The sequence below is a fragment of the Mesocricetus auratus genome, unplaced genomic scaffold (genome assembly GCF_017639785.1).
Source record: "Mesocricetus auratus isolate SY011 unplaced genomic scaffold, BCM_Maur_2.0 Super-Scaffold_100007, whole genome shotgun sequence".
Taxonomy (NCBI): Eukaryota; Metazoa; Chordata; class Mammalia; order Rodentia; family Cricetidae; genus Mesocricetus; species Mesocricetus auratus.
In genome coordinates this window covers 47,818,976-47,886,897 of record NW_024429191.1, presented here as the reverse complement: position 1 = coordinate 47,886,897, position 67,922 = coordinate 47,818,976, and the positions used below count along the sequence as shown (strand labels likewise).

Below are 67,922 nucleotides of genomic sequence, written 5' to 3'. Positions count from 1 at the left end.
GGACACATTCCGTGGTGTGGCCTTTGTGGGTGGCTTCAGCTATGCAGACGTTCTGGGCTCTGCCAAAGGTCAGTGTGAGCACTGCTGCGTGCTCCATTTCCTGCTGCGTGCTCCATTTCCGTGTTCCTTGAAAAGATGTCTTTGGCTCCTTCTGCCTAGGCTGGGGCTGGCTTGTCAACCCCACAAAGCCAAGCAGAGTGCTCTGGTTCAGGACAGGGGCCAGCAGAAGGACTAAGGACACCCAAAATGAGTCAGTTGGCTTCCCAAGGCTGTACAAGCCTGGAGGGCATATGTCTCATCTGAGCGGTCAGCTGCTCTTCGGCCGCTTCATCAGACTGCCCTGTCCTGTGGGAAGGTGGTTTGCCACAACCACGAGAGAGGCCAAAAGTTCAGGCTTTTTGTGTGTAGAATCTTGTTTTTGTTTTTTGTTTCCAATGTGATAGAGTTTCATGAAGCCAAGGTGCTCAAACTCACAAAGTCATCCTGGAAGCCATTTGCCTACTTTAGCTTTCCAAGTATTGAGTCACCTGTAAATCCAACTGAAATCTTACTATTGAATCTTAGACAACTACATAAAATTTAAAAAAAAATTTTTTTGGGCTTAGCACAAAGAAGACCATGGATCCCTTATCAAGCTATCTGATTGAAGCAGATAAGGCTGTTCCTTCCCTCAGGTTTGTCCCAAGGTCTGTAGAAAGGACCTGATTGCTAGAATGGAAGTCTGTTGTTGCCCCTCATTCCCTGCTTATGCTTTTCTCAAGCTGTTTACATCTCTCTTTGACTTAACTGTTTTTCCTAGGTTGGGCAGCTGCAGTAACCTTTAATCCACAGGCCAGGGAAGAGCTGGGCCGCTTCCGCAGGCGGCCAGACACCTTCAGCCTGGGAGTGTGTAACGGCTGCCAGCTGCTGGCTCTCCTGGGCTGGGTGGGAGGTGACCCCAGTGAAGAGCAGGAGGAGTCCAGCCAGGGCTCCCAACCAACACAGCCAGGCCTCCTGCTCCGCCATAATCTATCTGGGCGGTATGAGTCCCGATGGGCCACCGTGCGCGTGGAGCCCGGGCCAGCCCTGATGCTTCGAGGGATGGAAGGCTCTGTGCTGCCTGTGTGGAGTGCTCACGGAGAAGGTCAGGCTGGGGAAGGCAGGGGCATCGATGAGGGCTGGGGCCAGGCCTGGGCCTGAAGAAGCTTGGCTTTCACTTTCCTTTTTCCTTTACTTCCAGGTTACATGGCGTTTTCATCTCCTGAACTCCAAGCCAAGATCGAGGCCAGGGGCTTGGTTCCTCTGCACTGGGCAGATGATGATGGGAACCCCACAGAGAAGTACCCCTTGAACCCCAATGGATCTCCAGGGGGCATAGCTGGCATCTGCTCCCAAGATGGTCGTCATCTGGCACTCATGCCACACCCTGAGCGGGCTGTGAGGCCTTGGCAGTGGGCTTGGCGACCCTCTCCCTTTGATGCTCTTGCTACCTCCCCGTGGCTGCAGCTCTTCGTTAATGCTTGGAACTGGACACAAGAAGACAGGGTCTGAGGAGGCTGCACGATCACCTGGTACACAGCTCATCCTTGGAGTCTGCTGCTCCTTTCCCCATTGCTTTCAGGAGTATCCCCACCTGATTTCCAGAAGTTTCTTGGACAGACAAGAACCAAATGCTAGAAACATCTTGGCTGCATTGCCCATCTTAGCTTCGTCCCTGCAGGAGCTGCTCTCAGCTCTGAGTTTCACACAAGTCTCCAGCAAGCAGCCTCTGACTCCAGGGACAGCTGGCAGTACAGGGGGTGTTCATCACCATGTTGTCCCTCATTCTCTCGTTTGAGCTCTGAACAGGGTTTTATATCCCCTTTTCATTCTTTGGCTTTGTGAGACAGGCTTTCATTCTGTAGCCCAGGCTGGCCCTGAACTCAAGATTCTTCTCTAGCTTCAGCCTCCCAGATGAGTGCCACTATACTTGGCACTGGTTTGGGGGTCTCGAAAAGACCAACCTCACTGCTCTTGCCTGAAAAGAGCAGGTTTCCTGATTCTTTTTCAGACATGCTCTGCTAGCTGTGAGGAATTGTTGTTTCTGGCCAAGCTTATGGTTGACCAATGCCTGCCTCAGATCACATTCCTGATGATTACTTCTCCTAACTTAGCAGCCACCTTTCTTAGAGTAGACGACACATTCCTTCCTATTGGAGTCCTATCAGCTGTCATTCATTCTAGTCTTGTTACTTGATCGGGAATGGTGCCAAGCACTGGTACTGCCCCAATGGAGTTTATATTGGTAATAGGATTTAAATAATGGCCAAGCTATTTATGAATCCTCATAAAAATTAAGAAAGGTACTTGAGAGGCATTTTCCAGTTAACAAAGGAAAGTTTAATGATAAACTGCCTATGATTGCTTACAACTTAAAAGGGGCAGTAAGGGGCTTTGCCCAGTGAGCTACACCTGCTTCTGATGGTCCTGTGGTCATGGGTCACATTTCCTGTCTTGCTGACAGCCATCTCTCAACATTCCTTGCTTCCTTCCCACAACAAATGTATTCAGGAGTCACTTGTATGCTCGAGTCATGTGGTCTCCTATGAAGTTCTACATAATGATTAAAGGAGTTTTTCTATAAAAACACATTTTGGATTTCTTTCTCTTTTTTCTTTTTTTTTTTTTTTTTTTGGTTTTACGAGACAGGGTTTCTCTGTATTGTTTTGGAGGCTATCGTTCAGCCCAGCCTCGAACTCACAGAGTTCTGCCTGCCTCTGCCTCCCGAGTGCTGGGATTAAAGGCGTGCGCCACCACCGCCCGGCGATTTCTTTCTCTTTTTAAAATTTTATGTGCATTGGTGTTTTGCCTGCATGTATGTCTGTGTGAGAATGTTGGATCCCCTGGAAAATGAGTTAGAAATAGTCATGTGCTGCCATGTGGGTGCTGGGTCCTCTGGAAGAGCGCTCTTAACCACTGAGCCAATCTCTCCAGTCCTGTGTCTTAGTGTCAGGGTTTGGGGGAGGCAGAGAAAGCACGCCTTTAATCCCAGCACTTGGGAGGTAGAGGCAGGCAGATCTCTGTGAGTTCGAGACCAACGTGGTCTACAAGAGCTAGTTTCAGGACAGCCTCCAAAGCCACAGAGAAAACCTGTCTCAAAAAACCAAAAAAAAAAAAGTAGTACCCTGAGAAGCTACTTGTAGTAAAGTGTTAAATTGCAGGTTGTGGGTACAGCTTAGTGCTAGAGCTCTTGCCTAGCATGTGTGAGTTCCCTGATTTGATTTCCCTGCACCACAAAAAGGAAGGGGTGTGAGATAGGTCGGGTTTATTTTTACTTGTTGCTTTGCAAAAATACCTTTTCTGAGCAGAGTGGTTCTAAGGATTTTGTTTGTAATTTTGAGCCCTTATGTAGTCATGGCTGGTCTTGAAATCATGTAACTGAGAGTAATCTTTAAATCCTGGTCTTCTACCAAATGCTGGCATCTGACATTCTAAGTATCATTTTGGACATGTGAGCATTCCCCTCTGATGTTTATGAGAATAACTGTTTTGCCAGCCATGGTGATGCATGCCTTTAATCTCAGCACTGGGGAGGAAGAGGCAGGCAAATCTCTTGAGTTCAAGGCCAGACTGGTATCTAGAGTTCCAGGACAGGCTCCAAAGCTACACAGAGAAACCATGTCTTGAAAAACCAAAAGTGAATGTGTATGTGTGTGCACATATATATTTATATTTAAACCTCAAATGATTTAAAGCGGTGGTTCCCAACCTTCCTAACGCTGCAGCCCTTTAATACAGTTTCTTATATTGTGGTGACCCCAACCTTGAAATTATTTTCATTGCTGCTTCATAACTGTAATTTTGCTACTGTTTCAAATATCTGTTTTTTGATGATGGGGTGCCCCCTATGAAATGGTCATTTGACCCCCATACGTTGAGAACCACTGGCTTATAGTTGAGTTTAATCCTGGAACCCACATGATAGAAAGGAAGAACCAACTCTCCAAAGCTATCTGATGAGTCACATGTAAGTGCCGTGGCACATGTGCAGCTGGGCATGGTGGTGCATGCCTTTAATCCCATAATCAGTCAATGGTACTTTCAGGAACTTTTTGTTAATGGAAAATTTCAAACAAAAGTAGAGCCATGCATTCTAGAGAGCACACATCACCTATCTCTAAAGATGAGAGCTTCAAAAAACAACCCATTTAGAAGCCAGGTGTTGTGGGACATTTCTTCAACCTCAGTACTCAAGAGGCAGAGACAGGCAGTTCTCTGAGTCCGAGGCCAACCTGGTCTACAGAGTGAGTTCCAGAACAGCTTTTGAATGCTGGTGTAGAAGCAGAGGATGTCTCAGTGAGGTAGCCAGCGTGGCTGTGATGTGGCATTGTTTCTGGTTTGCACCATTATTCCTCGATTCCCTAAACTTCCCTGCTTTGTTTTCCACCTAAGCAATTTCCATTATCCTGGATTGTGTCAGTGACCTCCTTTCCACCTCATCTTGGGTTTCGTCATCGCCAAAGTCAGCTGCACCTCCACACATTCAAGATCCTGCACCTGACCGTGTCCTTCCCTCACATCTTGCTATTGGCTAGCAGACATCAGGATCAAAAAGTACTTTCCCTCAATCATCTCATTTTTTTCTTGTCCAACTTTCTCACCCAATGCCCTTAACTTGACCCAGTATCTTTTTATCATACCCCTCTCAAACCTGAACTCATCAGCTGTCTGAAGCCAGAAAAACTGGTTCTCACATATTCATTACTCAGCCAGGCATAGTGAGCCACACTTTTAATCCCAGCATTCCGAATGCAGAAACAAGGCAGTCTCTCTTTGAGTTCGAGGCCAGTCTGGTTTACACAGTGAGCTCCAGCAGCCAAGGCTTCATAGTGAGACTCTGTCTCTAAAAAACTAAAACTAACACAAACCTAAAACACAAAATTGAAACAAAATGGATGTGGGATGTCCGGCATGCTGTGAATATGCGTTGCTTTTATTCTTTGATGAATAAAGTTGCTTTGGCCAATGGCAGGGCAGAATATAGCTATGCTGGAAATCCAAGCAAAGATACAGATGAAGGGTCGAGAAGAGCCAGCAAGCTGCTGGAGCAGTTGTACCAGAGAACACACTACAAAGCCACTTGTCGATACACAGATTATTAGAAATGGGTGGATTTAGCCAGGCGTTGGTGGCACACACCTTTAATCCCAGCACTCAGGAAGCAGAGGCAGGTGGATCTCTGTGAGTTCCAGGACAGCCTCCAAAACAATACAGAGAAACCCTGCCTCGGAAAAAAAAAAAAAAAAAAAGAAATTTATATTTCAGAGCTAGCCAGTATAATTAATATAATAGTAAGAGCTGGGAGGTGGTGGTGCATGCCTTTAATCCCAGCACTTGGGAAGCAGAGGCAGGAGGATCTTTGTGAGTTCAAGACCAGCCTGGTCTACAAGATCGAGTTCCAGGACAGAGAAACCCTGTCTCGAAAAACAAAAACAAACAAAAATAATAGTAAGCCTCTGAATGATTATTTTATAAGCAGCATCTGGATGCATGCACAAAGTAAAATTAATTACTCACTTGTGAAGAAAATGGGATAAGAGTAAGAAAAGAAAACAAGAGATTAAAGATGCTAAGTAGCTCTTCAATGGAAGTGGGCTGTGAATGGGAGGGTTGATTATCCATTCTCATACCTGATTTTTTTTTTTTATTTTACATGTGTTTGTGGTTTGCCTACATTTATGTGCATGCGGAAGAGGGCATCTGATCCCCTGGAACTGGAGTTATGGATGGTTACAAAATCTCTTGTAGGTACTAGGAATCGAACCCAGGTTCTCTGCAAGGGCAACAAGTGCTCTTGACCACTGAGTCATCTCCCCTGCCCTCATACCTGAATCTTAAAAAACATCCTTCACAGTAGTATCTAAATCGCATGCAACTCCTATCCTAGGTTTCATCTTAACAGATTTCTAATCAAATTCTTGGTTCTACCCAAGACTGTCACAGTAGCATAGACACCCATCACCACTGCAATCTTTTTTTTTTTTAAATAAATGTATTTATTATATATACAGTGTTCTGCCTGCATGTACACCTGCAGGCCAGAAGAGGGCGCCAGATCTCGTTACAGATGGTTGTGAGCCACCATGTGGTTGCTGGGAACTGAACTCAGGACCTCTGGAAGAGCAGCCAGTGCTCTTAACCTCTGAGCCACCTCTCCAGCCCCCACCACTGCAATCTTACCTCAAACAATACTTCTTTAATCAAAGATCTGTCTCCCCAGCACAGTGTAAACTCCCATGATCCCAAGAGCTCTGTTTTTACCCTCTATTTATTCTAACAGGACCTGGCACCTACTTTGGGGCCAGTAAGTCTATGCTGAACAAATGAGTGAACATGAAAGCTGGAAACTGGCATCAACTTTAAAATGTTTTAAGTTACATTTATTTATGTCGGGAGGGATGGGATGGTGGGGGCATGAATGCCATGGCAGTGAGGGGGTGTCAGAAGACAGATTGTGGGGATTGGCCTAAAGGAAGTACAGATTTATTTTTAAAGATTTATGTGTGTGGATGTTTTGCCTGCATGCATGTGTGTGTGTACCACATGTGTGCAATGCCCTTGAGGGCCAGCTAGGGTGTTGGATTCCCTTGAACGGAAGTTGTCAGTTTGTTGTGAGGCACTGTGTGGGTGCTGGGAGCTGAACCAGCATCCCTTGGAGCACAGAGAATAGTCTTAACCACTGAGCCATCTTTCCAGCCCCCAGCTGGAAACAGAAAGTGAATTCAGTGACTGGTTTGTTGGTTGTCTGGTTCTGCTGCCCCCCCTTTATTTAATAAAGTTTTATTTTTTCAAATGTACAGCTGATTGAACCTGTTTAGACATCTTCACCAGCAGCTGGGGCATCTCCACCCTTTGTTTCTGGTGTAAATTACTTGGGCTCTGCTTTGAAACCAGCTTGATAAGTCCTTTACTATGGAGCTCCTGAAGAGCTGCCCTGGCCAAGAAACCTTGAATCTTCAGTCTCTCAGAGACCACAGCTGGAGTAATAAGCTTATAATTGGGCACTTCCTTACAGAGTTTGTCACATGTAGCTTTGTCAAAGAGGACTAGATTGTTGAGCTTGTCCCAAACTTTGTTTGCCTTTGGACCACTTCTTTTTGGCCTTGCCACCAGACTTATTTACTGGGTCTTTGTCTTTCTTGGCTGACTTCCCGGCATCTTTCTTCTTGGCATCCTTAGGCAGCATGATGAAACTCAGAGCACTGCAGCCTCCACTAAGATGTCAGAAAAAAAAGCTGCTGCTCCTCTTTTTATTTCCTTTGTTGGTTTGTCCAGTCATTCAGAGTTACAAAGTTCTTGTCATCGGTCCAATGAAGGATGCTAACTTGACATCGTTGGTTTCTCTTTATCTTCCCTCATCCCTCTGTACCTCCCCTCTCCTCTTTCCCCCTTACTGCTCTCTCTTCAGTCTTGCAGGAGGGTGTATCACAGAGCTAGGCACACTGCTGTCACTTCCAGTCTGTGCCCAGGTGCTGGAAGGGGGATCCACGGCAGGCAGCAGGAGGTTTGTGGGCAAGAGGGCCCAGTGGGGACTACCCGATAAGGACTGCCTTCTCTGGGAAGGCATCTAACCAGACTACTCTATACCAGCCCCACTCATGCTTCCCTCCAAATTGCCACTGAGATCTCACACATACACTACAGCACAGAAAAGGGACTGAGACGGAAAAAGTGGTAGGTACCAAGCAGCAGTGAGTCTGTGGACAGAACAAGATGTTGCCTACAGGGGCCTATGCCACCAAAGTCCAAGGGTCTGTCTAACTTGTCTCTCACCTGATATTCTTGAGACCCTGCGTTGCTAACCATGAACTCTCTGGTCTGTTGTTGGACACTTGGGGGCAGCAAACAGCCAGAGGTGGAGGCCTAGGGGGACTGCTGGATGGGCCTCGGCATCTCTAGGGCTTCAAGAAATTCGTCCAAATAAACTGAACATTAGGATTGCCTCTGGCACAAGGTCACCCAGCCCAAAGGGGCAACATCATCTGTCTGCTTGGCCTCAGGAGTAGAAAGGGTGGGACAGAGGGCTGTGAAACTGGAACCTGTCCACCAGGTCACAATTGTGAAAGAATCTTGGCATTGTGGCACATTGGAGGAAAGCTGACTTGGAATAAGTGATGTCTTTCTTTTACCTTGAGAGTTCTCAGCAGTGCAGGTATCTGGAGGCAAGCACACACAGCCATTGTCTACTTGTGGTAACACTCTAGGAAAACAATGTTTGCAGAGCCTCAGAGGCTAGACAGGGTATGTACACTAAGGAACTGAATGAATGAAGTAAGTCTGCCTGGAACATGAAGAACAAACTAGAAACACACCAGGCAAAGACCTAGCAGAACACACAAAGCATCCAGGACAAGAAAGAGTGTTAGAAAAGCACTCGGAGCCAGGCAGTGGCACAGCACCCCTGCACAGGGGAGGCAGAGGCAGGTGGATCTTTGTGAGTTCAAGGTCAGTCTGGTCTACAGAGTGAGTTCCAGGACAGCCAGGACTGTTATATAGAGAACCTTGTCTCTGAAAACAAAAGCAAAACAAACAAACAAAAAAAGCACTCGAAGAGGTGAATGTAGGGGCAGGTATGAAAAGACTGGTGAGTTGGCTTTTGAGATTGGAGCTCATGGAATCTACACTGGCCTCGAACTCACTGATAGCTGAGAGTGACCTTGAAAGAGGAATGCACTACCACAGCCGGCTTTCTGTGGTGGTCAGAATCAAACCCTGGGCTTCACATCCGCTAGGCAAGCTACTGTATTGAGTTATACTCTCAGCCCCAGACTTGGGACCTAGAGATTGTGGTAGCTGCTGAGAGGACAAGAGGATGGGAGGCGGAGAGAGTGCAGAGAGGAGACTAAGTGGTCTCTCAGCAGCAGTGCTGCCTGGAGCCGTAGTTGCTATTGGAGAGAAATGGGAGGACCTGAGAACCAGCGGAAAGTTAACAACCAGAAAGTGGGTGTGGAGGGATAAATGTGAAGAGTCAGGAGATGGTGGAGAAGAGAGCAAGCCAATAAAACCCTGCCTGCCCCCGGGACTCTGGGCAGACAAACATTTTACTGACGGCAAGAGGGACACATTTGAGAGGTAATAGTATGTTTTGCTTTGGAATTATTGAGTTTGAGGCATCAACGGTACATGCTGAAGGAGGTAAGTTTAGATATCCAGGAGGCAGTCAGAAGGGATTGGGGCACTGAGGTGTGGGTGGATGAGGAAGTTTATCTAGGAGTGGGCAGGTCTGAAGTGAATGGCCACCATGGTCAGGTCTAACCGGTACAGTGACTTTCCACTGCCAGAGTCTCCTGGGATGTCCTGGAAAGTATCCAGGGCAATAGAAGAGAGTGCTGCTCTGTTCTCTGTCCCCCCACTGAGTCCTAGCTCAGCTGCCCCAATCTTAGCCTAGAGGCAAAGTCCTCTCTTTGCCACTACAGTGTGGTAGGCCCTCCCCACTCTCCCAACACATCACCTGTGGGAACTTAGAAGGAATTGACCTTGGCCAAATAAAGCAGATGAGAAGGTTCAGCTGTGTCCTGTGGGTCTCCAAATGGATGGCCTCTCAGGGGTTCTCGAGGAAAGGATAGGTGGAGCCCCACTGGGGGCCAGAACAAGGATCCTGTCCTGTGTTGTAGGCCAAGGAATCCACTACTCACCCTGTCATATTGTTGGCCTCTCTTCCCCAGTGAGGTCCACGGGACTCTGAGGGGTTGTGAAGGGAACCACCTCCATACCCTTCCTCAGAGCCAGCAGGCCACCCGGTTGGTACCACACACCCTGCCACTCATGAACTTGTCCAGCTCCCATCCTCTTTCCACCTCTGGAATATGTGTGGACACAGGTTAGAGATGCAGGTGGCCATGACCCTGATGAGAAGTCTCGAGAAGGATTTCCAGAATTGAGCTGGGGGTTATGTAACTTGCCTGGGTGGGTGGGATATGAGCTGTTTAGCTGGCTCCAGGCCCAGGTTCCTCAAGACAGAAGTTACAGAGCCCTGGCTATGGAATAGTTAGCTAACCGTGACTTCTCAGTACTGTGGCTTGAATAGGCCTGTCCCAGTACTACTCATAATGAAGCTTGGGCTCTAATGCAGCAACATTAGGGGTGGGGCTAGAGGCAGGCATTTGAGTCACGGAGACAAAGCTGCAAGAATAAGTAAAATGTTTTCATCAGTTCTCCCTGATAGTATAATAGAGCAGATGAAAATAAGAACTTTTGAGCCGGGTGTTGGTGGCGCACTTGGGAGGCAGAGGCAGATGGATCTCTGTGAGTTCGAGGCCAGCCTGGTCTACAAAGCGAGTTCCAGGACAGCCTCCAAAACAATACAGAGAAACCCTGTCTCGAAAAAAAAAAAAAAAAAAGAAGAAGAAGAAGAAAATAAGAACTTTTGGAGGGAAGGGTTCACAATGTAGCCCCAGCCAGCTTGAAATTTACTATGCAGCTCAGGATGGCTTCAAACTTGAGGAGATTCTATGTCTGCCTCCAGAGTACTGGAAACACAGACCTTAAGTGACCACACCTGCATGAAAAATATGAACTATGATGTTTACCTAGTGCTTAGAGGAAATGAAAATAAAATTATCTGAATAGGGCTCTGCCAGGAAAAATGCCCTTGCTTCCCTTTTGACTGGCTTTGAAGGCAATGTAAACAGAATGAGAAAGAAAGGGTCTGTTCCATCTGCCTTCCTTCTTTCTCCTAATCTTTGCCCCCAGTAGAAAGGACTGAACGTCAGGCACTTGAATGAAAGAGGAGGGACGAAAGTGCTCCTAGTCAAGGTGGAGGAGAAAGTTTATTGTAGATTAAGACGATAGCATAGCCAGAGGCAGGGACAGCTGGGAAAGCTCAGAGTGGACATGCCCCTGAGCCGTGTGGTGGAGGAGGGGAGAGCAGCTGCAGACCAAGAGGAGCAGCCTGAGCTAAAAGAGTAGAAGGGGGAGGGGGAGGGCAACAGACCGGGACGCACCACCCAAATGGCTGGATTATATACATAAGGCAGCTGGAGAAGGGCAGCCCAGCCTCTGGACTGGAGACGTTTAGGGCAGAGGACAGGGTATGCCAGCCATACCCGGAAGCAGGTAGGGACTGATACAGGGAAGAACCCGGGTTGGAGACCCAGCAGTCTCTTCCATGAGGCTGTGTCCTCACCCCTGCCAGACTCCCATGGCTTTGCACTCACTATGCACAGGGAGGACCTTTACAAATTTATTTCCTTGGGGCAGAAGAGATGACGTTAAGAGCTCTTGTAAAGGACCATGGTCTGGTTTCCAGCTCCCAAGCCTGGATAAGCTCTGGATCTTGGTAAGTATATTTAAATACTTTATTCTACTTTAGCCTAGCAGGGTTGTTTACTCTTGGTTTGTAATTCCTGCACTCTTAGGAGCCTGAGGGAAGGTCATTCTGGGCTAGTCTGAGTAAGACCTTTTCTCAGAAAACTAAATAGGCTGGAGAGATGACTCAGTAGCTCACAACTATCTGAACTAACTCCAGTTCTAGGGGCTCTGACACCCTCACACAGACCTACATTCAGGCAAAACACCAATGTATATAAAATGTAAACAAGTTATATATGCAAAGGCTGGGAGTGGTGGGGCTCACTTTAAAAAGAAAACAAAAGAAAAAGGCTGGGATTGGGGTTGCATGACTTTAATCCTAGCACTCAGGAGGCAGAGGCAGGTGGATCTCTGCGAGTTCGAGGCCAACTCTAGTCTACAGAGTTGCAGGACAGGCTCCAAAGCTACAGAGAAACCCTATCTCAAAAACAAAACAAACAAAAAAAGAAAACCAAGTAATTAGCCAGGCATGATAGATGGCACACGCCTTTAGTCCTAGCACTTGGGAGGCAGAGGCAAGCAGATCTCTAAGTTTGAGGTCAGCCTGGTCTTCATAGTGAGTTCCAGGACAACTAGGGCTGTTACAGAAAAACCCTGTCTCAAAAAAAAAAAGCAAATAAACAAATAAGAAAACAAACAAGTAGATGAATAATGCATAATCTACTTTGGTGGAGGGGAGAATGGCTCAGCGTTTAAGAGCACTGGTGGTACACAGATACATGTAGATGGGCAAAATACTCATGCAATTAACATTAAATATTTTTCGTTTCTTCCTTGGTTCCCTTTCTTTCTTTCTTCCTTCCTTCCTTCCTTCCTTCCTTCCTTCCTTCCTTCCTTTCTTTCTTTCTTTCTTTCTTTCTTTTTTGAGACTGAGATTCTCTGTGTACTCCTAGTTGTCCTGAAATTTGCTTGTAGACCAGACTGGCCTTGAACTCACAGAGATCTACCTGTCTCTACCTCCTAAATGCTGGGATTAAAGACATGCACCACCACTGCCTGGCTGACAGTAATATATTTTTGTTTTTAGTGAGGCATGGTGGCACACCTGACATTCTGGCACTTAGGAAACTGAGAAAGGACTACCTCAAATTCAAGGCCAAACTGAATTACATAGTAAGACCCTGTCTCAAACAAAAGTAGGGGACTGGAGAGAGGCTTAGAGATCTGGAAGATGGCTGATCTTAGGAGGACCCAGTTCAGCAGCATCCACATGGTGGCCTGTAACTTCTGTTTCAGGAGCTCTGACACCCTCTGAAGGGTGGCAGGCATACAGGTGGTGCACAAACATTCATACATGCAAATAAAAGACTCATATCAAGCCGGGCGTTGGTGGCGCACGCCTTTAATCCCAGCACTAGGGAGGCAGAGGCAGGCGGATCTCTGTGAGTTCGAGGCCAGCCTGGTCTACAGAGCCAGTTCCAGGACAGCCTCCAAAGCCACAGAGAAACCCTGTCTCGAAAAACCAAAAAAAAAAAAAAAAAAAAAAAAAGGCTCATATCAAGTAAAAGCTAGACAATCTTGAAAAACATACCACCATAGTGAGGCTGTAGAGATGACTCACTGAGTTATGTATCCTAGCACCCATCTCAGTTCCCGGGGGATCTGACACCTTTTTCCAGCCTCCAAGGACATCTTCACATACCTGGCAGACACACACACACACACACACACACACACACACAAATAATAAATCTTAAGAAGAAAATAGCTGTGGCAATGGAAAGATGGCTCAATACTTGCTGCTTTTACAGAGGAGCCAGGTTTGGTTCCCAGAACCCACGTGGGAGTTTTCAACCATCCCTAATACCAGTTCCAGGGGATCCAGCACTGTCTTCTGAACTCCACAAGTCACACACACACACACACACACACACACACACATTCAAGCAAGGGCAGACAGATCTGTGTTTGAAGCCAGCCTGATTTACATATTAAGTTCCAGTTCAGCCAAGACTACATATTGAAAAAATAAACAAAACAAACTAGTTTCTCTTGTGTTCCTATACATTTTATTTTATAATTTACAAATATTTTTCCTAGTAAGTATTCATGAGTTTCACCAAAATTTCAAAGGGACCCATGGTAAGACTGAAGGCTTAAAATTCCTGCATACAAGAAATAGGTAGCCTTAACTCTTCCATAAAGGGGCTGGGTGTTGGTGGTGCACACCTTTAGTCCCAGCACTTGGGAGGCAGAGGCAGGCGGATCTCTGTGAGTTCGAGGCCAGCCTGGTCTACAGAGAGAGTTCCAGGACAGGCTCCAAAACAATGCAGAGAAACCCTGTCTCGGAAAAAACAAAACAAAACGAAAACTCTTCCATGAAGGGATGTTTGTCACCAGGTGCTGTATCACTGGGGGGTCAAAGTCTTTTCTTTTTTCCTTTAGATTTATTTTATTCTATGAGCCTGCACCTGTGGGCCATCACATATGTATCTGGTACCCATGGAGGTCAGAAGAGGGCAGAGGCTCCCCTGGAACTGGAGTTGCAGATGGTGGTGAACCACTGTTTGGGCACTGGGAACCGAACCCAGGACCTCTACAAAGGCAACAAGTGTTCTTAACTGCTGATCCATCTCTCCAACCCCCTCAAAGTCTGTCTTTTGGTTCCTTCAAAGGAAAGGGACCATCCCAGAGCACAGAGTCACCCGTCCCAGTTGTAGGTTTGGTGTCACCAGCAGGCTACTGGCTGGAGACACTTGCACCCTGAGAAGAGCAGCTTTGTGCCATTTCAGGGATTGGTCCTAGGACGCTCCTCCTCCCAGCTGCAGCTGAGCCAAGGGTCCCACTGCGCTCAGATACTTTTTCAGACCCAACGGCAACAAACTGACCTGTTTGTTTTTAAGGGAGTTTGAGTTTGAATACACTGGGGTTTCAGCATTGAGAAGACTAGAAGAGATGGCAGATACCGAGAGAGGAATGGCAAGCCAACAGCAGAGATCTAGAGTCCTACCAAGACAAGGGACCTTCTACCACAGAAGAGATTCGGCCTTGAGCCTTGGTATAACTCTGCTCCCTACCATCCTGTCATAGAGCTCAAACACTGGGGAAAGACAGGGGTCTCAGCTACCTGTAGCCCACATGAGGCGTGCCAGGAACACAACGGGGGAAGCTGAAGCCACTTGCTCTTCTTTTGCCCGGGACTTAGTGCTATGATCTTGTTAATAGCATCTATGTCATTGGAGGTCTCTAGCCAAGGATTTTTCTTTTCTTTTCTTTTTTTTTTTTTCCGAGACAAGGTTTCTCTGTCCTGGAACTAGCTCTTGTAGACCAGGCTGGTCTTGAACTCACAGAGATGCACCTGCCTTTGCTTCCTGGTGCTGGGAGCAAAGGCTTGCACCACCACCGCCCGACTAGCCAAGGATTTTTTGATCTGCTTGACTGTGTACAAAGCAATTAGAGCTGTTGTTGCTCCTGGTGGGGAGGAGGGACAGAAAGGTCTACGCAGAGAGACCTCTATGGCCAGGTTCCTTCTATCTCATGGGGGCCTGCAGGACCTTTCCTCTTATGGAGTAAACCTAGTCACAGACCCACCCAGAAACAGATTGGCCAACTACATCCACATCTCAGGTCTATTTATGTATTTGTTTATTTACTGGGGAAGGGTCTCACTATATAACACTGACTGGCCTGGAACTCACTGTGGAGAACAGGCTGGTCTTGAACTAGAGAGATCTGATTGCTTTTGCCTCCCCTGTGCTGGGATTAAAGGCATGTGCCACCATACCTGAACACATTTCAATCCGAGCAGTGCTTTAGAGATGAGGAAAAGCTCAGGAAAGTCAGATGTCTACAGTAAACAATGAATCCAAATTGGGTGTGGTAGCACATGCACACCTGTGGCAGTGCATACTCAGTGCATAGGAGGTAAGGTGGGATGACCAAAGCCACAGGGAGGGAGCAGGGAGCAAGAGAAGGAAGGAGAGAGAATTTAATGGTAAAGGACCCTCACCTGCTGTGCCCCTCCTCAGACTCCCCCCACATATTTGCATTTTCTAGAGTATACACTCTCACCTCCAAGTTTCTACACTTATGTCCTGGCTGGAATACCTTTAGGATACCCTCAGGAGCTCTGTAAAACCAACTTTAAGACTCAAAGCAAGCCCACTGATACTTTTACACCTTGGTAAGGTGTACCTTTATATTGCCAAGCCCAAGAAGGAAATAACTGCAATGTAAGGCATCAACAAACACGTAACCCTCAGATCCATTTCAGTAAATTAGGATGGTTCATGTGGCCAGGATAAGATTCCGTTTACTCAGTTCTCAGCTGGGCGGTAGATGCTACATAGAATCCACGAGGGGCATAGGTAAGTAGCTTCCTAGCTCCCAGGCATTGGCACTAGTAGATTTATTCAGTCGTGCAACAATATACCACTAGGCCTATAATGTTCTAAACATTATGCCAGGTGCTGGGGATTAAGGATGAATGGAGAAATTAACTGGGAGGATAAAGTTAAACTAATACTTAAAAGAACACTCTTTAAAAATCTGTAAAGGAAAAACAACAGTTTAATCTGTGCTTTGGTTCAGGTGTACTGGGGGAGTTTCCCCTTGCCCTCCCAAGGGGAAGATTTGAGGGGATTAGAACAGTAATCCTCAGGTTAGGTGTCAAGGCTTGAAGCCCGAATCCTAACCTAGACCCACACCTGGACCTGTTGTTTCCCTTAATTTAAAGCACAAAATCGGGGAATTAGTGGTCTGGTTGTCAGCCCATTCTGGGTCACGTACCTCAAACGATTCTTCCCTTACTCAGAGATTTCACCTAGATAGGTCCTTGATTGAACAACTGTTCTTAGCTTTTTTTTTTTCCTTTTGAGACAGAGTTTCTCTGTGTAGCCCTGGCTGTCCTGGAACTCATTCTGTAGACCAGGCTAGCCTCGAACTCTTAGAGATCCACCTGCTTCTGCCTCCCAAGTACTAGGATTAAAAGTGGACGCCACCACCACTAGGCGAAGAACTGTTAAGGACGGTCTCAAGTGACCGTATTAGAAGGTACTTTTAAAATGGAGGAGCAAGCGTGCACGGGTGCCACAAATCCTAAACCTAAATCGTACAGCAAACCAGACCCCATACTCTAGCCTGGCTCCTTCCAAAGAGCAGAGCTTACAGAACAGCCCCAAGAAAGCCCCGCCCCTAATGCGCGAGCGCCGATTGGTCAGCGTGATCGCAGGGCGTGGTCAGATCTTAAAGGTCCAAGAGCTTAGTAGGCCGGGAGGAGGTGGTGGGTGCTCCAGGAGCCCTAGAGGACGTGATGCCTCAAAGGCCTATGTAGGTTTCTTTAACACTCGCTAATGTCCAGATTCAAGTCTCAGATCTATGGAGCCCACCAGAAACTTTCCACTATTCGGAGGCGCCTTCTCCGCCATCCTCCCCCCTGGGGCCATTGATGTGAGGTGAGCAAGCCCAGACGCCCAGGAGGCCGGTCGGGTGGGTTGCAGGAAGAAACCAGAGACAACTAGAGTGTCCCTGCCCCTCTTGTAGCGACCTCCGACCCGTCCCGGACAACCAAGAAGTTTTCTGCCATCCCGTGACCGACCAAAGTCTGATCGTGGAACTTCTGGAGATGCAGGCCCACGTGCGGGGCGAAGCGGCTGCGCGGTGAGAAAGCTAGCCAATGGGAGGCCAGGAACTGAGGAAGTGGGCGGGGCCCGTGGCTGGACGGTTATTCGGGACGAAAACTCCAAGGGCGAACTAGCAGACTGGTCAGAAGAGAGTGGGGCTCGAGGGTGGGGATGGGTTATTCAGAGATGCCCCTCCTTATCCCTGTCCCCCCCCACTCCAGGTACCACTTTGAGGACGTTGGCAGGGTGCAGGGGGCTAGGACCGTGCACGTGTTATCTGTGCAGCCTCTCTGTTTGGAGAACTTATCTCTGAGGGGCTGCTGTCAAGATGCCTGGTTCCTTTCTGGCAAGCAGCAGGTAGCTAAAGAAAACCAGCAGGTGAGGGCCATGGCGCCTGGGATGTCCTGAAGTGTGTGTGTGGGGGGTAGCACCAGTTACCATCCTGGTAAGCGTCCTGTTTCTGATCCCTTTAGGTAGCAAAGGATGTCACACTACATCAGGCGTTGCTTCGGCTGCCCCAGTACCAGACTGACCTCTTGCTCACCTTCAATCAGCCCCCGTAAGGACGAAGAAAAGGGTGGGAAGCTCGCAATTGGACCCCCCTCCCCGCTCCCTGACAATTAGGCTGGGTGGGTCAGGCAGGAAGATTGCCTGGTGGACTCCTTCAAGAAGGTAGAAATGGACCACGGCCTTCTGGGGAGTAGGAAGTGTAATCATGCAAAACTAAAGCCGGTCTATTTTCTTTCTCCCTCTGTTCCCTCACCCTAAACTCTAACAGCAGGTCTCATGGCCCTGAAAATCTATCATGTCCACCTTGGAGCCTGGGTAACTTTGAACAACTGGTGACTAGTTTGACTCTTCATGATCCCAACATCTTTGGTCCCCAGTAAAGATGGAGGAGCACAACATACTGATGCTGAGGACTCAGGGACCTGGTTCTGAGAGGGGGAGTGTCTACTTCTTCCCTGGACATAAACATAAGACACCTCCTCTGCGGAAATAAACTTGCTTTATAAACATCCTAGTTTCTGTGGCTTTGAATCTAAGAGGACACCTGGGTCTCCCAGTTCCCTTTGGTCTTGGAAGGGGGACTTTAAAGCTGTTCGCAGGAGCAGGAGGGACCCAAGAATGACAGTAGAAATATACTTTGGAGTGTCTGATTCAACCCTGAGATGGGTGTGAAGTATACAGGGGGATTTGTGGGGAAATTTAAAGCAATATTTAAGGGAAGGACATACATTACAGTTCCCAGTGATTCAACCCTAGGAGAACAGAGAGGGAGTGGGCATGGCTGTCCTCCTTAGGTGGATGAGAAGTCCATCGGTCAGTAAATAGTCACCGAGATACTAAGTAGAGGCCGAGGTGCCCAAAGAGTGTTGATTTGGGTATGGCAGAGCGACTCATTTAGTGTATGTGTTGTAGAGGGAACGCAGCTGATCCCAGAAGAAGAGGGAGAGGACAGTGTGGGGGCCAAGGCGAAAGTAGGAGGCACCTATACCCTTGTACATGCCAAAAAAGCCCTCTGTCCGAGCTGTCTGCAGCAGAGCGTCCAAGATCCCCCGGTACATGAGGCCCTGGAGCATGTCAGAGAGGGAGGGAGAGCACAGGAGGAGCATGTCAGAGATCGCCAGGGTCAGACACCTTTGCAGGTAGCATTTGAGGATCCACTTCTCCACCCCCAGTGTTTCTGGTCAGCCTGAACCCTGCAGTGCTCCCCTACCTTGCCACGAGTATCAGTGGGTTGGTTATACAGCCTTGTGCTGGCTACATCAAAGGGTGTCATGGCCAGGACTACTGCGATGCCACTCACCATGGCAGCTGCCAGAGCCACCTTCCAGCTCTGGGGAGGAAAGATCTATAAGAAAGAGAATTTTATCAACCACACAGTCATTCAACCTTATAAGGGGTAGGACAGACCGTGCCCTGGGAACATAATTTCTGGAAGCTTCCATACCACCAGAGATAACACAGTGTGACGACTGTGAAGGGGGACTGTCCAGAGGGCTTCGGTACCCCTTCTGGTGGGAAATGATGACAGAATCCTGCTTCACGAGTCAATGACCCCAAGCCCTCCTGTTGCTCCCTCACTTTTGAACCTTGGCATCATCCTGTCCAGGGTCCACCTCCCTTATTCCACCCTTGTTTCCCATTCCAGGGATGGCCCCACCCTTTCCCTGGCAGTACCTCCCACTGGCTCAAGAAGTCCTTGGTGGATGAGAAGGTGCACAGCTGGGTAGAGGAACCGACGACAACTCTGGGCAGGCCGCCCATGGCCCCACGCCATAACCCCACTAGACCATGTTTCTGGCCAATCTTGGTTAGTGCCTGAAACATGCCCTGGTGGGGAGAAGACCATGGGGTTGGGGTTCAGTCACCCCACCACCAGGAACTGCCTCCCGATGATGCTTTGAAGGATCACCTATTGCCCAGACAACCAGGTCACTGTAGGCTTAGAGTCAGAACAGGGGCCCTCAGGTGTCTACTAACCCTTGCCAACCCAGAGTTCAGGCTAGAGGTATGGAAGTGAGGACATTAGCAGGTCAAGGGAATGGGCAGAAGAAACAGGTGTGGGGAACTGGAGGAACAGGGCACAGGAGGGTCAGGGTGGGCTCCAGGGCCTGACAAGCAGGACTTGACGGGGTCGGGCAGAGCAGTGGCTGGAGTTGGAGCTGCTAGGTGCCGGCAAAAGACTGGGAGAAGATGGAGGAGATGGTTGGGTACTCCAGTGGTTTGGGGAACCCTCACCTGATGCTTATACTGGTGCCCTACAGCGATTTCAGAGGTTGCCTGTGCCTGGAGGTGTGTTTTCACCTGGGGACAAGAGAGTATCTCAGCCTGTGCCCAAGTCGTCATCTTCCCACCATGAAGACCAATACACTCAAACCCCTCACACTTCCTCTAGGATATTGAGCGTTGACTATATCCTTTTAATCTGGTAATTACTGTTGTTCCCACTTAACAAATTGGTCGTGAGACTCTGTATCCCTTGGCTGCAGTCCCAGGGGACAGCCCTCTTAGCACTGCAAGATACCCTGCCCCCTCCACACCCTACTTCCCTTGGGGCTGGGGGTTGGGAGTAGAGGTTGGAGAATGGCAATATTTCCTAAGACTTCATATTAGGCAAGATCTGGGTGTCTAGCCTCTTATGCCAGCTCCCATTCCAGATCAGGTTCCTTGTCTGACTACCCAAAATTGATTCTTTGGTTCCCAGGACCCAAAGAGGTATCAGTTCAGCTGACTTTGATGATGCCTGTGTACTCAGATCTCATGTAATAGGAGTGTGACCAAGTTGGCTCTCTATGATCATCTCAGTGTCTTAGCTGCACTAAGCCTGGCCTAGTCCCAACAGTAATCAGCTGTGTGACCTTGAGCAGGGCACCTACCATCTCTGGGTCTCAGGATCCCAACCCTTCACCTATATGTAATAACTCAAAGGAGTAAACTGTGAGACTGCAATACTGTGATGCCCAGGACCCTGTTGACCCTACACTCACTGATGCATGTTACTCAGATTCTCATCCTGCCCACGCAAAGTCAGCCTCAGTGTTGGGCAATAACAAGACAATAAAAACTACAGGATTACTGGGAGGGTGGCACATGCTTGTATTCAAAGCACTCCAGTGGCAGAGGCAAGGAAGATCAAGAGGCCAGCCTGGGTTTATAGTGAGTTTCAGAGCAGCCTAGGTCATATAGCCAGATCGTATCCAAAATTAAGAAAGGAAGGAATAAATCTTGTCTGTCAAATGCTTACTATTTGCCAGGACCTCTACTAATGCTTTACATGTTCATCTCATTTGTCTCCTTTAATCCCCCAACAACCACACAAAACTATATAATTATTCCTGTTTTATAGATGTGGCACCAATGAGTACTTTTCAAAGCCAGGACCTGCGCTTCAGAAAGTCTGACTCTGAAGCTCAGCTGTCGACAGCTATGATGTACACTTGTTAACTGAAGCACAGAGAAGCCTAGGTTGGACAGTGGGTTTGAAGCCAGGCTGTGCTACAGAAGTTTTGACACTATTATAGAGGGAGGCCCTGCCTCAACAACCAACACCCCCACTCAAAGAAGTCTCCAGAAGCAAAATCTGTAATCTTCAGGAGCACATTGCAGTCAGTTGGGTGGGTGGGTGTAAGGCAGGTTGAAAGTCTTGAAGCTTTCCAGCACTTTCCTATGACTCCCGCTTACAGGGAGACAGCACCCTGTCACCAATGCCCTTGTGTAGGGCAGGCCCCCACCTTGCACCAAGGGTCTTTCTTGAAGGCCCCAAACAAGACTTCCCTTCTTACCATGTAGATTGGGCTTCCCAGATAGGCTCCCATGACCCCAGCTAGGGCCCCAGCTGCAGCGCTGCGGACTGGACTGTGGATGCCTTCATCAGTGCGCAGGTATCCCCTAGCCTCTGCCAGCCCGTAGGTGCCCAGTCGGATGCCATTCATCAGGAACTGGTACAAGAGCGCAGGGCCCAGGCCCTTCTGCAAGGCGGCCAGGCCATCCACCTTGCCAATGGTGAAGAAGGCATGGAAGACGTTTCGGTAGTGGCGCTGGTAGGTTCCCGGGGCCTTCAGTTCTCCCTGCAATTGCATTCTGGTCTTCACAACCTCCAGGGGATTGGTGAACACACAGGCCCCGCAGGCTGCTAGACCACTCAACAAGAAGTCCATGGCCTCCAAAAGCAGGGATGGGTATCAGGGTAACACCTGGCTTTTTGCAGTCCAGGCTGCAACAGGTAAAAATTTAGAGAGCTAAAGTGTCAGGTCAAATATCAAGAAGTGAAATCAGGGAACTTGGGAGTCAGCGGGTGGAAAAGAGGGGAGAAAGAGAAGTGTAGGAGAGTCTGGCGAGAAGGCTCTGTTAACCAAAGGAGGTCAAGGAGGAGCAGATGTTAGAAGGTGGCAGGTGGGATTACAGGCTAGGGGCACCAGGGAGTATTTTGGGAAAACGCGGAGTGGGAAACAGTAGCTGGAGAGACAGGAAAAAGAAAGCAACAAGAAGAAAAGGATCAGAGGGAAGACTCCCGGAGGTGTTTTGGCGACAAGCAAGAGGAGGGTGACGAAGGAAGCTAAGATTGCGGCTAAGGATGAGCTTGGCGAGGTAGCTACGGGGCTGGAGCACCTTTACCCGGGGTGGCTGGCTGAGGCCGGGCCGCCACTCTCCAGTCCGTGGAACACAGCGCCAATGGGGACTCTCTTCAAGAGCCACCCCCGAGCGCCTCCGCCAATGAGCGCAGAGCCGGCTCGGCGGCCAATGGGAGGCGCTCGCAGCGGCCCGGCCCTCGGCTGCAGCAGGTTGGGTTAACTCTCCTAGCCCCGGCTCCAGGGTCTGTGACTGGTCTCAACCGGGTGCCTGACGCGCGGAGGCTTTATCACTGCCCCGAAGTTGGGATGGGCCGCGGGTTCCTGGGCGGATGCAGAGGCTGAGGGCAGAGGGTTGGGCAGCTCCTCCTGCGGGTGGCGGACTCTCTGCGGTCGTCCTCTAAGCCAGGTCATCTCGGTTTGGGGTTGCCGGACTGCAGCCACGCCCAGCGCTATTCGGTTGCCAGGACAGCCCGGAAATAGCGGTCCGGCCCGCCGGGGTGACGGGACACACCTGCTGGACAGTACCCATCTCCTAAGGCCAAATAAAATGTTTGTATGGCTACTAATAGGGTGTGGCCAGCTGCGGGGGCCCGGGGAGAGAGGCTTGAAGACCAGCCAGGGAACGAAGCTCGATCTTCTTAAGCTCTTGATCCTGGCAATGACCTAGAGGAGGCCGGGCAGGTCAAGACAAGGATTCGCATCCCTTCTCCAGCGAGGCCTAGATTACAGAGAGCAAACGTGTCCTTTGTCCTTGCTTCACGTGCGTGGTCAATCACGAAAAAACCCACGGGAAAGACGCTGGAAAAGAGCGGAGAGAGGAGGCTTGGAGAAAGAAGGCAGGGGCTTAGGGCTGGGTGTCAGGAAGAGGCAGAGACTCACTGGAGTAACGCTCAACTGCTCTGCTCCCCGCTGAGTTCCCATTTGCATCTTCCTTCCGCCCTGCCATCTGATTGACGGTAGACGAGTCACTTTTCTTCTCAGAAACCCCCGGTAAAACGGCAGCGATGTCTGTGGGACACGCTCCGAAGGAAAGGTTGAGATTGTATTCAGTTAAATTTACTGGAAAGTCTTCCCGTTTCCTGGAGGTCCCTGCCCTCTTTCTTTGGTGGCGTCCTGGTCGGGATGCCTTTGAGCATCTTCTGATGGCTTCCAAACTGTTCGTATTCATTCAGCGTCATCCTACTCTGTTCCTCAAACATGCACCCACGGCTCTCATTTAGCGGTTGTTAATTTCCCTGCTGCACTAGTCTGTGAGTTCCTAGGATCCCTGGGGGCCGGATCTGAGTCGTATAAATTGTTGTTTGTGAGACAGCCTTGCTGTGTGTAGCCTACTGGGGCCTCAAACTCGACATCTCCTTTGCCTCAGTTTCGGGTCTGCTGCCATACTGAGTGACAGGGTGACACCACACTTAGTTTCACATCCTGAGTTTGAACCCTGTGGTTCTTAAAAGTGTGGTCCTATAGCAGCAGCAATACCTGGGAACTTAGAAATACATCTAGCCTCGCTGGAAATCCTCTGAATCAGAAAGAAGGTCTGCAGGTAGAACCCTGTCCATCTGTCTTTCATCCAATCCCCTGGGTGTTAAAGATTGCAAATTACTGGCTTGCACCTCGTATCTTTATTGCCGGATGCCCTGGAGATCGACACATTTTTTTTTTTTTTTTTTTTTTTTTTTTTTGGTTTTTCGAGACAGGGTTTCTCTGTGGCTTTGGAGGCTGTCCTGGAACTCACTCTGTAGACCAGGCTGGCCTCGAACTCACAGAGATCCACCTGCCTCTGCCTCCCGAGTGCTGGGATTAAAGGCGTGCGCCACCAACGCCCGGCTGAGATCGACACATTTTAAGGTGTTATTTTTTTAAGAGTAATCTTAAAAATCTGGACATCTTAATTTTAATTTTCTGAACATTGCACAGAAATTATAAAGATATTGAGTGTTATAATAATGTTCGTGGGGGACCTTGGCGGATTCTATGGCGGCAAGGGACAAACATGTGAGGCAGACAGAGCTTAACTGAGAAGTTTTAATAGAAAGGGAAGGCAGGGGGGAAGGAAAGAGAAAAGAGGTAGAGACAGAGACAGAATAGGAGGACATGAAAAGTCTTGTCTATCCCTTCAGGGGAACAGTGAGAAAAGAGCAGAAGTGGGCAGAGTTTTTTTTCTTTTCCTTTTTTCCTTTCTTTTTTTTATTTTTTATTTTTCAAGACAGGGTTTCTCTGTGTAGTTTTGTAGAGCAGGCGGGCCTTGATCTACATCCCCAGTGCTGGGATTAAAGGCATGGGCCACCATCGACTGACTGAAGGTTTTTCTTTTAAAGGGGTCTTTTGCACCTGTGTAGTGATGTAGCTGTCATGGAACCTTGGCCTGACCAGGGTACTGCCTGAGTGCATCCTGCCAGGTGACAGGGGCAGGGTCCTGCTACTATGTAGTCTGTAAGCAGGCTCTTAACCCCAGAGCTATCTCTCCATCCCTGATATAATTCACTGCTATTTGTTTATTTATTTATAGATAGGGTCTCACTATGTAGCCCTGGCTGGCCTAGAACTAGACTCGATTGGTCTCAATTCACAGAGTTTTGGTTGCTTCTACCTCCCAAGTACTGGCCGGCCATAAAAATAAATCTTTTAAATAACAAAATAAATAAGCTGGCGCATTGGTAGCGCACACCTTTAATCCCAGCACTCAGGAGGCAGAGGCAGGTGGATCTCTGTGAGTTGGAGACCAGCCTGGTCTACAAGAGCTAGTTCCAGGACAGCCCCCAAAGCCACAGAGAAACCCTGTCTCAAACAAACAAACAAACAAAAAACGGGAGAGCCATTTCTCCCCTCCATGAAAATAGAATACCTATATCGAATTCTTCTGTATGGGATATTTGTCCCAAATAACACATTTATTTACTTATTTACACATTAATTACTGATATCCTTCAGAACTCATGGGTATTTGTTTTATATTTTGAGTTAAAGACTAACATGTTTGATTTTATTAATCAATTTATTATGCCTTTGTCTTTTGGAGCTAGTGTGTGTGTGTGTGTGTGTGTGTTTGTGTGTATATGTATGTATCTTTCATTTACTACTTATGATTTTTATTGTTTATTGTTTTGAGACAGAATCTCATGCAGCCCAATGTTGTGCCCAAGTTGCAAAGTCCCCAGAGACCACCAGGAAGACAGACCCATTAAACTGCAAAAGCAAGGTTTAATGATTGTTCATCCAACCATGACAGGAACCCCTGTCTAGCAAGCTGATGCAGCAGCCTCCAGAGAGAGTGAAGTTTCCTGTCTACTGCTAGGTTTTATAGGCAAAAGTTACAGCATTACATCAGTAGGTATGGGTTGGTTTCTGATTGGTTGACATTTGGGAACAATCAGGAGAATTTCTCAAAGTCATATTTTGGCATGAGATACCTGTGTACCAATTATTTTCATTGGTCAGTGTTGAGAGGGAACATTCTGTGGTTTCTATGGCATTGTCTTGTTACTTGCAGGTGGTCTATTGTATATAGATACCAATAGTTTTCAGAACTGTATCCTGGAGAGTACAGGGGAGGTTTGTGGCCAAACAGTTCCCAGGAACCAAGTATCTAGGAGGCTGCGGGGGAGGGAGGGTACAGGGAAGGGGGGATCTGGAGTTTCTTTGTGTTCAGTTTTGGCCCTAGCCTCCGGGAGGCCAGAGGATCTGGAAGTTTCCCTGTGTCAGAGGCATACGAGTCTTTTCTGTAGCCTGTCATGGCTGCTAAAGCAGGGGGCTGAGTGAGGGTTTGGTCCCTTTATTTCTAAATTATTAAAAGTGAAGCCCTTGAGTTTAGTTTACCCCTTTCACCCAGGCTGACCTAGAACTTGGAAGTCTTCTGCTATATGGGGCTAGGATTACAAGCATGGCTACCATGTCTGGCCTAGATAGGCTTCTTTGATTTAGAAAATGTGTGCTTAATTTTCATCTATAATTAATATTGTCATTATCATTATTATTACTGATAGAGTTCTTTCCATATAGTTCTGGCTATCCTGGAACTCATTATGTAGACCAGGCTGGCCTTGAACTTACAGAGATCCACCTGTCTCTGCCTCCCAAGTGCTGGGATTAAAGATGTGCACCACCATGCCCAACTTCATTCATAACTTTTGTAGTTAGATATACCATTTTTTGTTTGTTTTTGAGATAGTATTACTATATAGTTAAGACTGTCCTTGAACTGGAGATCCTCCTGCCTCAGCTTCTACACTGCCATACTTGTCTGATAATCCATTTCTTTTTTTTTTTTTTTTTTTTTTTTTTTTTTTTGGTTTTTCGAGACAGGGTTTCTCTGTATTGTTTTGGAGGCTGTCCTGGAACTAGCTCTTGTAGACCAGGCTGGCCTGGAACTCACAGAGATCCGCCTGCCTCTGCCTCCCAAGTGCTGGGATTAAAGGCATGCGCCACCAACGCCCGGCCGATAATTCATTTCTTTTTATCAGTTAAATAGTATCCCATGGTGTTGATGTGTCACAATTTGTTTTTGTTTGTATCCCATATAGAAGAATTCACTGTAGGTGTTCCATTTTTATGGAGGGGAGGAATAGAGCTCTCCTCCTTTTGTTTATTTGCATTTTATTCTATTTATCTATCCATCTATTTGTTAATTATTTATTGTTATTTTGTTTGCATTTGGTGTTTTGCATGCATGCATCTCCGGGTGTGAGGTCTTCGAGTTACAGACAGTTGTTAGCTATATGGGTGCTTGGAATTGAACCTGGGTCTTCTGGAAGAGCAGCCAGTGCTCTTAACCGCTGAGCCATCTCTAAAGCTCCTCTATTTTAAAAAATACTTATTTTATTATTTATTCATGTTTATATATGTTCACATGTGCATGCAGTGCTAGCAGATGCCAGAAGGGAGCATTAGGTGTTCCTAGGATTGGAATTATGGATGGCTTGTGAGCTTCCATGTGAATGCAGAAAATTAAAACTGGCTCTCCTGTAGTAGGCACTTAGAAGGTAGTGCAGGCAGATCTCTTTTTTTTTTTTTTTTTTTTTTTTTTTTGGTTTTTACGAGACAGGGTTTGGGTTTCTCTGTATTGTTTCAGAGGCTGTCGGTCCAGCCTGGCCTCAACCTCACAGAGATCCGCCTGTCCCTGCCTCCCGTGTGCTGGGATTAAAGGCATGCACCACCACCGCCCGGCAAGGCAGGCAGATCTCTGTGTTCAGTGCCAGCCTGGTCTGTAGAGTGAGTTCCAGGAAAGCCAGGGTTACAAAGAAACTCTGTCTTAAAAAAACAACAACACGCCGGGCGTTGATGGCGCACGCCTTTAATCCCAGCACTCGGGAGGCAGAGGCAGGCGGATCTCTGTGAGTTCGAGGCCAGCCTGGTCTACAGAGCGAGTTTCAGGACAGTCTCCAAAGCCACAGAGAAACCCTGTCTCGGAAAAAAGAAAAGTTTCCCTGTGCATCTCTGGCTGTCCTGGAACTCACTTCGTAGACCAGGCTGGCCTGGAACTCACAGAGTTCCACCTGTGTCAGTTTCCCAAGTGCTGGGATTAAAGGCATGCACCACCACAGCTTTGAGAAATGGTTTTTATGTATACGAGTGTTTTACCTTCATTTATGTATTTGCACCACATTCATGGCTCGTGGCCCTGAGGATCCAAAGAGGCATTGGATTTCCTGGAACTGGAGTTACAGGGATTTTGTGAGCCACCATGTGGGTTCTGGGAACTGAATCTCGGTCCTCTGCAAGAGAAGGAAGAGCTTTAACCACTGAGCCATCTTTCCAGCCCTGTCATGCTCTCTTGTTTATTGTAAAAGGTTTACTTTCTCCTCAAAGTCCTTTAACAGATTTGAGAAGAGTTGGAGAGGGAGCATAAAGGTCCCAGATGCCACTAAGAAAGCCATGGTACCACAGAGGAAGGTACAATGTCTTCCAAGGCATGGGGCTTTCTTCTACAGCTCTGCCTGGATGGGTTCATTTTGGCTGTCAGTGAGACACTGGAATGCTCAGACTCCACCTAGTGGCAGTTGGACATCATCTTTCTGCCTAAGCTCCCTGGTACTACAATAGTTACCTTTACAATGTTACTTTAATAAGCAGCAAAATTAAAAGCAAAACAATAAACTCACCTTCAAATAAACAAAGAAACAAACAAAAACCAAAACAAAACCCCCTAACATTTCAGTCAAAATAAATGAACTCATGACTTATTTGGCTACATAAGTGTCTAGTTTTCTTTTTTCTTTTTTGATTTTTGGAGACAGGGTTTCTCTTTGAAGCAGTTCTGGCTGTCTTGGAACTCACTCTATAGACCAGGCTGGTCTCGAACTCACAGAGATCCGCCTGCCTCTGCCTCCCGAGTGCTGGGACTAAAGGTGTGTGCCACCAACACCCGGTTTTGTTGTGTTTTTTGAGAGAAGGGTCTCTCTAGGTTGCCCAGTCTGGTCCTGAACTCCTGGGCTCAGGCAATCCTTCTATCCCAGCCTCCCAAATGTTTAGCTGTAACTACTGCAGACACGTACCACTGTGCCAGGCAGCTGCTTACCATTTGGTGATCTAAGTAGAAATGAGTCTTCACCACAGTGTATTTTTTCTCTATTCCTTGCTCTTCACAGTGTATCTATGATGTATGTTGAGTACATTAGTTTCTCTTTAGACCACACCCTAAAGCCAAGCACTCACCCAGCCCCCATCTCTAGGTCCTGTCTCGAAAAACAAAAAACAAAAAAAATAAAATAAAAATTAAGTTTCTGTTGAATAGCAATTGTATACTTGACCTAGCTTCAGAGCTTTCAGGTACATTATATTACTAAGGAAATACTTTCTAAATATAAAGAGAGGATTCACTGTAAGTATAACACAGTGTGTAAATACAGCATGTGGGGTGGTCCAGTAGGATTGCCATGGAAGGAAGGAATGTTGGGACTGAGAGATGATTCAAGGGGGAACTACTTGATGCACAAATATGAGGACTTGGCTTTAGATCAACACGAATGCCAAGTAATCCCAGAGGCCTCTCAGGTAAACTGGCTAGCTGAACTAGTTGAATTAGCAGGTCCCAGGTGTTAGTGAGAGGCCTTGTTTCAATATATATAAGGTGGTGAGCCATCAAGGAAGACACCCATGTTAACCTCTGACTTCTAATCACATGTGCACCCACATGCATATGAACCCATGCAAACTCGCACATGTGCAAACACACAAAAATACACATGTAACACACAAAGGAAGCATGGGAATATGGAATGGTATAGTGGATAGAAATTTATTTTTCTTCTTTTACTTTAATTAATATAATATATATTAATATATATATGGTATTTCGAGACAGGGTTTCTCTGTATTATTTTGGAGGCTGTCTTGGAACTCGATCTGTAGACCAGGCTGGCCTCGAACTCACAGAGATCCGCCTGACTCTGCCTCCCGAGTGCTGGGACTAAAGGTGTGCACCACCAACGCCCGGTCTAACTTCCTTTTTGAAAAACATTTTATTTTTAATTGTATGTACAAGCATGTGTGTCCGTACTTTTTTTTACGAATATGTGCATGTGAGTACAGGCGCCTGTGGAGGCCAGAGGTGGTAGATCCCCCAGAAGCTGGAGATGCAGGCAGATGTAAGCTGCTCAGTGTGGGTTCTGAGAACTGAGCCTGCATCCTCTGGGACAGCAGTGTGTGCTTTAGCTGATCTTCCTGCCCTTAACTTTCTTCTTCTTTTATCTTCAGTAATTTATTTTTATTTTTATGTGCATTCGTATTTCGCCTGCATGTATGTCTGTGTGCGTGTGTTGGATTCTGGAGTTATGGACAGTTATGAACTGCCACCTGGGTACTGAGAATCGAACCCTACGTTTTCTGTAAGAGCAGTCAGTGCTCTTAACTGCTGAGTTGTATCTCTTTTGTTTGTTTGTTTGTTTTTAATGGTTATTTTTATTTCTGTGCATGTGTGTGTGTGTCTATGTGTATGTATGTAGTGTGTGGGTGCCCTTAAAGGCTAGATGAGGGTGTCTTTGGGATTCTTTGTGGCAGGAGTTATAGGTGAGCCATGAATTGTTGGGAACTGAACATAGGAAGAGCTCTTAACCACTAAGCCATCTCTCTAGTTCCCTTAATCGGTTTCCTTATTTTTTTTCCCTTTGTAACACTCAGATGGAACTCAGAGCCTCATAAAATGCTTGACAGGAGGTCAAGCTACCTGCTAGTCCACACCTTCAACCTGGATTCCCTTTTCTTCTTTTTTTTTCCCTGAAGCAAGGCCTCACCACATAGCCCAATGGATTGAAATTTTAGAGTGGCCAGGCAGACGTCTTTGAGAGGGTTTCTTCCAGCTGCCAGAAGGAGGTGAAGGAATGCTTCACGGAGATTTCTTGGGAAGATTTCCAGGCATCATGCACAACTCTGTAGATCCTTAGTTAGGAGCAGGCCTGAAGGGGGAAGTTAGGGAACAGGGTAGGTTGCAGACATTGAGCAAAAAGGAGTTTAAAACACCTTTGGATACTAGTTTACTGGATCCACTTCTCAGAGTCTGGCTTGGTATTTATTTATGGATGTGTGCCCATGCCAATGACATTCGATGGGGACCTCTCTTGATCAGTCCCTGCAACTTCAACTAGTTTCCTTCCCAGGCTTGGGTGTGGTTCACTCCACCCCTTTCAGCTGTTTTTATCACACACTTCCAGCCCTGGGAACTCAGTTTCCCAATCAGAAAGCAAATTAAAGTGTGTGGTGGGGGGCACTCCACAACCCGTCCTGCTCCCAGGCATGACTACTTCTAGACCAACCCCTGTGGAAACTTCCCAGTGGGACAGGGAGTCAGAGGAGAAACTGGGAATGCAGAACGGTGAGCAACAGGTCACCCTGTGAATCTGGAAGATCCCCTTCCCCACCTCCCTCCACACTCCCACCCCTGGCCTGACACAATGGCTGGGTGGGGCCGAGGAACTGGCTTCCTCTGTGGAGATGGAAATCTGGACCTTCAGTTCCCGCCCCAGAGAAGCAGGGACATTTATTTGGAGACGTTGGGCAACATTTGGTGCTCCAAGGGGGCAGGAAGATAGGCTGAAAACAGAAATTACCCCCAAACCATAAAGGTAAATTCCTGATGGGGGGGTGGCTCTGCAGATGGGAGCGGGGAGAAGAGAGGGTCCCTCGGTACGAAGTGTGGTTGGCTCACACCTAGGCAGTAGGTTGGAAGTTGGGGAGACAGACAGTTGTGTAAGTGGTAGAGCAATGGCCAGACACCCCATAGCTGAGAGGGAGGTATGAGGATGGGCATGTAGTACTACGAGCCAAGCTTGCCAGGGCCACCCCATTCTCACTGGAACCCCTGCCAGCCACGCAGCGGTCCAGGTGAGAGGGTGCACACAAAGTGCTCTCTCTCCATACCTGAGTTCCAGCCTTTTCTAACTTCAACACCTTAGATGCCGGATTCCTCACATCCTCTAGGCCCAGTGTGCGCATGTGGAGCGTGGTGTGGTTGGTGGGGGGGTGTCCGGTTGGGAGGAGGATCGGATTCCTGTTTCCTGCCCCAACTCACTCAGCCCTAGGAGGTGACTGAGAGTGGAGGGAACTGGAGGGTAAGTGCATGGGGCCCCCCAACTATCTCAGCCCTGTAAAAGGCTTGAGCAGGGAGTGGGGAAGGAAGTAAAAGCAGGTACCTGGGATGGGGGAGAGTGAGTTCCCCGAACGGGTAAAGGCTGGGGAGCAGGAGACCACTGCTTGGGTTACCTCGGTGAGGGGCTTCGAGGCAGCATGTAGGGACCGCTGAATGAGCTGCAATCTAAGGGGTTCCCCGATGCCCATCTTCTCTCAAGAACCTCCCTCGGGACCTGGAAGGCTGTGACTTCTGATCATACAGGGAATTTAGGGGCTCTCTTGTGTCCCAGCTCTGGTCCGCATCCTCCTTGTCAAGAGGAGAAGCACAGGTCCTGGGTCCCAGTGCTGTTGGGTCTACGCTTTGGCCCGGGCTGGTGGCCACCTCCCAGGCTTCCCGGCAGGACCCAGCCTTCCACTAGGGCTTCTCTCTGTGGCCAGACCCAGGTGTGGCAAGGATAAGAGGATGGGGGCAGAGGAGACCCGGCTGGGACCCCTGGTCTCCTGTGTCAGAGGCGCCAGGAATCTTCATGGCAGGAAAAGGAGACTAAAAATAATCCGGAAAGGGAGAGTCCGGAGAGAGGAACTGGGAAATGGGAGGGGGAGGGGCAGTCAGAGCAGGGAAACGGTGATACATCTCTCAGCTCAGGCACTGGCTTGCACGTGTGTGACTGTGTGTGTGTGACTGTGTGTGTACACACACACTCTACACACTTGCTTTACCCAGATAGCAGAGATCGTGTACACTGTACTCACACCACACAGTCTTTGGGGTTTCTGTGACAGCCACCGTTGACCCCACTCTTTGCCCGGGCACACTCAACTCTCACTCATTCAGCACTAGATAACAGTGCACACCCACTCACGAAAACTCCTCACAGTGACTGTCCCAGCAAGCTGAGCTCCTTTCACGGCATCTTACTGATTCTCTGCTACCCTTGCCTTCCCGTCCTCCCCAACAGCTTGTTCTTAGGCCCACTGTGTCGTCTGGCCTGATGCAGTAAAAGTCAAAGCATAGAGAGGCTGGCCAGGGCAGCACAAGCCTGTAATACCAGCACACTGAAGGTTGAGGCAGGAGGATCTTGAAAGAGGAAGCTGCCCAGGAGGGTCCAGGGGTGGGATGAGCAGAGGTGAGAGGTGAAGAAAGACAGTATGACGAGGAGGAAGGGAGGGAAGTGTACCAATGTTCTCTCCTGACTCAAAAACGTAAGTTTCAGACTTCCTCAGTCTACCCACCAGGGAGATACTGAGGGGCACTTTCTCCCTCCACCCTCCTCAGGGGATGACTTCCACAGAACACCTCCCTCCTTGGAAACACTCAGAAGACGATGTCAGCCCAGTCCCTTCCTGCAGCAACGCCCCCTACCCTGAAGCCCCCTCGGATCCTCCGCCCCCGCCCCCTTCTCGCCATCGGGCTCCACACTCCCCGGGGCCTCCCCACAATGGCTCCTCTTCGAAGTCACTTCCTCAGATTCCCAATGATGCATCAGCCTCAATGTGCACCTCCATCTTCTGGGAGCCCCCCACGTCTTCCCTGAAGCCCCCTGCTCTTCTGCTCCCCTCAGTTTCTAGAACCAGCCTGGACTCTCAGACTTCTCCTGACTCTCCTGCCAGCACACCCAGTCCCAGCCCCGTGTCCCGGCGTTCTGTCTCCCCAGAGCCAGCTCCCTGCTCTCCAGTGCCCCCACCCAAGCCCTCTGGGTCTCCCGGAACACCTCTACCCTCGCTCCCTTTGCCTCTCCAGGATGGCTCTGCCTCGGCCCCTGGCACGGTTCGTAGACTGGCCGGCAAGTTTGAATGGGGGGCTGAAGGCAAAGCCCAGTCCTCAGACTCCCTGGAGCGATGCTCCCAAGGGGGCACGGATGTAAACGGGGAGAGAGAGACTCCCCAAGCCGTCCTTTCCGGGAATGGGTCCCAGGAGAATGGCACTCCAGGTAAGCATATGGTGCAGCTGAGTTCTTGAAAACTGGGCACTTTAAAGGGCTAGCTAGCATTTCTAATGTAGATTTTGTGTTTGAAAAAACCTGTTTTCTGTGTTTCTTAGAGTTTGCAGACAGGGTGGATGAGGTCTACAGATACCTGGGGTTGCTCCTTTATGTGGGGGGAGAAGCTCAGATGGGATGGGTCAGGCCCCAAGAACTTCCTTCGACAACCCCTTCTGTCACAGATGCTGCCCTGGCCTGCCCCCCATGCTGCCCCTGTGTCTGCCATGTAGCGAAGCCTGGCTTGGAGCTCCGATGGGTGCCCGTGGGGAGTTCTGATGACATCCTCAGGGCCCCCTGCCGGGCATCCCCACTGCGAGCCTCCCGCTCCCGCATCAACCCACCTGTCATCAGTCACCCTCCAGTTGTCCTTACATCTTATCGTTCCACTGCTGAGCGCAAACTCTTACCTCCCCTCAAGCCCCCCAAACCAACTCGAGTTAGGCAGGAAACCAGCACCTCTGGGGAGCTTCCACAGCCGGACCCGGAATTGCCTTCAGAAGATGGGATCCAAACAGGTAGAAGGCAAGGGAATTAAGGATACGGAAGGTGGGGAGAGGAGTCATAGGAGCACCGGGTTTTGAGGGCACCGGGTGGGTGCTGAGTGGCCAGTTATAACCCCACCAACCCAGGACTTTTCGTTTTTCTCCCAGCTGCTGCTCGGGAGTTGAGGGGAATGGTAGTCTTGGCATCAGTCTTCACTGGGGCTGGGCCTCGGGCTCAGCGTCTTGGGCTGGGGGTCTTGGAGATTAGCTCTGGTCACTCTGGCTTCTCTCTCCAGGGGACAGGCCTGAAGAAGTGCCTCAGAATGCTCCTCCTGCAGTCCTGGAGGGAAGGTACCGAACTCTCCACCTGTGTTCCCCTCTTTTCTCCTCACCTCACCATGCTCTCATGCAAAGGCAGACAGACTAACTTTCAAGTCCCAATGAATGCTACCGTATTCCCGCAGAGGGGGAAAGGTCAGAGTTCCAGACACAAGGGGCCCAGGTTTCTAATGTGATCTCTGTTCCATATTAGTTATGCAACCTTAAATAAATCCTCTTTTTCTGGTCTCAGAGTCTTTCTCTAAGAAATAGAAATAAGCTTGACTCTGTTCCATGGGGTTATTGAGGAATAATATTGCAAAAAATCTGGGCTCCAGTTAGGCTTAGTGGTACATGCTATATATAATTCCTGCAAACTGAGGCAGGAAAATCAGGAGTCAAGACCAGCCTGGGATACATATCACAGTTCATTTTCAAAACAACAACAAAGCAACAAACAAGCAAACAAAAAAACCAAAGGCAGGGCCAAACTCTGCTTTAGTTATTTTAGCTTGGGAGTGTATTAAAATTATTTCTTTTCTTTTTTTTTTTTTTGGTTTTTCGAGACAGGGTTTCTCTGTGGCTTTGGAGGCTGTCCTGGAACTCGATTGGTAGTCCAGGCTGGTCTCGAACTCACAGAGATCCGCCTGCCTCTGCCTCCCGAGTGCTGGGATTAAAGGCGTGCGCCACCAACGCCGGGGCCATCTCTTATGCTTTCTAGCCTTGCTAATCATTTAGATTATTTTTTTCTTATTAGAAGTAATAATCCAGGTATATTCATTTATTTATTGACTACAGCAGTTTTTAGCTTGAGAAAATGGCTGGTAACTAGGAGAGGGCAGACAGGGAGCTTGAGTTTCACCAAGTCACAAAGATCTAGACAATGCTCCTGTGTGAGGGGGCTGGAAGGAGGGACTTGGAACTATCTACAACACAGAAGCTGAGAGCAGGAATGTTTGGAGCCTGATTTGCCCAGGGCCTCCCCTCCAAAGGCATAGCACGTAGGAATGTCTGGGTTTGCTGAGGAGCTGTCAGGATCCCTCCATACACGGTTCACAGGAGTTCTGCACCTCTCTCTTCTGGTATCATGTGAACTACACCCACAGAATGGACCTCACACTTCTTTTCTTGCTCCACAGAGATGAGGAAGGGTTGGAGTTGTTGAAGGAGCAGCAGTGGGAGCTGCCGCTGCAGGACGGTAGGTCTCTCCTGTGACAGGCAGGATGGAAGGGTTCTGGGCCCCGGACCTCCCTGATGTTCTCTGTCTACCTTCCAGAACCTTTGTACCAGACGTACAGAGCAGCTGTGCTGTCAGAGGAGCTGTGGGGTGTGGGTGAGGATGGGGGCCCCTCTCCGGCTAACCCCGGAGAAGCTCCCACCTTCTCCAGGCTCCCTGGACCTCGAAACACTCTGTGGCAGGAGCTTCCAGCTGTGCGAGCAAGTGGTCTCTTAGAGAGCCTAAGCCCCCAGGAAAGGCGCATGCAGGAGGTGGGTACCCCACGGTGGGACTGAGAAGGCTGGAATAGGAGATAGAGGAAGTATCGACCTGAGTCCTGGGCTGCTTGTGAGGTGGCTGGTCTTTCTACTGTGACCCTGTTCTCCTGTCTAGAGCCTCTTTGAAGTGGTGACCTCAGAGGCCTCCTACCTACGCTCCCTGAGGCTACTGACCGACACCTTCGTACTAAGCCGAGCTCTCCGGGACACGCTCACTCCTCGGGATCACCACACACTTTTCTCCAACGTGCAGCGAGTCCAGGGTGTCAGTGAGCGGTCAGTGGGGCCCTAGGAATGTGGGCCATGGGCTTCTCCCTCTTCTAGGTTTTTCCTTCCATGGAGTTAGTTTTCAGTACTCTCCTGAAAACCTTGGAAAACCAGACTTTCTGTCCCTCCATTAATTGCTTCCTTTATGTTTTCAGGTTTCTAGGAACATTACTGTCCCGTGTTCGTTCTTCCCCACACATCAGTGACCTGTGTGATGTGGTACATGCCCATGCAGTTGGTCCTTTCTCAGTGTATGTGGATTATGTACGGAACCAGCAGTATCAGGAGGAGACATACAGCCGCCTTATGTGAGTACTGTGGTTTCCTCCTTTCTCCCTGGGAATGTGTATCAAGACCACTGGTGGATAGTACTAAACCTTATACGTTCATATCTAAGAAAGTGACTTACGAATTATGCCCAGTAACTGATTAACAATGGCTAATAATAAAACAGAAAAATCTGAGCAATATAATGTAATAAAACTGTCAGCATTGCTACTCTTGCACCTTGTAGACATTAGTAAATAAATTAAGGATGACGTAGCCACAGCTCTACGACACCAGCACGTCAGCTATCTGTGATTGAAGGGTGGGTGGTATATAAATATGAGAACACTGGACAGAGGGATTATATTAGTGTTCCAGGGGAGATGGGTGGGGCATCTTGAGAGTTCATCATTGCTAGTCAGAAAAAGGCACTCACTTGAAAATGTATGAATTGTTTGTTTCTGGAACGTTCCATTTAATGACATTGGGTAATTGAAATTATGAAAGCAAAACTACAGAGAAGGGGACTTCTGTATCCCAGAGTTGGAGGAACCTGTGAAGTCATGTTAAGGCTGAGGCCAGGATTCAGGACCCTCCCTGCTTGAGGGAACCCCTTAGGCACCTGGGCTTTCTTTATAGGGACACTAACGTGCGCTTCTCTGCGGAGCTGCGAAGGCTGCAGAGCCTCCCCAAATGTGAGCGGCTCCCACTGCCATCTTTCCTGCTCCTGCCCTTCCAGCGTATCACCCGGCTCCGGATGTTGCTGCAGGTACTGTCCTGCTTAATGCCTGACTCCTCCCACCCACCCTGCCATGGAAATTCTCTCCAAGGCCTCTGGTCTAGATACCACCATTTCCTATCCCACCGTGACCACAGACATTTTCTCAGGGCAAAATCTTCCAACCTCAGCTCCCTAAATGCCTCAGGGGGAAGACAGAGCCTTCTAGACTTTCTTTGGCTCAGCCTCTAACTAGTTGAGATCTCCAGATGGATAAAGAGTGGTTTTGGGGGAGAAATGAAGAAATAAACCTTAGCTTTCGGGTATGAGTACACAGTATTCCATGGTGAATACGCAGATTTATAGTGTATAAAATTCAGTTTTTATGGTGGCTGTAGGGCAGGGCTGAGCACTGTAGCTTAGTAGTAGACAGCTTGCCTAGGGAGTACTGGACAAGGCCTCGGATATAATCTTCAGTGCAAGTAACTAAATCAAATTTAAAGAAATGAAAAAGTTCCTTAGTGGAATAATACTGAGGGAAAAAATGGAGGTTTTACAAAACACTTCTTTTACATCTATTTGTGTGTGCATGGTGTGTATGTATGTGTTGGTGTGTAATACGGAAGTCCGAGGACAACTTGCAGAAGTCAATTTGCTTTTTTCATCACCTGGGTCCTATGGATCAAATTCGGGTCTTTAGGCTTGGCTGCATAATGCTTTTCCTCACTGAACCATCCTAGGACACATTGCAGGAGTTAGTTCCCAATTCCTCTGTGTAAGTTCCACAAAAGCTGTTACCTCATGAGCCAGAGAAATACTTTTCTTTTTTTTTTTTTTTTAGTTTAATGTATTTTAATAGCAAACTTACAGGAAAAGCACAGAAGACAGACAACATTAAAAACATGTACTTGCATGTAGGACAACTCAGTTAGGAAAGTACAGTGAATGGATGGAATCTACTGTATGATAAATATGCTACAAACACCACTTAGTTGCCATCAATAAGACATTTTTACTTATTTTTAAAAAATCCAAATGCTGGCATTGTCCAGAAAATTTTAACAGGTTTATTTATAACTGTTATAAAGTTGAACTGTTGAAATGTGTTCAAAAAAATATGGAACGCTTCAGGAATTTGCGTTTCATCCTTGCGCAGGGGCATGCTGATCTTCTCTGTATCGTTCCAGTTTTAGTATATGTGCTGCTGAAGCGAGTACAAGAAATACTTTTTCGTATAGACTCCCCTTTGACTAAGTTACCTCATATTAGAGTTTTTTTGTTTTTTGTTTTTTCGAGACAGGGTTTCTCTGTGGCTTTAGAGGCTGTCCTGGAACTCGCTTGGTAGTCCAGGCTGGTCTCGAACTCACAGAGATCCTCCTGCCTCTGCCTCCCGAGTGGTGGGATTAAAGGCGTGCACCACCAATGTACGGCTTTCGTATTAGAATTTTTAAAAAGATTTGTATGTTTTGATTTTATGTGTGTTTTGCCTGTGGAGGCTAGAAAAGGGAATTGAATTCTCTGGAATTAGAGGCGGTTGTGAGCTACCATGTGGATGTGGGTCCTCTGAAAGAGCACTGAGTGCTGTTACCTGCAGAGCCATTGCTTCATCCCCCCAGTACTGGAATTTTCTTTTTTATACAGAATCTTACTGTGTAGTTATGGCTGGTTTGCTATGTATCCCAGGCTAGCCTGACTCCCAGAGATCTGCTTGCCTGCACCTCTAGAGCGCTGGTATTAAAGGTGTGCACCTCCATGCTTGGAAGTATTCGAACTCTTTTTATTTGTTCATCTTTTTTTTTGAAGATTTATTTCTTTATTTTATGTGTACGAGTACTCTATATGCACCAGATCCCATTATAGATGGTTGTGAGCCACTGTTGGTTGCTGGGAATTGAACTCAGGACCTCTGGAAGAACAGCCAGTGTTCTTAAGTTCTGAACCATCTCTCCAGCCCAGTATTGGAATCTTTTCTTTAAGTTTCTTTATTTTTATTTTATGTGCACTGGTGTTTTGCCTGCATCTATGTATATGTATATCAGAATCCCTGGAACTGAGTTACAGACAGTTGTGAGCTATCATGTGGTTGCTGGGAATTGAACCCAGGTCCTGGAAGAACAGCCAGTGCTCTTAACCTCTAAGCCATCTCTCCATTCCCCCAGTATTGGAATCTTTTTTTTTTAAAGATTTATTTATTATATGTACAACATTCTGCCTCCATGTATTCCTGCATGCCAGAAAAGGGCACCGAATCTCATGATAGACAGTTGTGAGCCACCATGTGGTTGCTGGGAATTGAACTCAAGACCTCTGGAAGAGCAGTCAGTGCTCTTAACCTTTGAGCCATCTGTCCAGCCCCAGTATTGGAATCTTAACGTGAAGAGTGTCCAGCTAGATGCTGCTACTACTATTTTTTCTTTTTGTTTTCAGATAGTTGGCTCTGTTTTTTGTTGTTGGTTTGTTTGTTTGTTTTTGTTGTTTTTTTTAGAACTTACTATGCAGCTCAGGACAGCCTCAAACTTGCAGTCTTCTGCCTCAGCTTCTTGAGTGTTGGAATAACAGGTGTGTACAGACTATCTTCTTTTTTAATTTAGTGTGTGTGTGTGTGTGTGTGTGTGTGTGTATGTGTGTATCGGAGGATCAAATTGATGCCTCCTCACTCATGCTAAGCAAGCACCCTACCATTGACTTCTAACCCAACTTCCTTAAGTTTTATTTAGCTTTTTTGACCTCCATGTAAACAACATGATAACAATGACACCATACTAACTCAATGATTGCTGAGAGTGCTGTTCAAGGCCCAGTTCTAAGTGTTCTACACCTGTATAAACCCAGGGACAAATGTGTGAGAACAGGAACCATTGTTTACATGATGTTATAAAGGAGGATACTAGGTACAGTTTGCATAACTTGACCTGGGCCATGCAAAAGTAATGGATGGAGCCAGGTGTGGTGGTGCACACATGTAATCCCAGCATTCCAGAGGGTGGATAGAAGGATTCAGAGTTCAAGGCTGCCAGGCAGGGCTGCTTAGCAAAAATGCAATCTCAGAAAAACATACACACTAAAAATGAAATAAATGGGAATCCAGCCATTTCTAACTGCCCTGCTGTATTGTTAGGCTAGTAATTATTAGGAAAAAATAGACCCTCCCCCCAGTATTTATGGTGTGCCAAGGACTATGCTGAATCCTCTTTACATATCACCTCAAATCCTCACAATATTATTAATGTGCTAAGTAGATGTCAGCTCCATCTTATAAACGGTGAAAGTGAGGCTCTGAGCAGTTAGCAGTAAGACTTGCTCAGCCTCTGGCAGCTGGTAGGTCTCATGACCTTGCTGAGGGTTTTCTTGGGGGCCCTGTGAACCCTAAACGGAACATGTGGCAGGATCCACAGCACCTCAGCATCTCAGGGGAAGGGAGGATCTCAGTCACCCTTTCCCTTTGTTTCCAGAATATCCTAGGCCAGACAGAGGAGGGGTCCAGTCGCCAGGAGAATGCCCAGAAGGCCCTTGGTGCTGTGAGCAAGGTGGGCAGGATGGAAGCTGAGGAGGGCTGAGGTGCCAAGTGGTAACGGGGAAGTGGAAGGGGACAGGTGGCTGCTGGAATGGATGACTCGATTCCCCTCACCAGATCATTGAGCGCTGCAGCGCTGAGGTGGGGCGCATGAAGCAGACAGAAGAGCTGATCCGACTCACCCAAAGGTTGCGCTTCCACAAGGTCAAGGTTGGTCTCGCCCAGACTCTCCATCTTGCCTTTCCTCACCATGGTGCAAGGCTAAACCCTTCTCTCTTTCCTCTCAGGCTCTACCCCTGGTCTCCTGGTCACGGCGCCTGGAATTGCAGGGGGAACTGACAGAGTTGGGATGTCGGAGGGGCGGTGTGCTCTTCAACTCCCGTCCCCGCTTCACTCCTCTCTGTCTGCTGCTCTTCAGTGATCTTCTGCTTATCACTCAGCCCAAGAGGTGGGTCTTGTGTGGGAGGGGAGGAAGCCCAAGCTGGGGTGGGGAAGAGATATCTAGCAGGACACGCCTGCTCTCGTCTGAACACCCTCTTCCCTGGGTAGTGGGCAGCGGTTGCAGGTTCTGGACTATGCCCATCGCTCCCTGGTGCAGGCCCAGCAGGTTCCTGACCCATCTGGACCCCCTACATTCCGCCTCTCTCTTCTAAGCAACCACCAGGGCCGACCCACCCACAGGCTACTCCAAGCAGCATCACTGTGAGTCATGTTTCTAGAAAATACTGTTGGGGGCTGGGGACGTGACTCAGTGGTAGAGAGTTTGCCTAGTGTGCATGGGACCGGGGATTCAACCCCCAGCACTGCAGAAGAGACAAGCAAGTGTGGTGGCATACCTTTATAATCTGAGGTAGGCAGAGGGACCATGAGTTTGAGGCCCGCCTGGGCTGCCTTGGCAAAGCTTGCAAGCAGGCAAGCCACCCTTAGGACCATCACCAGACCTCTATATTCTATTGTTCTTCTTTCTCCCCTATGGCCCCTATTCATGCCCCAGGAGTGTCTCTTGGGTCAACTGTGGACCCCCTCCTGTGTTCACCACTAGGTCAGACATGCAGCGCTGGCTAGGAGCCTTTCCCACCCCAGGTCCTCTTCCCTGTTCCCCAGATACCATCTATGAGGACTGTGGTAAGTATCTCCCAAAGGGAGGAGGCAAAGAAATGAGAGTCTTATGGGGGATGTGGAATGGCAGCTGTAAAGAGGGAGGGTCCCATTGTAATGTTACACACTCCACCAGAGTGTTCCCAGGAGCTGTGTTCAGAGCCGTCCACACCTTCCAAGACGGAGGGGCAAAGCCTGGATTCCAAGGTGCCCCGCAAGCATCCACACAAGAATCCTGAAGGTGAGAGAGCCTTTCACGTGCTCATTCAGCGAACATTCTTTGAACACCATGAGCCGGACACATAATGTTCATGCTGCAGTACTGCGATCGAGTCCAGGGCCTCACACGTGAGCAGCAAGTGCTGTACTAATGAGCTGCACCCCCAGCCCTGGAGTATACTCTCCAACAGAGGAAGCAGGCAGTGAAGGCTGAGTGAGCCAGGCACGGTGGTGCTGGTGTTGATCTCTGCTCTGTCACTTGAGAGGCACAGGCAATCAGATCTCTGTGAGTTCAAAGCCAGCCTGGTCTACACAGTGAGTTTCAGGCCAGCCTGGATTACATAATGAGACCCTTTCTTTTTTTTTTTTCAAAGTAGAGTTTCTCTGTGTAGCTCTGGCTGTCCTTTGAGTCTTGGGGATATAGGATGGCAACTAAGAAGAATGAGGGAGGGTCCTGTGTAATGTTACTTACTCCACCTGAGTGTTCCCAGGAGCTGTGTTCAGAGCCATCCGCACCTTCCAAGACAGCTGTGCAGGCGTTCGCTCTGTAGGCTGGCCTTGAACTCACAGAGATCTCCTGCCTCTGCTTCCCAAGTGCTAGGATTAAAGATGTGGGCTACCACTGCCTGGTTGAGACCCTTTTTTTTTATAGCCCATATGTGTAGTTCACAACTAGATAGCAAGACACTGTCTCAAACAAAATGAGTCTAATGGGATAAATATGTATACATTTTATGCAGTATTTTAGAAGGGGATGTATGCAACGGAAGAAAGAATAAAGTAAGGAAGGAGGGAGTTCTAGGGTTTGGTAGGATCTCCAATAATTAGGTGAGCTAGACCCCACTAGGAGGCAGTGTGTGAGCCCGAAAGAGGCGCTCAATGTAGGTATTCGGTGTCTGTAGGAAGAGTGGACCAGCTGAAAGGCACAAGCAAAGGCCTAGGACCTGCTGTGCAATAAAGGAGCTGTAAGGAGGCAAGTGTACCTAGACTGACCCAGAAAAGGGGCTGGGAACAAATGAGGTCACAGCGATAACAGATATGCTCTTGCAACCCCTTGCAAGAATTCTGTTTTTAGATTTATTTCTCTAGACTTATGTTTTATTATTTTATGTGTATGAGTATTTTGCCTGCATGTGTATCTGTGCACTTGTGTACGCCTGGCACCTGCCAAGGTCAGAAGAAGGCACTGGATCCCTTGAGACCAGAATTACAGATGGTTGTGGGTTACCATGTGGGTGCTGAGAATCACACCGGGGTCCTCTGGAAGAGCACTGATTTCTCTTAACCGCTGAGCCAGCTCTCAAGCCCAGAAGTTCTTCTGATTGAGTAACAGAAGCAATCATTGCAGGACCCAACACAGAACTGCCACAGACCCTCTTAGATGCTGGTGTCACTTCCAGGAGAGGTAGTAGCTGAAGTTGAATGTTCCAGTCTGTGCTTCGCCACCGATCCCCAACACACTGTGACCTGAGACCCCCAGAGGGCCTCCTTCCCCAGCCCCCTGATCTCTGCCTCTTCTCCCCACAAGCCTGTTTTTCTTTCCCCAGGTTGGCTTAAGGGGCTTCCTGGAGCCTTCCCGGCCCAGTTGGTGTGTGAGGTCACTGGAGAGCACGAAAGGAGAAAGCACCTTCGGCAGCATCAGAAGCTTCTTGAGGCTGTGGGACCCTCCTCAGGCACCTCTGACACCCCTCAACCCTAATGCCCGCTAGGGAGGGGACACAGATGGGACACTGGTGGCAGCATGGAGAAGACAAGGTCTGCCTGTCAATCCATATCCATGCATCATCTATTTGCTGTCAGTGGAAACACTACCTCTAGTGGCAACCGGTAGACCACAGAGCTTCAGGACAGAGCAGTCCCAGGCCGACTGATGACCATCCAGGGATTCATTTCATCTAAACTGATCCTTTCAGAAACAGTGGTGGGAGGAGAAAGCTGGTGGCATTGCCCAACCTCAACTACAGTTTCTGCTGATGAGAACCTGTCTTGCATGATGCTGGAGAGGTGAGGGCAAGGACAGAACAGACCATTGCGGGGGTTGGAGCTCAAGCCTGGGTAAAGGCTCTCTTCACCACTGTGCAATGCTCTTTCTTCATGTATGACAACCTGCCCAGACAGAAACTGCCACGATGACTATGGGAGGTGGAATGACTCTGGGGACTCGAAGGTGGAAGGGCACTTAGCATGTCCACAGCTTTCACCCAGCAAAGTGCCAGCCACACGGGAAACCCTCAATAAAGAATTGTGGCGTTATCCTGAGGCTCTTAAAACGGGACCGAGCAATGATCTATAAATACAGTTTTGTATGGGGATAGTGCTGGATGCAGTGGTGGCAAGGACAGGTGTCGGTTGTGCTGGAGCTTAGAGTCCTGATGCAAAGCCTGCCTGGAGTGTGGTGGCTCCTGCACAGCTTCTTAGATATCTGTGCGTGCAGCAGACCAGAGCAGCCATAGCTGTCGCTGTTGCAGGCTGGGGAAGACCAGAGGGCAGGGTCAGCATGGCTGGAGCTGTGTAGAGGGTACAGTAAGAGGTCAAAGGGCAGAGAGTCAATAACAAAGGCATTTCACTGACCAGCCCAGTATCTCTGTGTTTGATTCCATTCTATGTCTGCTTATTGAACATCTCTTTTGCGCCATGCACAGTTCTGGGGGATAAAAAAAGACAATGTAAGAAGTATGCTTTAGCCGGGCGTTGGTGGCACACGCTTTTAATCCCAGCACTCAGGAGGCAGAGGCAGGTGGATCTTTGTAAGTTCGAGGCCAGCCTGGTCTACTGAGCAAGTTCCAGGACATCATCCAAAGCTGCAGAGAAACCCTGTCTCAAAACAAAACAAAACAAAACAAAAAACAACAACAACAACAAAATCTATCATTGGTGGTACATGCCTTTAATCCCAGCCCTTGGGAGGCAGAATCAGACAGATTTCTGTAAGTTCGAGAGCTAGTTCCAGGGCAGACTCCAAAGCCACAGAGAAACCCTGTCTTGGAAAAAACAAAAACAAAACAAAAACAACAAAAAGAAAAGAAGTATGCTTCGGGACTGGAGAGACGGTTCAGCATTTAAGAGCACTGATTGCTCTTCCAAAGGACCCAGGTTCAATTCCCAGCACCCACATGGCAGCTTAAAACTGTCTGTAACTCCGAGATCTGGAACCCTCACACAGACATACATGCAGTAAACACCAATGCACACGAAATAAAAATAAACATAAAAAAACAAGTATGCTTCACTTAGGTGGCCTATGTTGACTTGAGTGGATTCCAAAATCAAACTGACATGTAAGATAAAGTAGGTCACACTGTTATGGAGAAAATGCACCCAGCAAAGACTGTGACACAGAATGGTGCTGGGTGAGGGAGAGTAATTTCAGGGAAGATCCTGGAGGAGTGACATCTGAGCTGAGACAAGAGAGAAGCAGCTGTGGAATGATCCAGGGAGTGTGACAAAGGGACAACAAGCCAGGAGTTGTAGGTAGAAGTGGTGGAGATGGGCCTGACCTATCTACACATGTTTCTTTTCTTTTTGGGGGAGGGAGGGGTTGAGACAGGTTTTCTCTGTGTAGACCTGGTTGTCTTGGAACTGTCTTTGTAGACCAGGCTGGCCACAAACTCATAGAGATCCACTTGCCTCTGCCTCCTGAGTGCTGGGGTTTAAGGCATGAACCACCATTGCCTGGCAATTTTAGTTCTTTTAGCCCTTTCAGTAATCCTGTAAGTCAGATACAAATATTGTCGTCATTATTGTTATGTGGATGGAGAAACTGAGGCACTGAACTGAAAGGTCAAGTCACACAGCTAACAGTGGGTACTGGAACACAGGCCAGCCAGCTTCAAGATGCAGGTGGACTAACACTGCCTTAGATGTCAGGCAGGACCTTAATGAGCACTGCTCCTAATTTCCGCTGCTTGGCATGCTTTCTATGTATTTCCAGGGAACCCTGATCAGAGATTCATCCCTGTAGCGAGGACTTGCTACTCACAAAATGGTTCAGAATATCGTGAATTATCAACGGAAGCAGATTTAATAGACTGACATGTGAGTTTGGTCTAGTGCATCATGGGACCAGGTTGAAGAAGGACAGGCAGGATCAAGGGACTTCTTTCGTTTTGTTTGAGGACCCAGTTCACAGTGCATAATCGAGGCTGTTCACAAAAGAGCCACAAGGAAAAGGGACAGCTTGAAAATGAAGACTGTACGAAGTGAAACTGTTGGGAGGACGGTCAGATTTGCTGACAGAATGGGATCCTGAGGAGTAGCAGGAGCAAGCAGACCCCTGGGAAGAGGGTATGTGTTTTGGTTAGGACAAAGTGATTTCTGCCGGATCAAATGCACTCTGTTTGCCTTAAACCAATGGGAAGAGTTAAGAACATTCCTGGTGCCAGAGTCTGGTCATAAACCTCACAGAGCACTTTAGCTGTTCTTACTGCGTATGGTTTGTCAGGAAAGCAGACGGGGTAATCTGGAGCAATCCTGTTGTTGCCTGATTGTCTTTGCACAGTATGACCAAAGCACCCCAATAAACCAACTTGTAAGGAAAATTTCACCTTAACTCAGGGTTTCAAGTTTTTTTTCAGCTTTGCTCGCTTGTCCTGGTGCTCCAGGGCTGTGGCAGAGCAGAGGATGCATGGCAGAGGGGATCTGCTCACCTCATGGTGAATAGGAACCAAAAGAGGAAATGATGGAGGTTCCATTCTCCCCTGAAAAGGTATGCTCTTAGTGCCCTGATTCTATTAGGCCCCACTTTCTGAAGGTTCTTCCCACCACCTAACCTTGACTAAGCCTTCAGTGTATGCCTTCAATATGTGCCCTTCAGAGGACATTTAAGATCTAAACCAGTGGGACATGGTGGCACAGGTATGGACTCCCTGTATTTATAAGGCTAAAGCAGGAGGGTCTTTGATTCAATGCCATCCTGAGCTCCAAGCAAGACTCAAATAAACAGAATATAAGATCTGAATCATCGCCGGGCGTTGGTGGCTCATGCCTTTAATCCCAGCACTCGGGAGGCAGAGGCAGGTGGATCTCTGTGAGTTCGAGGCCAGCCTGGTGTACAAAGTGAGTTCCAGGACAGCCTCCAAAGCTACAGAGAAACCCTGTCTCGAAAAACCAAAAAAAAAAAAAAAAAAAAAAAAAAAAGATCTGAATCATCATATCATACAGCTCAAAATAGCCATAGTCAAGTCAAGCAGAGTCAACAGATAGCCTAGGATCTGAGTTCTCATGTGAAGACTCAACAAGGGAAGAATCTACTTCCAAATCCACTCGCTTGTTGGTGGCATTTTGTGTCCCCACTAACCTAGTGACGGCCATGCTGCCCATCGCTGTAGCCATTCATTAGAACCTAATCACTAAGTAAGGTGTGGCGCACATCTGAACCCCAGCATTTGTGAGGTGGAGGCAAGAAGATCCAGAGCTCAAGGCCAACTTCACAGAAAGTGAAGGCTGCTCATGTACCCCTGATTTTTATAAATCTTGCAGAAATATATACCTAGGTGAGTCAACTTTTAGGGTCCTCTGAGGTGGCCTAAAAAAAGCCAGTACAAGTTAGGAGACCTGAAGCTTAAGTTATAAGAAACCAATATTTATTTATTTACTTAAAAGGTATTTAAACCCAGGTGTTGGTGGCACACGCCTTTAATCCCAGCACTCAGGAGGCAGAGGCAGGCGGATCTCTGTGAGTTTGAGGCCAACCTGGTCTACAGAGTGAGTTCCAGAGTTCCAGGACAGACTCCAAAACAATACAGAGAAACCCTGTCTCGGAAAAAAAAAAAAGGAGAGAGAGAAAAAGGTATTTAAAAGACCACTCCAAGGTACAAGCCAAGGGGTATGATATAAGTTTACCTGATGTAGAAGTTCATCTTGCTCAGTGGTTCTAAAGAAATTGAGTTGTTCCAGTGTGTGTGTGTGTGTGTGTGTGTGTGTGTGTGTGTGTGTGTGTGTGTGTGTGTGTGTGCGCGTGCCTGAGCGGATGTCTGGACATCATCTGCATATAAGAGCCTGTGTATGTCAAAAGAAGCATCAGATTCTCTGTAACTGGAATTACATTTGTGAGTTATCCAGCAAGTGCTGGGAACTGAACCTGGATCCTCTGCAAGAGCAGTAAGTACTGTGTGTTCACCGCTGAGCCATTCCTCCAGCCCCATAAGAGCCTCCAGCTCTTGTTATAGGATGTGTCACTTATTCCAGTCAGGAGATGAGAAATCTAGGAAATGTGTTTGCTGAGCCTGAATCCGCCACCCTTCCCTTCACTCTCAGACTTTTTCTTGGGTCATGTGGAGGCTGCTGTGCTTACTTGTGTCCATCTTTATTGCGTTTTCCAAGCTTTGTCTGTCTGTTGATGCTAAGAATGGAAATTCATCGAACAGTGTTTACCTTAGTTATTGTGACTGCATAAACATTCTGCTGCTGAGCTGGAAGCCACTAAGATTACATTTCCTTTCTTTTAACTGTCCTCTTTCTTTCTTGCACACACCCCCAACCACACCCTCTCTCCCATCTCCTTTTTTTTTCTTAGATAAGGTCATGCCATGTAACCCTGGCTGGCCTGCAACTTGGATTGTAGACCAGGCTGGCCTCCAATTCCCAGAGATCCACCCATCCACCTACCTTGTCCTCCTGCATGCTGAGATTAACGATGTGTGAAAACCCACCTGGATTTTTCTTGGCTTCTAAATCATTACACAGTCGGGGATCATCTTGGACTCCTGCTGTCCCACCTTCACCTCCCCTCACATTGGGATAATAGTTGCACTCCTGACTTAAGCTATTTTCAGTTATCTTTGGAAAAGTAATTCTTAAAATTTTTAAATTATGGCCAGGGAGTGACGGTGCACGCCTTTAATCCCAGCACTTGGGAGGCAGAGGCAGATGGATCTCTGAGTTTGAGGACAGCCTGGTTTAGAAAGCAAGTTCTAGGATAGGCTCCAAATCTACAAAGAAACCCTATCTTGAAAAACCAAAAACAAAATCTCTTAAATTACATTTATTTATTATGTATTTTTGTTTTCTGTGCATTGGTGCTTTGCCTACATGTATGTTTGTGTGAGGGTGTCAAGTTATAGACAGTTATGAGCTACCATGTGGATGCTGGTAATTGAACCCAGGTTCTCTGGAAGAACAGCACATGCTCTTAACCACTGAAGCATCTCTCCAGCCCCCACATATATTAATTTTTTAGTTACATGCTTATCTCTCTCTGTCTCACTGTGTGTGTGTGTGAATGTTCATGAATGCAGTCAGAAAACAACTTACAGGAGTTGGTTCTCTCCTTCTGCTATGTAGGCCTTAGGGATGAAAATGAAGTCTCTAGGCTTGGCAGCAGGTGCGTTTTTTGTGGTGCACGCCTTTAATCCCAGCACTCAGGAGGCAGAGGCAGGTGGATCTTTGTGAGTTGGAGGCCAGCCTGGTCTACAGAGCCAGTTCTAGGACAGCCTCCAAAGCCACACAGAGAAACCCTGTCTCAGGGGGAAAAAAAATATGGGCTAGTGATGGGAAAGTCCTGTGTATATATCAATAAAGCACTGTTGGCCAATAGGGAAGCAAGATAGGTGGGACTAGGAGTCCAGGAGGATTCTGGGTAGGAGAAACACAGGGAGTCAAGATGTAACCGCCATAGGGGTAAGAAGCCCGGAAACTTCTCCAGTAAGAGAAATACTTAGATTAACAATTATGGGATAAATATTTAAGTCAGAGCTATCCAGTACGAAGCAAGCAAGGCCAGCAGCTTCATAATTAATAGAACGTCTTGTGTGTTATTTGGGGACTACAACTCGGCAGAGCACAGGCGACTGGTGGGGAAAAAACCAAAGCGGCAGATAAGAAAAAGGATCACTCTACAGGCTGGAGAGATGGCTCAGCAGTTAACACTAGTGGCACTTCAGGACAATCTGGGTTTGGTTCTCAGCACACAGAGGGTGGTTCACAACCATCTCTAACTCCAGCTCCAGGGGATCTGATGCCCTTTTCTGGTCTCCGAGATCACCAGGCATGCACATGTGCATGGACATACATGCAGACAAAATATCCATATACATAAAATAAAAATAAATAAATCTCAAAAAATAGTTTATGTATATGAGTGCCTACCACTTTACCTAGGAACGAGACTATTATCAATAGCATGTATATGCCGGTGTGGTCCCCTCCAGCCCACTCTTCTGCTCCTTCTGAGAAGTCACCACCATAGGTACTTTTGCTTATTTTCCACTGCTTTTGAAAAAATACTATGCAATGGTGTGTGTGTGTGTGTGTGTGTGTGTGTGTGTGTGTGTATGTGTGTGTAAATCATGCTTTGTCTAGTGGTGTTTGTAAGTTCTATAAAAAGTGATATTGTATTTACAGCATAATCTTGCAGAAGTTATGTTCTTCAGAAACACATTTCCAAGAGCCTTCCATGCATTGCTGTGAGACCTGCTCATTCTTATTAGAAAGGCTTGGAAACTCGAGGAAACCCCAAAAAGGATCTGAGAAAGGAAACATGACACTGACGATCTCTGGCTCTTGCAGTGGGACTTTCTAAATCTGGGCAGCCACTGCACTTGAGGGCTGTCCCTCCTGGCAGCTTCAGAGTTCATCCTTGGATTGGCTGGCTGTTGTTCTGAGGACAGCACTTATTCCCACAGGACTATAGAGACTTCTCCGTTATAAGGGTTAGAGGTGGTAGTGGCACAGCTTGGGGGTCAGGACCACATTTCTCACAGTATGCACAAGAGCCCTGGTCTTCAGAGAGGCAATGGGCTACTCGAGCTACTCGGGGGAGGTCAGAGTGTGAGGACTGGAGTCCCGAATTGGAACTGTTGCTGGCATCTGGCTGCTCATTTAAACTTGAGGCTCAGAGTTAACATTTCTTTTGCTCAAACTCATTTGAACTCTGTTGTAGTAACTAATACACAAGGATGTCGGCCAGGAATTATCTTCTATGTGTTTGCCTTTTCCCTGTTTGCTGGTGAGACTTCAAAAACAACTATAAATAGAACTCAACAGAAACAATACCATATACTGGGAGCCAACAAGTACTCAGGACTTTATCTCACTCAGTAGTCAAATGGAGTCCTTGAGACAAGTCTTACTGTCTGCTCTCCAGATGAATAGACTGGAACCCAGTCTCAAACAAACAAGTAAACACACACACACAAACAGGGGCCAAGAGATGGCTCAGCAGGTAAAAGCTTTTGTTGAGCCTATCAACCTGAGTTTATCACCAAAACCCATGTTTAAAAAAAAGAAGCTAGAAAAATCATCATTCTACGTGACACCCCAGGTCTATCTTCATTCTGTGTCCTCCGTCTTCTGATACTAAGAAGAAAAGATGAGAAGTAGGATCCAGGGATGGGCTGGAGAGACAGCTCAGTCAGTAGTTAAGAGCACTGACTGGTTTTCCAGAGGACCAGGATTTGATTCCTAGCACCCATATTACAGCTCACAACTGTCTGTAACTCCAGATCCAGGGGATCTGACATCCTCACACAGGCATACATGCAGCCAAACACCAATGCTTATAAAAAATAAATAAATCCTAAAAAGAAGGCAGGGATGGTACCTCACACCTGTAAAATCCTAGACCTTGGGAGGCAGAGCAAAAGGATTGTTATGAGGTCACTGTTAGGTCTCAAACCTGAAACAAATAAATGGCTGTGGGGCCTATTTAACATATCAAATCAGATGCTGGCGACCAGGTTCTCCCAACAGCATCCCTCAGTCCCTGTATCCAGCCCCCTGTCCTGAACTTCTCCAGCCCTCTGGGCTGCTCCTCCTCCTGATGCCCTTCCCGATAGAACCCAGCCATTTTGGTTACCCCTGGTTGCTGCACCGGATTCTCTCCTCTCCCCTCTCCCTGTCTCTTCATATGGCTCAGGAACATGTCTACTGTGGATTCTCCCAGATGTCCCTGTCTCTGCCTATGCTCTCCCTTTCATCTGCAAGAAGCTTTCTCCTCCACCATACCTAGGAGCAGCATGTCCTTCCCTTTTTATTTCTTTTCTCATTTCGTCACTTGGACTCTACAGTGAGTTTCAGGCCAGCTGAGCTACATAGAAAGCACCTGTCAAGAGAAAGGGGGCGTGAGGGGGGAGGGGCTGACCATTGTTGACTGGAACTGAGTGGACAGGTGAGACAGAGAGAGGGAAGAAGCTGGGGGAGGTTAATGCATGCTTGGAACAAGCATCCGAAGGTAAAGAATGAAGGTATTCAGACCTTTTCCTAGAAGCATGTCTTTCTCCCTCTCCTTGGCTGTCAGTGAGCATTTGGGATTAGAGAAGAGAAGTGGGCTGTCTCAGAGATCATCACCTTGGATAAAGGGAGGCAGCAGCTAGGAGAGAGGCATCCGACCCACAGTTAGAGGAACCAGAGGAATAGAATTTTGAGAAAGGGTTGGGGCTGAATCCACAGCCCATCCCCCATCTCTCGGCTTCCCAGCAATATTCCATGGCAGTTAGGGCCGGCTCAGCAGAATGGGGTGAGGCCTTCTCGGATCTGGAGCTCAGGTGCCTGAAAGGAAGGTCCCCCCCATTCTTCCTCAGACACTAGGCCTGTGATGGAAACTGATGTGACTGAGGGAAAAACTGAGAAGATAAGTACCAGGTGAGTGTGGAAGGGAAGCAGGTGGGTGGGAGAGAGCAGGCGTCAGAGGCCTAGGAGGGGCGGAGGAGGGGTAGCCTGGGCAGAGCACAGAGAACCTTGTTCAGGACTCTGTCCCTTCTCCTGGCAGGAACAGGCGGTCACTCACCGAGCATCGCCGCAACTCCCTATTGCCCTTTCATTGGAGAATTACACACAGCTCCCGCTGGATGTCCCAGCTGGTGGCTTCAGAATTCAGCTTGGTGGGTTTCCTCCTCCTTCTGGTCATGGTCTTCTCCAAGAAATGGCTGTACCCCTCTAAGAGTCGTTTCCATCAGCGCTACCCCAAAAATGTCACCAATAGAGTCTACACCTCGATACATAAAATGTCCACAGGACTCCTGTACACCTGCATATCTAGAAGCTGCTCGAGCTCAGGCAGTGAGAAAGGTGAGCTCCCTCATCCCATGCCAGGTCTCCAGCCTGGCCCCACAGTCCTGTTCCTCCTGTCAGCCATCTTCATTTGACTCGAGAAAGAGGGCTCTGCCGGCATGGCGACCTCTGAGGATCATTTTCTTCCTTTGGTTTGGCCAAATCAACTCACCTGACTCAGTAGATATCGCCTCTTTAGGTAGAGCCTGAAGGATTTTGCTTTAAGAATGCCACGCCTTTAATCCCAGCACTCAAGTGGCAGAGGCAGAGGGATCTCTGTGACTTTGAGGCCAGCCTGGTCTACGGAGCGAGTGCCAAGACAGCCAGGGCTACACAGAACGTTGAAAGCTGTCTGGATGATTCCTGCATAGCATCCCCTTCAGCTGGAGGTGCTGTCTCCTAGGTGTGCGTACTCAGAGCCCTCGATGACCCGGGAGGTTCTCTTGCAATCGCCCCTCCCTGCCCTTCTGCTGTGCTTCTGGGCCAGCTCCGCCCTTGCCCTTCATTGCGAGGCTTCCTTAGTCCTTCCTTTCCTGGACTCCTACAGCCGCTTAACTTCTGACTCATTTCATTCCGTGCTGTCCCCTCACCACCTCAGAAATGTCCAGTTCTTTTTTTTTTTTTTTTTTTTTTTTTGGTTTTTCGAGACAGGGTTTCCCTGTGGCTTTGGAGGCTGTCCTGGAACTCCCTTGGTAGTCCAGGCTGGTCTCGAACTCACAGTGATCCGCCTGCCTCTGCCTCCCGAGTGCTGGGATTAAAGGCGTGCGCCACCAATGCCCGGCTAAATGTCCAGTTCTGGATGTCCATTTCCTGCTCATTCTCCTTCACATAAGCAAAAGACAGGTGTACAGCAATTATATCTTCTTAAGGATAAATATGGGAAAAAATATCATCAATGGCATGCTATTTGTCCAGCCAAATTGTCCACAAGAGACAGGGATAATTAGCCTTATTTTGTAGATGGGAAGATTGGAGCTGAGGGTCACACCACACGAAATGGCAATAGCATAAACTTCATAAAGGCAGATGTAGGCGGGCGTTGGTGGCGCACGCCTTTAATCCCAGCACTCGGGAGGCAGAGGCAGGCGGATCACTGTGAGTTCGAGACCAGCCTGGACTACCAAGGGAGTTCCAGGACAGCCTCCAAAGCCACAGGGAAACCCTGTCTCGAAAAACCAAAAAAAAAAAAAAAAAAAAAAAAAAAAAGGGCAGATGTAGAATAGTGTGTGCCTTGCTCTGTGGTGCTGTGAGGGGAACCCAATTCCCCACACATGCTAAGTGCCAACACTGAGTCACATCCCCAGGGCCTCACTCTGTAGTCCAGGGTATCCTAGGATTCATTATGTAGCCAGGCTGACTTTGACCTGGCAGCCATCTTCAGCCTCCTGAGAGCTGGGATTACAGGCATGAGCTGCCACACTTGACTTATATGCACTCAGTACTACTTTGGTTTAGTTTTGGTTTTGGTTTTTGGTTTTTGGAGACAGGATTTCTCTGTGTAGCTTTGGCTATCCTGGAACTTACTTTGTAGACCAGGCTGGCCTCAAATTCAAAGAGATTGGCCTGCCTCTGCCTTCCCAGTGCTGGGATTAAGGGTATGGGCCACCATGCATGGCACTTTCTGTCTTCTTTTTTTTTTTTTTTTTTTTTTGGTTTTTTTCAAGACAGGGTTTTTCTGTATTGTCTTGGAGGCTCTCCTGGAACTCGCTCTGTAGACCAGGCTGGCCTCGAACTCACAGAGATCCGCCTGCCTCTGCCTCCCAAGTGCTGGGAGTAAAGGGGTGCGCCACCAATGCCCGGCCACTTTCTGTCTTCTAATAAGTGAAGAATATGCTTTGCACAGCGTATGCCACACATTCCTGCCACTATAATGGCCCAGTTACCTGGAGCCAAGTAACCATGGACTAAATCCTGAAGTCAAAAGGCAGAATAAACCTTTCTCCCTTTAAATTGTTTCTGTTAGGTGTTTAGTCACAAAGAAGAACAGGCAACTAATACAGAAAACTGGTCACAGAAGAGAGGGATCCTTCCTGTGACCACATCTGATCCCTGGAAGGAAGGAAGCCTTTGGAATTGGTTTGTGGGAAGAATCTGTCTCCTTTTAGTCAGATTGTAGTGAAATTTAGGAGTAAGAAAAACAAAACAAACAAAAACAGAGTAAAGTCAGGCGTTGGTGGCTCATGCCTTTAATCCCAACACTCAGGAGGCAGAGGCAGGAGGATCTCTGTGAGTTCGAGGCCAGCCTGGTCTACAGATCGAGTTCCAGGACAGGTTCCAAAGTTACACAGAGAAACCCTGTCTCAGAAACAAAACAAAACAAAAACAGAGTAAAGGGTTTGAAAGCCATGCAGTCGTGCCAGGAAAGGAGCAACGGAAAGGTGTGGCCCATGATGTCATGGTCGTTAATGAAAGTGGATTCATTCAATAGGAGCCAGCACTTCACATTAGGACAATAGGGAAGATGTTTTGAAGCCAACCTCAGAAACTAGCCAGTTACCACTCATTCCAGGCTTCAGGGTCTAAAATTATAAGTGCATTTGCAAGATTTCTTTTGAAAAGGGAGAGCCACTAAAGTTATTGTCAATCCATTGACAACTGCATAGTTTTTCTTTTGAGAATTGCTATTTGTGTTCTGATTTTCTTTTCCTTCTATTTTTCTCTTATTGATTTCTTTTTGTTGTTGTCTTGTTTTGTTGAGATAGTGTTTTTCTGTAGCCGGGGATGCCCTGGAACTTGCTATATATATAGACTAGGCTGGTCTTGAATTTGCAAAAGTCTGCCTGCCTCTGAATGCTGGGATTAAAGATGTGTGCCAACATGCCTGGCTTTTTAAATTTTTTATGTCTATCTTTTATTTTATTTTTTAAAATAGGGTCTCACTATGTAGCTCTGACTGTCCTTGAACTCGCTATGTAGACTAGGCTGACCTCACAGAGATAGGACCACCTCTGTCTCTCCAATGTTGGGAGTGAATAGCCAGGTGTGAACCACCACACCCAGCTATTTTTTAAAACATTACACTGTAGTCCAGCCTGGTCAGTAACTCACCATGTAGCCTCAAAGCTAAGTCTATCCTCCTAGCTCAGCCTTCCCATTACCACTGCTGAGCTCATGGGGTGAGTCACCTGTCTCTGCCTCCCAAGTGCTGGGATTAAGGCTTGCACCACCATGTTTTACGGTTTTTAACTCTGCATTTCTTTGGTTCTGAATGAGCTGAGTATTTCCCTCATGTTTGTTCATTTGATCGTATCTCATGTTTGTGAATGCTGAGTTCCTATTTTGTCATTTTCCGCAGACAGTTTAGAGCTGTGGACAAACCATCCAGTTTTGGGGGTGGCTAATGTAAGTTTCACCCTGGCCTTGGTGCTGGGCTTTGCCCTCACCACCTGGCTGCACCTGCCGTACCTGCCCGGCCTGCAGAGAATGCCTTTCTTTGGCTTGATTGGGATCGTCCTGAGCTTCTGTGAAGGTGCCCCCCAGCTCTGAAAAAGGTCCTTAATTCCCTAACCCACATCTTCCTGGGCGTGTCTCCCTCTTCTCTGGGGGTGGAGCGAGCGTTTGGTGCCCTGGGAGGGGAGAAGTGAGACCAGAGATATACTAGTTCCAGAATCCTGTAGACAGGAGGGTTGACTTTCTCGAGCCATCTGGGCCTAGGACTCAGTGTGAGCGGTTGGCGGCTGTAGCTCGGGAGATGAGGCAGAACTCATGTGCGATTCTTAGGTGAGAATAAGATCTCTCCACTCCTGCCTCCCAGTCACCTTCATTTTCCTCACCCTCCTGTTGTTCCCTGTTAACCTCTGGATCTACGAGCTGAAGAAGAACATATCGGTCCCCATCGGGTGGAGCTATTTCATTGGTTGGCTGGTGCTCATCCTGTATTTCACATGTGGTGAGTGGTTAGGAGGGCCCTGGGGAAAGAGGAAGGGACTTGGGTGATCAGGGCAGAGGACCTGTGGAGGGAAGGGGCAGGCAACCCCCCACGCTCACCCGAGAGTCCACAGGGACTTAGCCTTCCCCTTTGGCTCGCCTCACCGGTCACCTTCATGCCGCTCTCCGCTTCCCCCTTTTTCTCGTGTGCCCCCCACCCCACCCCAGGGGTCCTTTGCTACCTCAACCATAAAAACTTCTGGAGCCTGATGATGGGCAGCTCCTCTTCCACCAACAATTCTTGCAACAGCGAGGAGCAAGAGCAAGGGTCTCCGGTGCAAGAGACTCTGATGAGCACTGCACGGTCCTCCAGCAATCCGGAGGACATCCCCGACCCTGAGAAGCAGGAGGATACCAAAAGCCCTTAAGTTTCACCAAATGCTTCTTAGGACCTACCCATCCTCCATTGGCTAGGTCTGTCCTCATCGTGACGACGGACGAGCACAGGAGGATTTAGGGAACAGCTTTGGTTTCCTCTCCCTGAACTCGGCCTTGTCTATGGCTCAGGTGAAGTGAAATAAATTGTCCATCTCTTCTTCGTCATGTCTGGTAGTTGCTGAGAAGAGCTGCAAGGGGAGGGAGAGGAAGGGAGAGAAAGAAAGCGCGTTGTTGCCTTACTTCCCAGCTCTTCCTGCCTGTGAACTTCCAGCCGCTGAACCCACCTGCCCAGCCTTTTACCACAGCATACCTGTCCATAGGAAGGAGGGACTCCGTGCTAGAATGCTGACCCTGGCATATTCATATGAATTGGGTTTGATTCAATAGTACTGAAAACAGAAAAACAAAAGTAGACAACCAGGCTTGGTGTAGGCGTAAGTATAATAATCCCAGGAGGCTGAGGCAGGAGGATGACCAGCCTGAGCTCCATAGTGAGACTATGACCTCAAAAACAAAAATAAAATATAACAAACAGAACTACACAGGTATCTAACTGGAAAAAGCAACTGCAGCTTTTACAGAGATAACAAGCAAATATCTATAGGGCTAGCCAGACAACATAGTACAAAGGACACCATTTCTTTCTTTCTTTTTTTTTTTTCTTTTTTTTTTGAGACAGGGTTTCTTTGTGGCTTTGGATGATCTTATAGACCAAATTGGTCTCCAACTCACAGAGATCCGCCTGCCTCTGCTTCCTGAGTGCTGGGAATAAAGGTGTGCACTACCATCACTCAGCTTTTTTTAAAATTTTAAATAGCTTATTTTACATGTCAATCCCAGTTCCCTCTCCCTCCCCTTCTCCCGCACCCTCCCATCCCCCCATCCTCCCACCCTATTGCCAATTCCTTCCACGTAGGGGATATCTAGAGTCTATCATTTCGTTCAGGGTAGGGTCCAGGCACTTCCCTAAGAGTCCAGACTAAGAGAGCATCCCTCTTTGTGTTATGGACACATGACGTCTGTTAGTATTCAAGGGATAAACACTGATCCACTGCTCACGACCCCATAGGTAGCCCAGGCCTCCTCACTGACTCTCACATTCAGTGGGTCTGGATCGGTCCCATGCTGGCCTCCCGGCTGTCAGTTTGGGGTTCAAGAGCTCTCCCGTTTGGATCAGCTGTCTCTGCTGGTTTTGCCAGCCCATTCTTTGCCAATTTGCTCATCGCTCCTCTCTCTCTGTCATTGGGTTCCTTGGGTTCTGTTCAGTGTTTAACTGAGGGTGTTTGCCTCTGCTTCCATCAGTCGCTGGATGAAGGCTCCAGGATGGTTATAGACATCAAGATCATTATCAGGAATGGTCATTCGAGGTGATCTCTACACTATTGCTTAGCTTGCCAATTGGTGTCATCCCTTTAGATCACTAGAGGTCACACTGGTGCCTGATCTGTCTTCTAACCTATGCTTCCCTCTTTCCCCATCCTACTCCCCCAGTCAACCTTCCTGTCCTCCACGACCTACTAGGTAGCTTTTTTTTTTTTAATGTTAAGGTAGACTGCAAGCCGGGCTTTGGTGGTGCACTCCGTTGGTGGTGCACTCCTTTAATCCCAGCACTCGGGAGGCAGAGGCAGGTGGATCTCTGTGAGTTCGAGGCCATCCTGGTCTACAAAGCGAGTTCCAGGAAAGCCTCCAAAACAATACAGAGAAACCCTGCCTCGAAAAACCAAACAAACAACAACAAAAAAAAAGGTAGACTGCATTCCTGGGATAAACTCCTGGGATAAACCTCACTTGGTCTTGGTCATGGTGAGTTAACTTTATTAATTGTGAGATTTGATGCACTAATATGTAAAGGAAACTTCCATGTATTTTCACAAGGAATAATAGTCTATACTTAGGATATTCTTTTTTAATATTTCAGTCTTTGTGGTATCAGTGTCATACTGGTCTCATAAGTTAGAAGATGTTGAGCGTTTTGAAAAAAAAGAACTGCATTAATCTTTGCCACATTTACTTAAGAACAAAGGCCGTTCTCAGCTACCAGGCTGTCGACCTTCCAGAAAATGTCGACATCACGTTGAAGTGCCCCAGAAGAACCCTCTGGGGGTTTTCAATCACATCAATTACAGCTGAGCCTCCTTGGAAAGAAAAAGAGGCTCTGGGTTGGGGAAACAGGAACTGGCCACTGTCCGAACCATTTGCAGCATGTTCTGAACACAATCAAGAGTGTTACCCTGGTCTTCCATAACAAGGTGAGGCCTGTGTGTGCTTATGTCCCCATAACCCAGGAAAAAGGGTCTTTGGTAGAAAATCTGAAATTTCTTGGGTGAAAAATAGATTCTCAGGTACAAATGAGGACAAGTCTTTCTTGTTCTGTGTCTCAAGCCCGGGAGGATGGATTAATCCTTGATGGAAATAAATGATAATTTAAATTGTTTCAAATTAAGGGACTTTGATTCCGCAAGTCACAACAGATAAAAACAAGGATATTGGGAAGGTTCTGGATGGCATCTTAAAGCAATACAGAGAAAGCTTGTTTTGAAAAAACAAACAAACAAAAAAACCCAAATGATAATGTAAATAGCACATGTGGTGGTTTGAAAGAAAATAGCCCTCAAAGGGAATAGCACTACTGGGAAGTGTGGCCTTGTAGTCATGAGTGTGGTCTTGTTGGTGGAAGTGTATCACTGTGGAGGAAGGCTTTGAGGTCTCATATATGCTCAAGCCATGCCTAGTGATTCAGTTTACTTCCTGTTGCCTTTGGAGCAAAATGTAAAGTCTCCCAGCTCCAGTACCATGTCTGCCTGCACACTACCATATTGTACCATAATGATAATGGATTAAACCTCTGAAAATGTAAGCCACCCTAATTAAATGTTTTCCTTTATAAGAGCTCCCATGGTCATAGTGTCTCTTCACAGCAATTGAAACCCTAAGACACTACATATTGTGGTTTTGGGAGTGCAGAGAAAACTAAGCTTAGGAAGAATTTATAGGTTAATACCTTAGTGGAAAATGTAAAACAGGCCAAGCACTGGTGGTGCACACCTTTAATCCCAACACTTGGGAGGCAGAGGCAGGCGGATCTCTGTGAGTTCGAGGACAGCCTGTTCTACAGAGCCAGTTGCTGAACAGCCAGGGCTACAGAGAGACTGCCTCAAAAAACACCAAAAAGGGGGAAGGGGAGAGAGAGAGAGAGAGAGAGAGAGAGAGAGAGAGGAAGAACAGAAGTAGGGCTGGTGGGAAGGCCTAGTGAGCAGCAAGGATGCTTGCTGATAAGACTAGTAACCTGAGTTCTATCCCCAGAACCCAAGAACAGAAGTAATCTAGCACCCAAAAAGATGAGGGAAGAGGTTTGTGGGTTCAAAGCCAACTTGGGCTACATAGAGAGTTTGAGCTATACCGTGAGACCTTGTCTCAAAAATATAATAAAGCCGGGCAGTGGTGGCACACGCCTTTAATCCCAGCACTCAGGAGGCAGAAGCAGGCGGATCTCTGTGCGTTCAAGGCCGGGCTGGACTGACAGCCTCCAAAACAATACAGAGAAACCCTGTCTCGTAAAACCAAAAAAAAATTATATATATATATATATTATATATATATATATATATAATAAAAATAAGAGAAAATCAGAAGAATTTCTTATCAAGACCAAGATGTATTGAATAGCAGTCTTAGCTCCAACAGCCCTGCTAAGTATGGTCATACATTACTGAGTGACAGCTTGAGAAATGCTCTATTGTGTTATGTGAACATCTCAGTTTATCAAACAATACAGCCTACAAAACAAGGCTCTATGGGGTGTGTGAATATGGGCACATGTGTAGTGTGTATGTATGTGCATGCATGCATGGGTGCTATGTACACACATGGTGAAGAAGTTGGTTCCTTCTGTCTGCCATCTACCATATGAGTCCTGGAGATTAAACTGTGGTCATCAGGCTTGGGAGCAAGAGCCTTTACCCATGAAGCCCAAACAGGACTCTTTTTTTTTTTTAAGATTTATTATGCATACAGTATTCTGCCTGCATGTATGTCTGCAGGCCAGAAGAGGGCACCAGATCTCATTATAGATGGTTTTGAGCCACCATGTGGTTGCTGGGAATTGAACTTAGAACCTTTGGAAGAGCAGTTAGTGCTCTTAACCGCTGAGCTATCTCTCCAGCATCCCCTAACAGAACTCTTGAGAGGCAGAGACAGGATAGCCTGGGCTACATAGTAAGACCTTGTCTAAAAAAACAACTGTGTAGCTGGGCGGTGATGGCACATACCTTTAATCCCAGCACTTGGGAGGCAGAGGCAGGCGGATCTCTGTGAGTTCGAGGCCGGGCTGGACCGATAGCCTCCGAAACAATACAGAGAAACCCTGTCTCGTAAAAACCAAAAAAAAAAAAAAAAAACAACTGTGTGGCCTGGAGAGAGGGATCAGTGGTAACAAGCACTTTTTTTTTTCTTTTTTTTTGGTTTTTCCAGACAGGGTTTCTCTGTGGCTTTGGAGGCTGTCCTCGAACTAGCCCTTATAGAACAGGCTGGCCTCGAACTCACAGAGATCCACCTGCCTCTGCCTCCCGAGAGTGCCGGGACTAAAGATGTGTGCCACCAACGCCCAGCTTCATAATTTTTTCTTGTTTTCCTTTGACTGTTTTTGTTTTGACTCACTGGCTATCGAAAATATGTTTTTTTTGAGTACTGGGGAATTTTTTAGACATATTGTTACTACTGATTTCTAACTTAATACTATTGTAAAAACTATGCATGGGATTTGGTTGTGCTAACAACCAAATTTCCTGGAGAGAAACACTCCTCACAGAGAAGCCTCATGCATTTTACAGGGAGCTCATTGGCAGTGCAGGAGGAAATAAAGCAAGCAAACTGTTTACCAGAAGCCAAAAATATGCAGTTAGCTGGGGCATTTCAACCCCAAGTTTCTAGAACAGAACTGGGTGCTTTTCCATGGGACTTTTCATAGTGCAGGAAAAAAGGAGTGGGTGTTAGCTTTAGTTTAAACCAAAGATGGCTCCAGCTGAAACAAAATGGAGCAGGTTTTGGCCCGTCACAATTGGGTGCTATTAACTCTCATTGCCCAGCGTATGGTTTACCTCAATGAGCCCTACTATAGTTAGAATGTATATTCTGCAGATATCAGATAGCACACTGTACATGTCAGTCAGGCTAAGTTGGTTGACAATGCTGTTTAGTCTGTTGCCTTTATGGTTCTGCTTTAGACTTCTTTGTTGAGAAGGGCATTGTAGTGTGATGTTTTTCTCTTTTGGCTCTCTGGACTCTTTTGGCTTTTGGGGGACCCACTGCCTACATCCCAAATAAATCACATATAGAAGCTTGTTCTTAGTTATGGATGCGTGGCCTTTGCTTGGCTTGTTTCTTGCCAGCTTTTCTTAACATAAATTATTCCATTTATCTTTGACCTTAGGGGTTTTATCTTTCTCTGTTCCTGTAAACCTTTTCTCTCTTTATTAGTTCATGTCCAGCTGTGTAGCTGGGTGGCTGGGTGGCTGAGTGGCTGGCCCCTGAAGTCCTACTCCTTCCTCTCTCATTCCCCAATCCTCAGATCCTTTCCTCTCAGATTTCTCCTCTCTGCCCACCAGTCCTGCTATTCCTTTTTTCCTGCCTCACTATTGACCATTCAGCTCTTTTTTAGACCAGCGGGTGTTTTAGACAGGCACAGTAACACAATTTCACAGAGTTAAACACATGCAACATAAACAAAAGTAACACACCTTAAAGTAATATTCCCCAACAGGGCATTGTCTTTTTTTTTTTTTTTTTTTTTTTGGTTTTTCGAGACAGGGTTTCTCTGTGGCTTTGGAGGCTGTCCTGGAACTCACTTTGTAGACCAGGCTGGCCTCGAACTCACAAAGATCCACCTGCCTCTGCCTCCTGAGTGCTGGGATTAAAGGCGTGCGCCACCAACGCCCGGCAGGGCATTGTCTTAGTTAGGGTTACTATTGCTGCGGTTAAAAAAAAAGTGACCAAAGCAACTTGGGGAAGAAAGGATTTGTTTGACTTACACTTCCACACACAGTTCATCACAGAAGAAGTCAATGACAGGAACTCTGGCAAAACAGGAACCTGGAGGCAGGAATTGGTGCAGAGGTCATGGAGGAGTGTTGCTTACTGGCTTGCTTCCCCAGCTTGCTCAGCCTGCTTTTTATAGAACCCAGGACCACCAGTTCAGGTATGAGACTGCCCACAATGGGTTGGGCCCTCCCCCATCAACTACTAATCAAGAACATGACTTTACAGGCCTGCCTGGGTGTTGGAATCACTATGCACAACCACACCTGTCTCAACACTCCTGTTAGAATAGTGAAAATCCAAACTCTGACACCACCAATGCTGGAAAGACTATAACAGGAATTCTCACAGTATAGTCACGTAGAAGACAAGCTGACATTTTCTTCAAAACTGAGCATACTCTTACTATATGTCCCCACAGGCCTCACTCCCAGGTGGGTAAGTCAAATGACAGGAATGTTAAACTCAACTTGAGAGTTACCTCTTGGGGGACAGGACTTGAACACAGACTTACCAGCTCACACAGGGGCCTGCTTTTGCAGAAAGCAAGCTGCAAGCTACTATCCCGTCTTTTGTCTTGGATGAGATGCTGCTGATTCTTTCATCTTTACTCCTTAGAAAGTGCATTTCAGGCTGCGTGGTGGTGGCGCACGCCTTTAGTCCCAGCACTCGGGAGGCAGAGGCAGGCGGATCTCTGTGAGTTTGAGGCCAGCCTGGTCTATAAGAACTAGTTCCAGGACAGCCTCCAAAACAAGACAGAGAACCCTGTCTCGGAAAAAAAAAGTGCATTTCAGGTTGTATTTGTGTGTGTTATATATGTATGTGTGCAGCTGTGTGTGACTGTGTGTGTTCACATAAGGGCCAGAGGAGGGCATTGGATAGCTATTAAGTGTTCTCCCATTTATTCCTTTGAGGCAGGTCAGACCTGGAGCTCACGTTTTTTAACTGATTGGCAGCCAGCAAACCCCAGTGATTTTTCTGTCCCCACCCCTCACAGCATCATGGTTATAGGCTGCTGTAAGCCCACACCCAGCATGTTACACGGATGCCAGGATCCATATGAACAACCTTTAAATGGTAACATTGGATGCCGTGGCTTTATTTCATCTCCTTCCTACACACACACACACACACACACACACACACACACACACACTTTTTCTCCTGTACCATTTGAGAGTAAGTTGCAGACATTTCCCCATCTCCCAGTGTTTCAACATGTATTTTCTAAAAACAAAGCCATGCTCTTATGTAACCACAGCTCATGTTCTCCAGAGGTCAGGACATTAACACGGACGCAACACTACACAATCTCCAGACAGTGTTGAGGTTTTCCCAGTAGTTCCACTATGCTGAATATAGCAATAGAAGATCGTGCAGCAGGTTCTGCACTCTCCTGCCTTATCTCTCTATCCTACTTTGATTGGAACAGTTCTTTAGTATTTGTCTTTCAGGATATTGAAGTGTTGTTTTGTAAGGGATACATACAGACCAGGTATTTTGCAGGATGTCTGAGTTTAATCTCATGTTTCTTTATAATAAGACTCAAGTGATGCATTTTTGGTGAAACACCATAGAAATGCTGCTGTGTTCTTCTCGGTGCCTCAAACTGAATGCAGATGTGATCTTTTTAACGTGGTATGTTAACATTGATTCCTGAATGTCATCTGTCAGGTTTCTCCAATCAGGATCTTGTCAAGTATAATTCCCTCTGCAAAGTAGGCAGAATGCTCTGCAAAGCAGGCTACAGAAATGGCTCAGTGGTCAACAGCACCTGCTGCCTTGGCAGAAGACCCAGATTCTATTTCCAGCACCCATATCAGGTTGCTCACAGCCACCTATAACTCTAGTGCCAGAGGATCCGATGCCCTCTTCTGGCCTTCTGGCATAAAAAAGATTTATGCACTTTTGGGGTTGAATTTAAGGTTTTGAGAATGTGAGGCAAGCACTCTACCAGCTGAGTCACATCTACCACCCCTGAGGATGGATTTCAGGCTCCCTTCAAGAAACAGAACTGTGTGTGCCGAGGAAGAGGAGTAGCAACCGTCTAGTCATCCAGAGTGGTCCCTCCTCATCCCTTTGGAAGCAGAGACTGTGTTGGGACTAAAGGGCAGTTATGTCATTTCAGGTGATCTGGGTTATGTGCTGACTAAGATCCTTGTGGTCCCTACATTTACAGTAGGCATTTCTTAGGAGAACGACGGTAGTGTGGACTTGTGTGTGTGTGTGTGTGTGCTGGGGGAGGCTACCAGGTGTCTCCTCACCAGTCAGGAGTGCCCAACCAAAGTCCTAAACAAGCCATTTGTGCAAGCCTAGAGAAAAGGCTGAGTATCCACATAGCCTTCAGAATGGCAGGAAGTGCCTAACAGTGAAAAGCCAATCTTAGGCTAACGGTTCCGGTGGCGTGAGAAGTTGTTCTGTTCTGAGGAACATCGGGTCAGCAGAAGAGATGGAGGCATTCTGAAGAAACAGAACAGTTAAGATTTGCAAAGAAGAGCCGGGCGTTGGTGGCGCACGCCTTTAATCCCAGCACTTGGGAGGCAGAGGCAGGCGGATCTCTGTGAGTTCGAGGCCAGCCTGTTCTACAAGAGCTAGTTCCAGGACAGCCTCCAAAGCCACAGAGAAACCCTGTCTCGAAAAACCAAAAAAAAAAAAAAAAAAAAAAAAAGATTTGCAACGAAGAAAGCGAATATCAGCACCGAGTTTTAAATGGAAAGTTTAAAATCTGCCCACTTTTTCCCTCCGATCAGAAATCGGTTGCGCAGAAGGAAAGCATTAATGGACAAGCAAGCTCCAAAAGCAAAGCGACTCTCGGACTCAGGAGCCGCTGTTCTCAGGAAGCTTCCATTTCCTGCCTGCTTTGTTTGTTTGGAAAACTCCAAGGACTCAGCCATCTGGAGTAATTAATTGTAGGGTGAAAAAAAAAAAACAGAAAAAAAAAAGAAACCTGCCACAACCTGGGTAAACAAAGATTAGTGCCAGGATAACAACAATACAAAGGAACAAGAAACAAAAACAACAACAACAAAAAAAAAAAAAAAGAAAGAAAGAAAAGAAGAGAAAAGGAAAAAGAAGCAAAGTTCAACGGTATGAAATTTGGAACAAAAAAATCTGAAAATTTCAGGCAAAATTTGCTCTGCTGTCAGCTTTTTGAGTGAGAGTCCTGCCTGAGAAGGATATATACATACATACATACATACATACATACATACATACATACACATATACATATACATATACTGTGTATGGGTGTTTTGCCTGCACCTCATGTGTGTCTGGCGCCTTCAGAGACCAGAAGAGAACATCAGAACCCCTGGAACTGGAGTTGCAGATGCTATGAGTCACCATGTGTGCTGAGAATTGAACTCACATCCTGTCTGGAAGAGCAGCCAGTGTGCTCAACTACCAAGTCAACTCTCCAGGTCTTGTATTTCTTTTTCCTTTAGCGGTGCTGATGGAACTCAGGCCTCTGGAATGCTAGGCAGGTGGTCTACCACTGGGCTATACCCTGCTTTTGTATTTAAAATTATCTCAGGTTTCAAATCAAGTTTTATACAATTTTACAAAGCCACTGGAAAGATCTATAAATCATACTCTGTGGTGGTGGCACTTGTCTTTCTTTTGGCAGAGGCAGGCAGATTTCTACAGAGAGTTCCAGGACAGTCAAGGCTACACAGAGAAACCCTGTCCTTTTTTTTTTTTTTTTTTAATTTCATGTGCATTGGTGTTTGCCTGCATGTATATCTGTGTGTGGGTGTCAGATCCTCTAGAACTGAAGTTTTAGACAATTGTGAGCTGCCATGTGGGTGCTGGGATTTGAATCGGGTCCTCTGGAAGAACAGCCAGTGCTCTTAACCATTGCGTCATATCTCCAACCTGAACCGGTCTTGAAAAATAAAAACAACAACTACAAGAAACAAAGCAGAGCCAGACATGGTAGCAAATGTCTTCAAAATCCCAACACTCAAGAGGCAGGTTTTTGTGAGTTGAGTTTGAGGATAACCTGGTCTACACAGCAAGTTCCTTGCCTCAAAAATAAGTAAGTAAATAAATAAATAAATATGGGGGTTAGAGAGTAACCACATCTAAAAGGTTCAGTAGGTGGGTAGAGATGACTGTAATACTCAGGTATTGGCCCTAACCATTGGCATGCCCTGCTCTAACTAGTTGCTGCAATGGTGACCATGAACCATGCAAAATCATTTGGAAGCAACACTGGGAGTCTGGGCTTCCTGGGTGCCTCCCCTGCCTGTTTCCTCAGTGCCAGCTCAGGACAACCTAGTTCTTAGTCTCAAGGAACTACTGACAACCGAACCTGAGAAATGGGAGAGGAAAATAATCTTTCTTTCCCCCCTGAGCTGCAGAAAAGTAGATTCCGTTCATAATAAAAATAGCATAAGCGCTCTTTTACTCTCATCTTCCTCTCCATTTCATCTCCTCTCTTACTCTCTCCTCTCTCTCTCTCCTCTCTCTCTCTCTCTCTCTCTCTCTCTCTCTCTCTCTCTCTCTCTCTCTCTCTCTCTCTCTCTCTCTCTCTCTCTCTCTCTCTCTCTCTCTCTCTCTCTCTTACTCTCTCCTCTCTCTCTCTCCTCTCTCTCTCTCTCTCTCTCTCTCTCATATCTTTTTTTTTTTTTGATTTTTGAGGCAGGGTTTCTCCGAGGCTTTTGGAGGCTGTCCTGGAACTAGCTCTTGTAGACCAGGCTGGCCTCGAACT

At 47.4% G+C, this 67,922-nt stretch overlaps 5 protein-coding genes, 1 non-coding gene and 1 pseudogene across 11 annotated transcripts in view; 4 read left to right on the top strand and 3 right to left on the bottom strand.

Annotated features, from left to right (window-relative positions):
- The window catches only part of Pfas (phosphoribosylformylglycinamidine synthase), an 18,001-nt gene extending 15,394 nt beyond the window's left edge, over positions 1 to 2,607 (top strand). The window contains exons 26-28 of the mRNA XM_005067843.4: positions 1 to 68; positions 800 to 1,123; positions 1,220 to 2,607. The exon at positions 1 to 68 is cut by the window's left edge and continues 47 nt beyond it. Coding sequence (XP_005067900.1) covers positions 1 to 68; positions 800 to 1,123; positions 1,220 to 1,530 — 703 coding nt within the window. The 3' untranslated portion in view covers positions 1,531 to 2,607. The remainder of the gene's footprint in view (positions 69 to 799; positions 1,124 to 1,219) is intronic.
- A 3,769-nt stretch (positions 2,608 to 6,376) lies between these two features.
- LOC121141375 lies at positions 6,377 to 10,835 on the bottom strand (annotated as a pseudogene).
- Positions 10,836 to 10,950: 115 nt separating this feature from the next.
- On the top strand, positions 10,951 to 17,908 carry Rangrf (RAN guanine nucleotide release factor). 4 transcript variants are annotated; one of them, XM_040748939.1, is made up of 6 exons: positions 10,951 to 11,073; positions 11,184 to 11,296; positions 16,810 to 16,926; positions 17,111 to 17,267; positions 17,363 to 17,448; positions 17,668 to 17,908. In XM_040748939.1, the coding sequence occupies exons 2-6, from the start codon at positions 11,223 to 11,225 to the stop codon at positions 17,777 to 17,779; spliced, it is 546 nt and encodes a 181-aa protein (XP_040604873.1). In that variant the 5' UTR covers positions 10,951 to 11,073; positions 11,184 to 11,222; the 3' UTR covers positions 17,780 to 17,908. The 4 variants fall into 4 exon arrangements, with proteins under 4 accessions (XP_040604873.1, XP_012967224.1, XP_012967226.1 ...); XM_013111770.3 differs by lacking the exons at positions 10,951 to 11,073; positions 11,184 to 11,296 and adding an exon at positions 16,579 to 16,721; XM_013111772.3 differs by lacking the exons at positions 10,951 to 11,073; positions 11,184 to 11,296 and adding an exon at positions 16,634 to 16,721 and having other exon boundaries at positions 17,671 to 17,908.
- A 122-nt stretch (positions 17,909 to 18,030) lies between these two features.
- Slc25a35 (solute carrier family 25 member 35) lies at positions 18,031 to 23,111 on the bottom strand. 3 transcript variants are annotated; one of them, XM_040748936.1, is made up of 6 exons: positions 22,005 to 22,523; positions 21,179 to 21,609; positions 19,635 to 19,700; positions 19,074 to 19,226; positions 18,610 to 18,744; positions 18,031 to 18,463 (listed from the first exon to the last, which is right to left on the bottom strand). In XM_040748936.1, exons 2-6 carry the CDS (start codon positions 21,551 to 21,553, stop codon positions 18,290 to 18,292), a joined length of 903 nt encoding a protein of 300 aa, XP_040604870.1. In that variant the 5' UTR covers positions 21,554 to 21,609; positions 22,005 to 22,523; the 3' UTR covers positions 18,031 to 18,289. The 3 variants fall into 3 exon arrangements, with proteins under 3 accessions (XP_040604870.1, XP_040604871.1, XP_040604872.1); XM_040748937.1 differs by having other exon boundaries at positions 22,011 to 22,523; XM_040748938.1 differs by lacking the exon at positions 19,074 to 19,226 and having other exon boundaries at positions 21,179 to 23,111.
- Positions 23,112 to 32,809: 9,698 nt separating this feature from the next.
- Positions 32,810 to 44,137, top strand: Arhgef15 (Rho guanine nucleotide exchange factor 15). The gene is given in 16 exon segments (XM_005067581.4): positions 32,810 to 32,914; positions 32,917 to 33,456; positions 33,690 to 34,022; positions 34,286 to 34,340; positions 35,447 to 35,505; positions 35,584 to 35,795; positions 35,917 to 36,077; positions 36,224 to 36,376; positions 36,975 to 37,104; positions 40,506 to 40,580; positions 40,685 to 40,777; positions 40,855 to 41,015; positions 41,117 to 41,269; positions 41,610 to 41,692; positions 41,802 to 41,906; positions 43,432 to 44,137. Coding segments are annotated over 16 exon segments (2,529 nt in total). The 5' UTR covers positions 32,810 to 32,850; the 3' UTR covers positions 43,584 to 44,137.
- Positions 38,165 to 38,270, bottom strand: LOC121141715. The gene has a single exon (XR_005878669.1). It is a non-coding gene; the product is annotated as a U6 spliceosomal RNA (small nuclear RNA).
- Positions 44,138 to 52,286: 8,149 nt separating the features above from the next.
- On the top strand, positions 52,287 to 57,335 carry Odf4 (outer dense fiber of sperm tails 4). The gene is made up of 5 exons (XM_040748933.1): positions 52,287 to 52,462; positions 52,590 to 52,888; positions 56,166 to 56,339; positions 56,625 to 56,759; positions 56,966 to 57,335. Exons 1-5 carry the CDS (start codon positions 52,416 to 52,418, stop codon positions 57,163 to 57,165), a joined length of 855 nt encoding a protein of 284 aa, XP_040604867.1. The 5' UTR covers positions 52,287 to 52,415; the 3' UTR covers positions 57,166 to 57,335.
- Positions 57,336 to 67,922: the final 10,587 nt, after the last annotated feature.

Excerpts from the sequence above, each read along its gene's own strand:
- Slc25a35 (XM_040748936.1), bottom strand. The coding sequence starts at position 21,553 with ATGGACTTCTTGTTGAGTGGTCTAGCAGCCTGCGGGGCCTGTGTGTTC. Across the intron at positions 19,227-19,634 it reads GGCACCAGTATAAGCATCAG|GGCATGTTTCAGGCACTAAC; the intron begins GTGAGGGTTCCC and ends TCTCCCCACCAG. Across the intron at positions 18,464-18,609 it reads CCACTGATACTCGTGGCAAG|GGCCTCATGTACCGGGGGAT; the intron begins GTAGGGGAGCAC and ends GACATGCTCCAG.
- Rangrf (XM_013111770.3), top strand. The coding sequence starts at position 16,645 with ATGGAGCCCACCAGAAACTTTCCACTATTCGGAGGCGCCTTCTCCGCC. Across the intron at positions 16,722-16,809 it reads CCTGGGGCCATTGATGTGAG|CGACCTCCGACCCGTCCCGG; the intron begins GTGAGCAAGCCC and ends CCCCTCTTGTAG. Across the intron at positions 17,268-17,362 it reads TAGCTAAAGAAAACCAGCAG|GTAGCAAAGGATGTCACACT; the intron begins GTGAGGGCCATG and ends TGATCCCTTTAG.
- Odf4 (XM_040748933.1), top strand. The coding sequence starts at position 52,416 with ATGGAAACTGATGTGACTGAGGGAAAAACTGAGAAGATAAGTACCAG. Across the intron at positions 52,463-52,589 it reads ACTGAGAAGATAAGTACCAG|GAACAGGCGGTCACTCACCG; the intron begins GTGAGTGTGGAA and ends TTCTCCTGGCAG. Across the intron at positions 56,340-56,624 it reads CGTCCTGAGCTTCTGTGAAG|TCACCTTCATTTTCCTCACC; the intron begins GTGCCCCCCAGC and ends CCTGCCTCCCAG.